Here is a 69,638-nt window from a genome sequence, read left to right as displayed (position 1 = left end):
CATCCAGGCCAGGACCCGGGTGCCACATCCAGGGCAGGACCCGGGTGCCACATCCAGGACAGGACCCGGGTGCCACATCCAGGGCAGGACTGGAGTGTCACATCCAGGGGGACTGGAGTGTCACATCCAGGGCAGGACCCGGGTGCCACATCCAGGACAGGACCCGGGTGCCACATCCAGGGCAGGACTGGAGTGTCACATCCAGGGCAGGACCCGGGTGTCACATCCAGGCAGGACTGGAGTGTCACATCCAGGGCAGGACTGGAGTGTCACATCCAGGCAGGACTGGGGCGTCACATCCAGGGCAGGACCCGGGTGTCACATCCAGGGCAGGACTGGAGTGTCACATCCAGGCCAGGACCCAGGTGTCACATCCAGGGCAGGACTGGAGTGTCACATCCAGGCCAGGACCCAGGTGTCACATCCAGGGCAGGACTGGAGTGTCACATCCAGGGCAGGACCCGGGTGCCACATCCAGGGGGACTCGAGTGTCACATCCATGTAGGACCCGGGTGCCAAATACAGGACACGACTGGAGTGTCACATCCAGGGCAGGACCCGGGTGCCACATCCAGGGGGACTCGAGTGTCACATCCATGTAGGACCCGGGTGCCAAATACAGGACACGACTGGAGTGTCACATCCAGGGCAGGACCGGGGTGTCACATCCAGGGGGACTGGAGTGTCACATCCATGCAGGACCCGGGTGCCACATCCAGGGCAGGACCCGGGTGTCACATCCAGCTGGAGCTGCTGGGACACCGGGCAGGACCAGTGTGACCCAGGTGTCACACCCAGCTGGGGCACAGCCAGCCAGGCTGGGGCACTGCAGGAGGCAGCAAGGCAAAGGCAGGGAAATGTCCCTCCACGCTCTGAGCCCTGTGCAGCTGGGGATTCATGCAGCAGAGAAAACATTGCTGGCATGATTTCAGATCCTGGAACCTCTGAGACAGATATTTTTATATATATTTATATATATGATGCTGTTCATGCGTGAGGCAAACTGACTCTGCTGCTGCATCAAAATTTTGCCCTGGAGAATATTTGAAAAAAAACCCAAACCCTCCCGAAATGAAACTCACTTCATTTGTTTTCCACTTCTGAAAATACAGGAGAAGAGTTTACAAATCCTTAACCATTTTGCTGCCCTTTAAGAATCAGAAGGAAGGAGCAGATCTGCAGTGAGGGTGTTCACTGTATTCCAAACGCAGAAAACATAAAAGCCAAGCAAAGCATTTGCTGGAGGAAATGTGTTTTTATACAAATGACGATGTCTATACACATTACAACCTCTATCCAAATTACAGTTTTAATTCAAATTACAAATATTTTGCTGCTGAATGAAGGGAGGGCAGGAAATGAGAGCAGCAGCCCAGGTGAAGGAGAAGATGCCAGTGCCCAGGGGTGGGATGGGGAAGGCAGGAGATGGAGCAGTGGGTCAGAGCCTGGGGGCTGCACGGCCTCGGGGGGCTCCAGGGTTAATTCTGGCAGCAGCTGAAGGTGTGAATGGCTCAGCCCTGCAGGAGGATTCTGGAGAGGCCAGGCCCACGAGGGCACCCCCGCTGCTGGGACCCTCCGAGCTGCTCTGCGGTCAGGCTCGGGGATGCGGGGGCTGCTGGAGTCACAGGCACGGCAAACAGCCCAGAAACCTTCAAATAAAGCTGTGAGGGGACAATGCAGCACACACAGCCACGGCCCAGAAACCCTCAAATAAAGCTGTGAGGGGACAATGCAGCACACACAGCCACGGCCCGGGCCACGCGGTGCCCTGGGGCAGCACGGTGACCAGTGCCACCGCTGCCACCGTGTCACCAGTGTGACCATGTCACTGTGTCACTGTGTCACCGTGCACCAGTGCCACCATGTCACCAGTGTCATCAGTGTCAACATGTCACCAGTGTCACTGTGTCACCGTTCACCAGTGCCACCGTGTCACCAGTGTCACTGTGTCATCAGTGTCACCATGTCACCAGTGTCACCACATCACCATGCCATCAGTGTCACCAGTGTCACCATGTCACTGTGTCACCGTTCACCAGTGTCACTGTGTCACCATGCCACCAGTGTCACCTGTGCCCCCTGTGTCACCATGTCACCAGTGCCACCAGTGTCACCTGTGCCCCCTGTGTCACCATGTCACCAGTGCCACCAGTGTCACCTGTGCCCCCTGTGTCCCCATGTCCCCCTGCCTTGCTCTGCTCCCTCTCTGTGCTGCATGTGGCAGCTGGCACAGCCTGTAAGGAGAGCAATGCCTCTGTCACCTCCCCCCTGCTCTGGCCAGGCACGGGGCTGCTCTGCAGCCTCTCCTCGGGCAGCTCCTCAGCCCAGGCCCTTACCAGGGTGTGACCCCTGTGGCTGTGACCCCTGTGTCTGTCATCCCCGTGGCTGTCACCCCTGTGGCTGTCACCCCCTGGCTGTCACCCCTGTGGCTGTGACCCCCGTAGCTGTCACCCCCTGGCTGTCACCCTCATAGCTGTCACCCCTGTAGCTGTCACCCCTGTAGCTGTCACCCCTGTGGCTGTCACCCCCTGGCTGTTACCCCTGTGGCTGTCATCCCCCTGGCTGTCACCCCCAGGAGCTGTCACCCCTGTGGCTGTCACCCCGGTGGCTGTCACCCCCTGGCTGTCACCCCCTGGCTGTCACCCCTGTGGCTGTCATCCCCCTGGCTGTCACCCCCAGGAGCTGTCACCCCTGTGGCTGTGGCTGTCACCCCGGTGGCTGTCACCCCCTGGCTGTCACCCCTAGGAGCTGTCACCCCCAGGAGCTGTCACCCCGGTGGCTGTCACCCCCTGGCTGTCACCCCCTGGGTGTCACTGGGGTTGGCCCTGGCAGGGAGGGCTGATCTGGGACCAGTCCTGCCCCGGGGCTGCCTGAAATGTGTCCCTGTGCTCTGTGCTGGGCCTTGGGGTGCCCCCAGGCCCTGAAAAAATTGAAAAAAAACCAACAAAAAAAATTTGAAAAACCTTAAAAAAAACCCAGAAAATTGGGGCATTTAGTGACTACCAGGAAATGGCCTGGGAGGAAATGAGGTGCAGTGCAAAGGACCAAAACATGCCAAAACTAACCTGACTGATGTTGCAAAAGCAGGGGGAAAAATTGAGGAGGAAGACAGAACTTTGAGGGGAAGATATGAGTGCCATGGCATGGGTACTTAAAAAAGAAAAAATCTTGGCCAAAGTGAAAGCCATGCAAAGGCCTGGCATGCCACGGAGGGGCATCTGTGGTGTGTGCTGAAGGAAACCCCTCCCCACATTCAGGGTGGGGGTTCTGGCCCCTCTTGGCTGCTGCTTGCTTTCCTTTTTGGGGCAGTGCTCCCATCAGCTCGTTAGCATCAGCTCTGCCACATCTTCTATGCAAATGCTGGATCCCTTTATGAGCTGCTCCTTGTTTGCAGTTTCAGGTGGGATAGTTATAAATACCCAGACCAAAAATAGGCCTCTTACAAAAGCTCTGGGCTCATTAGGAGATTCAAAGGTGAGTTGATTTCTCCTGTATTAACATATATTAACTTGTCTGGATTCCAGGGTCCCCAGGGAATAATCTTCTGGCTGGGCTTAGACTGGGGCTCACAAGTGATGCTGCTGGTGGAAAAAACCCAATTTTTTCTACGTTGTTAATATGGTAAGAAATTAGAGGGTAATTTGAGCATGCCATGGGTTTTTAGTTTTGTTTCCTGTGGCTCTGTGCCTTTTCCTGACTCTCCAAACCCCTCTGGTTTTGGGAGACGGGTGAGGTGAGGAGGGTCCTTTCTAAGTTGGATGTTTAAGCTAAATGGAAAAAAAAGTTCCAAGTGAGAATGGTCCTTGCAGTGCTCCAGGTGAAGCACTGACCCCAATGCACCTGATTTCATTTTAAATGATGAAGATGTGCTGAAATTCCTTTTCTGCTGCGTGCTTGGGGAGGAGCAGGGCTGCAGGAGAGCAGAGGGAAGGGCAGGATGAGCCCTTGGCTCTTGGCCTCACTTCTGGCCAGTCCAAATAATGTTTGGAGGAACAGCACTGGGATGGTTGGGATTTTACTGGCACAAGGCTGGAGCTGCCCACGGCAGCCTGGACCTGGCAGAGTGGGGAGAAGCAGAAAAAGTCGAAGCAGTGAAGAGTTAGCCTGGGTCTGTGCTCAGAGGTACAGGAGATGTGCCCTGGATCCCTGGCAGTGCCCAGGGCCAGGCTGGACACTGGGGCTGGAGCAGCTGGGACAAGGGAGGGTGTCCCTGCCATGGCTGGGGGCACTGGGTGGGATTTGGGGTCCCTCCAGCCCACAGCAGCGTGTGCAGGAGGGCAGCAGCACCTTGGACCCTGCTTTGTTCCTTACCTCTGCCCAGCCCTGCCCCAGGGAGCTCTCAGCCATCCCAGGGACAGCCAAGACTCATCAGGAGTGTCCTGGTGCTGCTGGGCTGAGCCAAGCGGGTGCCAGGCTCGGGCACACCCCGAGTGACACAGGAGCAGCAGCCTGGCCTGTGGGAGGCAGTGACAGGGCTGTCCTGGTGACACCCAGCACCCAGCTCCAGGAGCACAGATGGCTTTCGTGGTCCTGGCGTGGCAGTTCCCGTGTCTCTGACCAGGCCATGGCTGCAGTGGGTGTGTGCCCCTGCCCTCACAGCCAGCGGCTCCCAGCGGTGGGGCAGGCAGTGGGGCTGGGGCTCCCAGTGGTGGGGCAGGTGGTGGGGCTGGGGCTCCCAGTGGTGGGGCAGGCAGTGGGGCTGGGGCTCCCAGCGGTGGGGCAGGCAGTGGGGCTGGGGCAGGCAGTGGGGCTGGGGCTCCCAGCGGTGGGGCAGGCAGTGGGGCTGGGGCTCCCAGCGGTGGGACAGGCAGTGGGGCTGGGGCTCCCTGCAGTGGGACAGGCAGTGGGGCTGGGGCTCCCAGCGGTGGGGCAGACAGTGGGGCTCCCTCTCTCCCTGTGATTGCTGTCACCTGCTGGAACGGGAGGGGTGGCCATCCTGCCTGGCACCTGCCTGGCCATGGGGAGCAGCAGCACAGAAATGACAGGAGTGATGCATTAGTGAGAGGCACTCCTCAGAACTGCTGCTTCGGGAGGGGACAGCAGCCCCTGGGCTCAGGCAGGGCTGGGATGGAGCCAGGGGCGCTGGGCTCGCTGTGGGGAGGGCCCTGGGCACAGGGAGCCCTGGTGGCTCTCACTGCCCGGTCCCTTTGTCACCCACGGCACACTGAGCTCCGTGTGTGTCAATTCCTTGCCTGGGCTGTGCTCCCTCCTCTCTGGGATCCCCTGCCGGTTTTGCTGGCTGTGGCTGTGAGTTAAACCAGCGTGGTCGGCATCTGCAGGGACCTGCAGCCCTGGGACAGTCCTGCTGTCTGTCCCGCGCCTTGCCAGGGATTTCCGTGGCTGGAGACAGAGCAGAGGGGGGGCTGCCCTGCCAGGGACCCTCTGGAAGCCGATGCCTGGCAGTGAATAGCTCGGGGAAGGGAGGGGAGCTCCGGGGAGCCTGGCAGGCTGTGCAGCAGCCCTGGAGCCCGTTTCTGGTACCCCAGGAGCTGGCTGCAGCAGGGCTGGGCTGGGCTGGCAGCACTGATCAACGCTCTCCTCAGCGAGGGAACCCCTCCCAGGAGCTGCTCCTGCCCCCAGCCTGGGGAAGGAAAGGTGTGGTTCCTTCCCAGACACCCCTGAGCTCGCTCACTCTGCTGATCCTGATTGCAATCAGCCCTGGCCACGGCTCCAAAGGGAGGGCTCTGCGCTCCTGAGCAGCCCCAGACGGGAGCACACATCTTCTGCCAGCTGCCCAATGAATATTAATCTGCTCAGAATAAACTGGCTCATAAATAATTCCGGCTTCACAAAGCCAGGGAGTTTAAGATACTGCAAAGTTAAATGAACCATTAGTGATGTGTCTCTTAGAAGTTCCACCAGTGATTGGGTGTTGTTTCAGAGTTTTCCATCATGTCCTTTTATTCATTTATGAACATGTGACAAAGAGCCCTTAGCTTTTGTTCCTTATCTGTCTTTTCATTGTTTCTCTGGAGAGGTGAGAAGGATTTATTTGGATTACAGTGGTTGTGGCCCGTTTCTAAGAATGAAAAGGCTGCAATGCTACCGGGCAGTGAGGAGCACAAAGCAGGAGGCGGCAAAGCAGCTCCATAAAACGCGGGCTAAGGATGTCAGAGTTGAGATTTTTCAATCTGAAATTCCCTGCCCTAGCCAGGACAAGACCTGCAGCCATCCTCAGTTCCCCATATGGTAAAGCAAGGATGCCATTTGCTATTCTGTGTGAGAAATCCTTTCTTGATGAGAATTCCATTCTGCACAGAGAATGCCCTCTCTGCACGAGTGTGGGAGATCTCACTCAGGGGAGGAAGCTCTGTTGGCGTGATTTTGTTAATACCAAAAAATTGGCCAAGTTTAATCAAATTCAGCTTACATAAGTAAAAAATGAAGTAAAAGCTGGAGTGGTTTGTGTTAGAAGAGACCTTCAGGACCATCTCATCCACCCCTGCCATGCAGGGACTCCTCTCTCTGTCCCAGGCTGCTCCAAACCCCAATGTCCAGCCTGCCCTGGGCACTGCCAGCACTCCAGCGCTGCCCTGGGCAGCTGTGCCAGCCTGGACAGCCCTTTCCATGAGGAATCTTGCCCTGTTCTCACCGTGCTTCCATTGTTCTCTTATTCTGAAATGGAACACGTTGTTTAGGTGAGCGTCGGGTGGGCGAGATGAAGATTTGCCTTTGAAATCACAGAAATAGTCAAACCACATGAGCTTAATTATCAATCACTGAAACTGCAGAGAAAAATTTGTGGAACTGCCTCCTCCAAAATAAAAGGTCTAATAAACTGTGGAAAAAGCAATTTTAAGGGAAATGTTTATCGCAGTGAGATGATTTATTCCCTGGGAACCACTCTCAGCTTGACTCTTCCGAATCTCTCAGTACAAAACAATAAATTGCTACTTCAGGCCATGAAAAGTTTGGAAGTAGACAAAGTCACAGTGACAGTGGCCAACTTTCATCTGCCATTTGAAGCTAATTAAAAGCTGCCCTCTTTGTGGGTGTGGGCTGGAAAGCTGCTGGCATGTCTGGCCGTAGGAGCGCCTGCAGGACTGCTGGGACTCTCCCCTCTGCTCTGGGTTCTGTTGGCAGGTCCCACCCTGGCGTGGACAGAGGTTTTCCTGCAGGGAGGAGCTGTGCCAGCACGCTGTGCCTGCAGGAGTGCCCGAGCCTGGCTCTGCTGCTCTCACACCTGGAGCTGTGCAGGGTCACCCAGCCAGCCGAGACCCTGTCCTGGGGGAGCCGCTGCACCGTGGCCATCCCTCCATTCCCTCTGGGGATCCAGGGCAGACACGGGCTCTGGGCTCCCAGCCTGTGAGGGCTTCAGGGATGCAGTTATTTATAAAAATGTGCAAGCTGTACCGAGGGAGATAAGCCTTGCTTATGAATAACATTAGCCCAAAGTGCTCGGCGGGGCTCTCCTCCCTTCCCTGCACTGCTCTCTGCAGACTGCAGGGCCGATAAGGGCGGTCTGTGGGGCCAGGACAAGGGCTGCTGTGAGTCATTCCAGCATCCCAGCCTGCCTTTCCTTCTCCCACTCTGTGCTGCTGTGGCCCTGGCCTCTGCCATCGCTCTGGGTGAGGTGCCAGCTCTCGGTGCCGCATGCTGGGGGTGCCACGAGTCTGGGGGCAGTTGGGAGTGACCCTTGGGGAACCTGGGCAGGACAGCAGGGTCAGGGGCAGTCCCTCCTTCCAGAGGATTAGAACTTTATCCCCATCATTCCTCCCTGGCAGGGTGGGCAGCCCTGGCCCAGGGTGCCCAGAGCAGCTGGGGCTGCCCCTGGATCCCTGGCAGTGCCCAAGGCCAGGCTGGACACTGGGGCTGGAGCAGCCGGGACAGGGGAAGGTGTCCCTGCCATGGCAGGGGTGGCACTGGGACAGGGGAAGGTGTCCCTGCTGTGGCTGGGGTGGCACTGGGACAGGGGAAGGTGTCCCTGCCATGGCAGGGTGGCACTGGGACAGGGGAAGGTGTCCCTGCCATGGCAGGGGTGGCACTGGGACAGGGGAAGGTGTCCCTGCCATGGCAGGGGTGGCACTGGGACAGGGGAAGGTGTCCCTGCCATGGCTGGGGGGCACTGGGACAGGGGAAGGTGTCCCTGCCATGGCAGGGGTGGCACTGGGACAGGGGAAGGTGTCCCTGCCATGGCTGGGGGGCACTGGGTGGGATTTGGGGTCCCACCAACCCAACCCATTCCAAGACTGAGGTTGGATGGTGCTGGGCCTGGAGAAAGAGCAGGTGACAATTCCACAGACTCTGCCCAAGCCCAGCCCTGGAGCCCAGCCCTGGCGTCTGTCCCGGCCTGGGGTGTCTGTCCATCCTCCCTGCCAGCCGTGGGGACGTGGGGGAGCAGCGAGGATGGAGCTGCTCTGAGGAGGTGATTTTTCAGCTTTGTTCTCTTACAGAAATTAATTAGGCCATTATCAGGGCTCGGCAGCAGCAGGTTGCCATGTGGCTCTCGGGTGTGTGGGTGGAGTCCTGGAGGTTTTCTGAGTCTTTTAATTACCAGTCATGAGTGTAGCAGAGCCTGGAGGAGCTCCGTGCCCGCGGAGGGGAGCGTTAGCGCTGTCTGCATGGGGGGCTGTGCAATGTCTCAGTGCCTGCAGCCAAACCCGCTCCAAGCAGGCCTGGGGAGAAATAAACCCAGAAAGAACAATTCCAGGGCTTTGAATCATCATGGCAGAAGCAGTGGGGATATGTACATTCTGTTTTAATTTTAACAGTCCTATCAAATCTGCCTTCCACACCGGGGGTTCAGGGAGCCTTTAGCATTGCCAATATTTCCTCTCCACTAAAAGCAAACTTTTATGTGTTCCCTCCTGGAAAAAAACCCAAACCCTTCCTGTTTTCACTTGGCTCATCTGATTTCTTGTACAGATTTTAAAGGCTTATTGCTTAAAAACAGACACCCCTCAGCCACACACAAGGTGGGTGTCATTCCTCAACTGTCCCTGGCAAAGGAAAACCTTTTCATTCCTGTTTCCATGGGAGGATGCTGCACCCACCACCCAGAGCAGACCGGGAAACTCCTCAGCACTTGGGAGTGAGGTCTCAGACAGGGTGAGAAATGAAGGCTCTGGTCCATAACCTAAATTTATATATATATATATAAAATTTATTTATTAATATATATCTCTCTATGTAAAATATATACACATTTATAGATAATATATAACTATTTAATACATACATTTAAGTATATATTTCTAAATATATATAATTATATATTTCTTAATTTTAGATGTTATTTATTTATTCATATATATATTTATATGTATAACATATACACATTTATATATAATAGATAACTATTTAATACATACATTTAATACATACATTTATATATTTATATACTTGGTCATCTCTATATTGATATATTTCTATATAAAATAAGCCCCCCCAAACACAAGCAGACTTCATGGGTGGCTTCCTGGGGCACAGATCCATTGGATGGCCAAATACAGCATCCCCTGGACCTTGGGACACCCAATTTCCTTTTAAAAATCCCACATGTAAGGACTTGGGGCTCCTCTTTCCCTGCTAGCCTGACTGTCTGAGCAGTGAGGTGTTCCTGCTGCCCAGAGCCCCACGCTGCCCTTTCAGGCTGATCCTGCCCACAGCTGGCTGTGCCCAGCACAGGGAGGGAGAGGGGACGTGGGCACTGCCAGCCTGAGGGGCTCAGCCCCTTCCCAGGGGCTGCAAAAGGGGGGTAACAGGAGCCCCAGTGCACACAATGCATGGATTTGGGAGCTTGGACCTTTCCTTACTGGGGCAAAATTCCAGCACATAGTTCTGCCCTGAGTGGAGAAACAGCAAAGCATTGGGTGTCTGGGCTGTAGCTTTGAGCAACAACAACAACAACAACATTTCTGAGGGGTTGTGGATTCCCCTGGAACGTTCCAGAGCAGGCTGGACACTGGGGCTGGAGCCCCTGGGACAGGGAAGGTGTCCCTGCCATGGCAGGGGTGGCACTGATGGGATTTGGGGTCCTTTCCCAACCCAGACCAGGCTGGGGTTCCACGGCTGTCCCCTGTGTGCTCCCTGTGGGGCTGCTCTGGCAACTCTGGAATGCCACAAGGGCTGTTGAGCTGGAGAATTTGAGCAGCATTTGCTGCCCTGAAAACCCCACCTGGCCTTTTTGTTTCGTGGCAATCTCTAGATCATCCCTGTGCAATTGTGGAGAGATATTGCTGCATATAATTTTCATTCTGAGGACAGGCATTAGTTAACAAAAGAAATGAAAAAAGCCATCTAATAGCCTGTAATAACTCATCATGTCAAGCCCTAAATTGTGTTTCTGTGGCACTGAGATTGGCATTGAGATTACACAAAGGTTTTCCTCCACCAGAGGCTCTGGGAGACCTTGAATATTCCGTTTGTTGATGAAGACAAATCCTCGCCGTGCTCAGCTGGGGTAGGTTAATGTCTGAGCGCGTTTCCTCTGCAATATGATGATAAATTAAAGGGGCTGGTGCTGCCCACACGTGTGCAGCTGATCAGGGCCAGGTTCTGGGCCCACACAGACCCCATCCAGCTGGAAATGTGTTCTGTGTTCAAGGGCTGCTGCCCTCCCCTCTGCTGCTGCTCCTCTCTGAGTTCAGCTGCCCTTGGAGCTGCTCCAGAGCTTTGCCCAGGGGCTGGGCTCCATCCTTGGGTCCCTTCCAGCTCAGCTCTCCTGAGAGCCTGAGACTCACCTCTGCTGGGCACAGCTCAGCTGACATGGCAAATTCCTCTGGAGCTCCCTGCTTCTGTCCAGCCTGGGCTCCTCATGTAAGGAATGTTCATCTGTCAGATGCTTTAAAACATTTTTAACTGACTTTCCTCACTCTCTTTGTTACATTATTTTCCTTCCACCACCTCTTCTCACATGTTTTATCCATCAGTCTGCCTCTCCCCTGATTTATTTACCCTTCTTTGTTTCTGCCCCCTCTTGCTGACAGGACAGGACACAGGGGATTTGCTTTCAGTGAAAGAGGGTGGCACAAGATTGGATTTCAGGAGGAAATCTTGCCCTGGCAGGGTGGGCAGCCCTGGCAGTGCCCAGGGCCAGGCTGGACACTGGGGCTGGAGCAGCCTGGGGCAGGGGAAGGTGTCCCTGCCATGGCAGGGGTGGCACTGGGTGGGATTTGGGGTCCCAACCCGCCCAAACCATTCTGGAATCTTCCATCAGCCCCCTCTCTCTGCCTTTTCCTATCGTTGCTCTCTTTGCATCTCCTTTGACAGCCCTTTCCCAGCTCTCCTTCCTGGCTGGATGCACAGCTGGAGCAGCTGGCAGTGCCAGGGCAGAGGGAAGCCCTGGCAGTGAGGTTTCCTCCCCTGCCTGTTCTCCATCCCAGCAAAAAGCCAATTGCTGCTGCAGCCTGGGCTCCAGCTGTGCCCTGCACAGCTGGCAGTGCTGGGCAGGGCTTGGGCTCCGAGCTGAGCCGTGGTGGCAGCGGGGTGACATCCCTGCCACCCTCAGGGAAGGGTGGCCCTGGGGCTGCTCCTCTGCCCCGGCCAAGTGCTGGTCAGATGTTCATGGAAAAATTCCCCTAATGTCACCTCCTGCTAATGTAGTGCCATCAAAAGGAGGGAGAGAGGGAGGAGAAAGTGATTCAGAATGGGTTTGACTCAAGAGGATGCTGCTCCTGCCTCAAACACAGCTTGGCCATCTATGGAAGAATTATGATCTATTTCGTTTAATATTTCAGCCTTCTTCACTTCCAGCAAGTGCAGCAGTAATGAGTCACTGACCCTGGAAAAATATCACTGATTTGATTAATTAGCACTTAAAAAGGACTCCTCAGAAAGGCAACTTTCAAAGGTTGGCAATAATGCTGGTATTTTATTTGTCCTTTCATTAGCTGGAGCACTAAAAAATTCTGACAGGAGCTTTATGTGATTACTTTCCAGTTGGTTCAGTGCAACCCCTGAAATATTCCTACACAGAGATCAGAAGGAAAATTCAAAGGGAAAAAGGCTGAATTTCTCTTTAAACTCAACTTCTCAAAAGGAGGAGATGGCATTATTCAGGGTGGGGAATGAGCACTTTTCTGCTCTGCTGCCCCACCGGAGCTGCGGGTTTGGAGTTACGGACTGGTTTGGGTGGGAATGGACACTAAAGATCACCCAGTGCCACCCCTGCCATGGCAGGGACACCTTCCCCTGTCCCTGGGGCTGTTCCCAGTGCCATGAGGCTGTTCCCAGTGCCATGGGGCCATTCCCAGTGGCTGTAGGGCTGTTCCCAGTGGCTGTAGGGCTGTTCCCAGTGTCCCTGGGGCTGTTCCCAGTGCCATGAGGCTGTTCCCTGTGCCTGGCCAGTGAGGATGGCCCCAGAAGAGCTTTGGGATCTTCCCCCAGGGCAGAGCAGGGCTTTAGGGGCACAGTGTGACGGGAAGGGCTGCCTGGGCTGCGGCCCCTCTCTGACAGCCGGGAGAGAAACTGGGCCCAGTGTCCTCCCAGAACTGGGGGCTGGGGCTGGTGGGGGCTCCAGATGAACTCCTGGGTGGGACGAGAGCTGAGGGGCTGCAGGGGGCAGGGGTGGTGGCTGTGCTGGGGCTCTGGGCACCCCTGGGACTTGGCTCAGGTGAGAGCACCTGTGAGGGGAGGGTGAGGCAGGGAGGGCCAGCAGCAGGCCTGGGGAGGACTCTCAGGGCCAGTCCGAGCACTGGCACCAGCCAGCAATGACTCAAGAAGCCCACAGCCCTGGATTAACAGCAGCTCTGGATTTCAGAGCCATGGCTGCACCTGCTGAATTCTGATTTCCAGGCTGGGCTGCTGGGAGGGCAGGGGGGAGCAGCTCTGCCTCTGGTTCCGTGCAGGGCTGCCTGGGCTCTGCCTGGGCTCTGCAGCTTTTGGGGTTTCATCTGAACACGGGCTCCAGCTCTCATGGCTGATGTCACCTTATTGCCTGCTAATGAATTAATTGCAGTGGCTCCCTGGTGATTAGCCAGGCACTCCAGTGGCACTGCCAGCATGGGGCACAGGGGCTGGGGAGGCACACACGTCCTGCAGAGCCCCAGCCTGGCTGCTGTGTGGGCAGGAGCAGCCCTGGCATTTGCTGTGCTGAACTTTAGCCGAGCCCCCCGTGCCTCTGGGGCCTCCTTTGATCCGTGCTGTTTGTGTTTGATTGGATTAAAACCGCTTTAATAACTGCACACAGCCCTGCCTGGCTTAGGGAGAGAAATTAATGCTACAGGAAGGAAGTAATGAGGGAGATCCCACGGCTCGTGCCTCTGCTGCAGCCTCCTCACACAGCCACGGGCTGGGCAGGGGGCTGGGCAGGGGGCTGGGGACAAGGATGGAGGGACAGGACACAGGGAATGGCTCCCAGTGCCAGAGAGCAGGGCTGGATGGGATGTTGGGAACTGGGAATTGTTCCCTGGCAGGGTGGGCAGCCCTGGCACAGGGTGCCCAGAGCAGCTGGGGCTGCCTCTGGATCCCTGGCAGTGCCCAAGGCCAGGCTGGACACTGGGGCTGGAGCAGCTGGGACAGGGGAAGGTCTCCCTGCCATGGCAGGGTGGCACTGGGTGGGATTTGGGGTCCCTCCCACCCAAACCCTTCCATGGATTCTGTAAGTCTGGAGGATCAGAGTGAACTGTGTGAAGCTCAGGGCTGGTCTGGGATGCTCCATCTCAGATCCATCAGGATCAGCCCTGGGGGCTCAAGGAACTGCTGGGAAATCCCCATTCCATGGGAAGGGAAAAGTCCCCCATGTCCCCTGCGCTGGCCCAGCATGGCACATCTGCTGCTGCAGCAGGCAGTGGGAAGTTGTTTTTTAAAGCTTTTATTGGTATTCAACAAACAATAATAATGTAATCAGAGCCATCAAATCCTCAAGTACTGTCAAATTATTTCTGGGAGATGAAAGCATGAAATGTTCTGTGCTCCTGGCAGTTTGTGCTACAGAACCTGAGCAAAGTGGAGAGCTTGGGAATGCATTAATGGCACTGGTTTCAAGAGGAGCTGCCTGAAATGCCCCATTTCCCTGCCACAGGAGCACGGGGGTGCTCTCCTGTCCTTGGGTGTGTTGGGATTTCTCTGCTCTGTCTGACCAGCATTGCCAGCCCTGGCACAAAGCCCTGCAGGGCAGCAGCACCTCCTGGTCCCCTGGCCCTGCCTGGGGCAGGCTGAGCCTCACCACAGCTGGGCAGGTACGGGAACTGCCCCTCCTGGTGACACCTGAGAGACCTGAGTGCTGAAACTGCCCCTCCTGGTGACACCTGAGAGACCTGAGTGCTGAAACTGCCCCTCAGAGTGACACCTGAGAGACCTGGGCAGGTACAGGAACTGCCCCTCCTGGTGACACCTGAGAGACCTGAGTGCTGAAACTGCCCCTCCTGGTGACACCTGAGAGACCTGAGTGCTGAAACTGCCCCTCAGAGTGACACCTGAGAGACCTGAGTGCTGAAACTGCCCCTCCTGGTGACACCTGAGAGACCTGAGTGCTGAAACTGCCCCTCAGAGTGACACCTGAGAGACCTGAGTGCTGAAACTGCCCCTCCTGGTGACACCTGAGAGACCTGGGGGAAATTACAGGAACTGCCCCTCTTGGTGACACCTGAGAGACCTGAGTGCTGAAACTGCCCCTCAGAGTGACACCTGAGAGACCTGAGTGCTGAAACTGCCCCTCCTGGTGACACCTCAGGGATTTGGGCAGGTACAGGAACTGCCCCTCCTGGTGACACCTGAGAGACCTGGGCAGGTACAGGAACTGCCCCTCCTGGTGACACCTCAGGGATTTGGGGAACCAAACCCCTCTATGGTTAAATATTTGGGTATTTTTTACATGGAGTTTTCTCTGAAAAAACCCATGAAAAACCTTAAAGAAACCAAAGCCCAAAAGAGCCCACAAAGGCTGAGGTACCTCAGGGACCTTCCCCCCACTTTCTCGAGGGTCACAACAAGAGAGCCAGAAGTTCATTACCAAGGAGAATTCCCGTGGCAGATGGAATTGTCATCTGCCAGCAGGACCCTCTGGAATTGATTCCCTTTTCCCTTTAGGACTTCTCTTGTCAATTGAGCTTTGCCTGCATTGAAACACTTCTTTTTTCTTTCAATTTTCATCTGCTCAAAAATATCCTAAAAAGAAACTGAGTTGGTTTTTTTCCTCTCCAGTAGAATGGTACTAGCAGCAGTTGCTCAGGGTATTTTTAAATGAAACAGAGCAGAGGAATTTTCTAATAGGAAGGGAGGATTTCAGTCATTATTAGTCCTCCTTACAGCCCAAGCCCAGAGCAGGCAGATCCCCATCCCCAGCTGTTCCATTTGCAGGGGAAGGGATAAGTCAGTCAGCCAGGCGTGGGGCTGGATTGGGCTTTGGTTTTTTGTTGTAAAGCTTCTGTCTCAAATTTGCAGTGTTCAGGTCTAGAGAACCCAATGCTTGAGGTCAATCATGAGTCCTTGCTGAGCAGTGATTGTGACTCTTTCAGTGGCTTTAAGGGCATTTCCTCAAAAAAAAAAAAAAAAAAAAAAACAAAAAAAAAAACCACAAAAAAACCAACCAAAAACCAGTAATGTTTTCTGAAAAATCACAGAATCAGAGAATGGTTTGTGTTGGAATGGACCTTAAACATCATCACATTCCAGCCCCTGCCACGGAGCTTGGGCACTGCCAGGGATCCAGGGGCAGCCCCAGCTGCTCTGGGCACAGGTGCTGTCCCCGAGCTGTCCCTGTTCTGTCCCCGTGCTGTCCCCGAGCCGTCCCCGTGCCATCCCTGTGCTGTCCCCGTGCTGTCCCTGTGTCCCTGGGCTGTCCCCGTGCTGTCCCTGTTCTGTCCCCATGCTGTCCCCTGTTCTGTCCCCATGCTGTCCCCTGTTCTGTCCCCATGCTGTCCCCGTGCTGTCCCTGTGTCCCCGTGCTGTCCCTGTGTCCCCATGCTGTCCCCATGCTGTCCCCATGCTGTCCCCCAGCTGTCCCCCAGCTGTCCCCGTGCTGTCCCCGTGCTGTCCCTGTCCTGCAGCTCACCCTGGAGCTCCCCAGGAGCAGGCAAGCTCTGGATCCCAGCAGTCCAAGGCAGGTGCCAGCCCTGCTCCAGGGCCTGCCCAGCCTGGACTGCAGGAGAGGGGCTGGGCTGGGAGGGCTGACAGGAAAACGCTCCCTGCAGAGGTCACCGGGCAGGGAGGGACAGGGAGCTCCACCCTGGGATTCTCCTGTGGGAACAGAGCCCATCCCAGCTGAGGGGCTGTGCTGGGGAAATGCAGTGGGAAGGGCTCCAGATGGAGTCATTGCTTCTTGGGAGCTCGTTTGCATCCTGCCCCTGCCACTGGCACCCCTGGCTCCTGCAGGCAGTGCTCTGGGATCTGGGGCCCGTCTCCAGCCCGGAACCCGCAGTAATGGTGATGTTACTTAAGAGAAATAATCTGGGAAGGGAAATAATTAGGAAACAAAAGTGTATTAAAGTTACTGCAAAGAGGATAAAGCCCATAAAACTGTAATTGCTCGGCTGATAAAGTGAAGTTTAAAATTTGCAATCAGCTTTGACATAATTGCATTAATGCGGGGAGGTAAAACCACCTAATTAAGGAGCCAAAGCCATGTGTTTTACCTTGGGATAACGAATGAAAAGCAGGGGTGGGGACAATTTCCCCCTGTGAGACACCAGGGCCCAGAATCCTCCCCCTGCACTCATGGATTGAACTCCTGAGGCTGGGTCTGGGATCCTGGGGCAGCTCTGGAGAGCCCTGGAGGGGCTGGAGCATGGCCAGGGCAGGAATGGAGCTGGGAAGGGGCTGGAGAATCCCTGAGGAGCTGGGCAGGGGCTGGAGAATCCCTGAGGAGCTGGGCAGGGGCTGGAGAATCCCTGAGGAGCTGGGCAGGGGCTCAGGCTGGAGCAGAGGAGGCTCAGGGGGCCCTTGTGGCTCTGCACAGCTCCTGCCAGGAGGGGACAGCCGGGGGGTCGGGCTGTGCTCCAGGGAACAGGGACAGGAGCAGAGGGAACGGCCCCAGGCTGGGCCAGGGCAGCTCAGGGTGGGCACAGCAGGAATTTCCCCATGGAAAGGGGGCTCAGGCCCTGGCACTGCCCAGGGAGGGCTGCAGTGCCCGTCCCTGCAGGTGTCCCAGGAATTCCTGAGGTGGCACTCAGAGCTCTGGGCTGGTGATGGGGTAGGGACTCGTGACTTGGTGATCCTGGAGGGTTTTCCAGCCTCAGGGCTTCCAGATTTGTGATAACATGCCCATCCCTCGATGACCTGCAGTCCCTGTCCATGCTGGGAACAGCAGGATGTCTGGAGCTCCTCACACAAAAGTTCTGCTGAAGCTCATGAAAGAGTTAATTTCCAGACAAGTTATTTGGAGTGAACTCATTGATCTGGCTCCACTGAGAAGCTGCACCGCTCAGAATTTCTTCCTTAGCTCCCTGAGGTTCCTGGAATGCTTATGAGATGAGTGGTGGTGCAGAGGACCAGTTCTCCAGGCTGGCAGGGACGGCGGAGGAATGGAAATGAGGGAAGCACCCCCAGAAAGGGCCGGGGCTGAGGCAGCTGCAGAGCATCTCCTGCAGCCCTTGGTGCCACTCCTGTCCTGGAGGGCCAGAAGGTGTGAGTCTGAGAAGGCTCTGTCTCTGCAGTGTCTCCTTGGAGATCCCGAGTCCTCCAGCCAGCCTGCTGCCTCTGGGAAGGGAGGGAAGGAGGGGATCTGTCCCTTCTGCTGTGGTCAGCAGGGCCTGCCAGGAGAGGCTGCCATGGACAGGAGAGGTGCTGGCCCTGGGGCCCTTCTGGAGCAGCCCCAGGGCAGCAGATCCATGGAATGAGGGAGCCCCAGCCTGGGTTGGGTTGGGAGGGACCCCAAATCCCACCCAGTGCCACCCCTGCCGTGGCAGGGACACCTTCCCCTGTCCCAGGTGCTCCAGCCCCAGTGTCCAGCCTGGCCTTGGGCACTGCCAGGGATGCAGGGGCAGCCCCAGCTGCTCTGGGCACCCTGGGCCAGCAATGCCAGTGTTTGAGGGAGGGGAGGGCCCCCCTCCCTGGCATCTCCCCCTGGGGCATCACCTGGGGTATTTTGTGAATTTGGAATTCCATTGGGGCTGGGTTGAGCCATCCTCCCCCTTTTCCTGGATGCAGAGGGGAGCTGAGTTGCTGCATCTATGACTGCTCAGTCCCCAGTTGAGCATGGAAACTTTTTGGGAGGCTTTTAAGTGGATGCCTGGATCCAAGAGAGCTGTGTGTGCTCTCAGGAGAGCTCTGGCACAAAGGGGGGCAGAGGCAGATATCTTTATCCTGCTTTTCTTTCATCTTTCTGCTGCTGTGGAGTGGCACTGGGGCTGGCTCCCCAGAAGGGTTAAATCCCTGCACTGGAGGTGTATTCCACAGCTGGTACAAAGCAAACCCTCCCCGATTGACTGTGCTCTTTATTCTCCAATTCACAAAGAGAATGTTTCCAGCCTCTCCTCTCATGCACGCACAAAAGATGTCTATTTTTTTTTCTTTCCATTTCTTTTGGTTTGAATGTCTTCTGTTTCTTCTCCCAGCTACCCAAAGTGATCTTTCTGTGTGCAAACCCTGCCGAGCCTTACCCTGCACCTGGGCTGGGGTTACAGAAGAAAAGTGTCTTCAACTTCTGCATCCAACGGGATTAGAGGAAGCTGAGGATCTGAGGGAATGGATTCAGATGTTACCCAGAGCAGCTGGGGCTCCCCTGCACCCCTGGAGTGCCCATGGCCAGGCTGGACACTGGGGCTGGGAGCACCTGGGACAGGGGAAGGTGTCCCTGGTGGGATTTAGGGTCCCTCCACCCCAAACCAGTCTGGGATTCTGTATTTGCCTGTGCCCTCCTGCCCTGCTTTCAGCTGCCCAGGAACTGAAGGGCAGTGAGCCCTCGTTTGTTTTTCCTTCCTAAATTAGCAGAGTTTGGTATCAATAACTGACTTTGGATAAAACCAGCTTGTGAATATTGTATAAATACCAGAAAACAAATTGATTGAGGCCAGTCAAAAAGAAACTGATATTCTACAGTGGGAATTTTCCAGGAGGAATGCTGCTGTCTCCTTTTCCACCCAGTCTGCAGAGGTCACCTCCTGCCCGAGAGCTAGGAGAGCCTCCCGAGGAGACCAGGGCAATTCCCACCATCCCAGAGAGTGAGAAAGGGCTCCTGGGGAGGCTGAAGCCCTGCACCACACAGGTGTTCCTGCCGTGATTTTTATTGCACTGGAGCTACGCCTCATTTACCTCCTCTTTTTTTGATATCTCTTAATGGGGTTGTAACAAGGCTCATGGAAATCAATGGAATTCAGCAAAAATCACATCAAAGACCGGGGATTTCACGTGCCAGGAGCCGAAACAAGGGGTCATTTTCTGTCAATCTTTGGTTGGATGTGTTTGCCTGGGGCTCTGCTCAGTGCAGGCTGGACGTGTGCCCGGAGCAGTGGGAGCTGCTGCAGCACCCACCACAGACACCCTCAGCAGGAACGGAACCTCACTGGAGCCCGAAACCCCCAGGGAGCCCCAAAATCCCGTGGGAACCTGCTGTGGTTTGGGATATGGGGTTAATCCCCAACCCCAAAAGAGGGAATTTATGCCAGGCTCGAGGAGCCGCGCAGGAGGGCCGGAGCAGCCGCCGTGCTGCGATGGGAGCCGTGGGCACGGGCGGCTCCCGGCCCGGCTCGGCTGCCTGCCCCGCACGCCCCGCACAGCTGGGGCAGTGAGGCTGTCTCTGGTCCGTCCCGGCACCTCGCTCCTCAGCGCTGCTGGGAGCCAGGAGCGGGCACGGATGGCGATTAACCCGGGACAGCCCGTCAGGCCGGGCCGGGCCGGGAGCTGCCCGCGGTGATGCCCTCAGTGCCCCCGGCGCTGTGCCAGCGCTGCCCGGCAGGATCACAGCTCCTCACACGGGTGGGATGGGATGGGATGGGATGGGATGGGATGGCATGGGATGGGATGGGATGGGATGGGATGGGATGGGATGGGATGGGATGGGATGGGATGGGATGGGATGGGATGGGATGGGATGGGATGGGATGGGATCGGGGGGTGCCTCGGGGGCAATCGGGATGTGCTCACCCTTCCTCTGTCCCGCAGCATCGGCCCAGGAGATTCCCGGTCCCTGCTGCTGCCCCGGGACTCTGGGCGTGCAAAGAGGCAGGGAATTGTCCACTGGGAATGGGCAGGGATTCATTCCCTGGGAATGGGCAGGGATTTATTCCCTGGGAATGGGCAGGGATGCATTCCCTGGGATTGGGCAGGGATTTATTCCCTGGGATTGGGCAGGGATTTATTCCCTGGGAATGGGCAGGGATTCATTCCCTGGGAATGGGCAGGGATTTATTCCCTGGGAACGGGCAGGGATTTATTCCCTGGGAACGGGCAGGGATTTATTCCCTGGGAATGGGCAGGGATTTATCCCTGGGAATGGGCAGGGATTTATTCCCTGGGACTTGGCTGAGCGCGGGATTGTGCCAGGATTCCAGGGGGTTTTGGCACCTCCAGAGGCTCAAGCAGGTGCCGCAGGTGCAGCTGCATCCCCGGGATGCCTCAGAGTGTGCTGCGGGACCCGGGCGGTCTGTGGCCAGCACTCCAAATTAAAGGGATCCCCGGCGATGCTGCTGATCCACAGCGCCCCTTCCTTGAGTAGTTCGTGCATCAGCACCAGAGGGGTTGTTCATTACCCGATATCGTCTCACCAGACAACCTCGGCAGGAGGAAAAGTGGTGAAGAATGTCCCCAGGGAGAGAAATCCATAATGTGGATATTAACAAAAGGCATGTCTCTTTGGAGTGCTCAGACTCATTTTTCAGACTTAGAAATGAAGATGATGGGTCTACACCTTTTATTTCAGTGCTAAATCGGCTTTTTGGCTGCCTAAAGTGCTCTTTGCAGTATTCAAGGGCCAAGGAGTGCACCAGAGGTGACACTGATCAGCTGTCTCAGGTGCCTTTTCCCCCACTGCCTCCAAGCCCAGCTCCTGGAGCACCACTGCATTTCACAGGAAACAGCCCTTTTTCTGTTTGTTGTTTTTTTGCTGTTGATTTTGTCACTGTGTTTCCGTTCCTCTGCTCAGTCCCAATTACCAGGATGTGGTTTTGAGTTTTACAAACAGCCACACACTGAAACATTTAGCAGTGATCCTCTGTTCATCTGATTTCTGTCATTTTGTGCATTACTCCAATCTCCATCTCCCAGTGTCTCTCAGGGTAATTAGAAGCAATGCATTTCCCTGATCTCCTGTTTAGCCACAGATCATCATCATCTGATTCCAAGACTTCCAAGGTATTACCTTTATTAAGGTTATTTGCTGCCATGAGAATCAAACTCCTCTGCAACGATTTTAAACTGTGAAGCTGAAACATTTGTGTGTTGTGTGAATTCAGGCTTGGCCCATTTTGCCGTTATTCATTCCTTTAATTTTTTGCTGGAGCCGCTGGAAGCTGTGATGCCGTCAGCAGAGGCTTGCTCAGCTCCTTCATTTCACAGCAGGGAGGAGATGGCAGGAGAAACAAACCCACGGCTTGGGAGGGACAAACACAGAGGTTTGTAAGGGACAAACCCACGGGCTGTGAGGGACAAACCAGGGGCTGGAAGGGACAAACCCACAGTTTGTAAGGGACAAACCTACAGTTTGTAAGGGACAAGCCCACAGTTTGTAAGGGACAAGCCCACAGTTTGTAAGGGAACACTGCTGGCCCTGGGGGGCTCAGCCTGGAATCACCTGGGCTGGGCTGGACAGGACAAGGGAGCTGCCCTCGGGCAGCAGCAGCAGCAGCAGGTTTCTCTCTGCTTGTCTGCCAGGAAATTCATAGGATCCCAGACTGGTCTGGGCTGGAAGGGACATTAAAGTCCATGCAGGGATCCATTCCCACTCCTGCCATGGCAGGGACACCTTCCACTGTCCCAGACTGCTCCCAGCCCCAATGTCCAACCTGGCCTTGGGCACTGCCGGGGCTCCAAGGCAGCCACAGCTGCTCTGGGCACCCTGTTCCCCTGCCCCCACAGAAGAGTTTCCTCCAATATCCCACCTAACCCTGTCCTCTGGCACTTTCAATCCATGCTATTTTCCCTGCCGACGGAAGGGTCTCGGATGAGGGGCAGCCGTGGGATTCCTGGGATACCTGAACTCGCTGATGCCGCGGCACTCGCACGGCCTGGGGAAGGGGGAGATCGGGGGTCTCGGGGAGGTCTGGGGGCTGAGGCTTCTGGGGATGGCCAGGAGCTTGAGGGGCTCCGGGGGTCGGAGTTGTTGGGGGGTCTGGGGGGTTTTAGTGCTGAGGGGGGCTCCGGGAACCTGGGGGTGTCGGGGGTGCCGGCGCAGCCCAGCCCAGCCTCCTCTGCCATCCCCCGCGGGCAGGGGCTGCCTCCGCACCTGCGGCCGCCGCGGATCACCCGAGAATCCCCCTGGCTCCTGCATCGAACGCGGCAGAGCCGCGCTCCCAGCGGGGGCTGCGCCGGGGCGGCGCCCCCTCCGTCCGTCCGTCCGTCCGTCCGTCCGTCCGTCCGTCCCGCGTCCCTCCCCCTCCCCGGGGCGGCCCCGCCGCGCCCCCGCCCCGCTCGCCCGGCGCCGGGCGGAGCCTGCCCGCGCTGCCGCGGGCTCGGAGTTGCGCCGGGCGGCGGAGGCGAGCGGAGCGCGGCGCTCCCGGCCCCGGGGCCGGCCCGGGCCATGCAGGATGCTCCCGGCCGCCGCCCCGCGCCCTCCGCCGCTGCTGTGGCCGCCGCCCGCCGAGCCCCCCGCTCCGCCCTGGGCCTGGGTGCTGCCCGCGGCCGCGGGGCTGCTCCGGGTGGGCGCTGCCGCCGCCGGGGCTCCCCCTCCGCCGCCGCCGCCGCCGCTGCTGCTGCCGCCCCCCGCGCTGGTGCGGCCCGGGCCGGGCTGGCGCGGCCCCGCCGAGCCCCCGCTGCTGCCGCTGCTGCCCGCGGCCGCCGAGCCGCTCCTGCACGGCCAGGTAAGGGCGGAGCCGCCGTGCGGGGACACAACTTTCCCGGAGCCGCTGCCCAGCGCCGGCCCCGGCACCGAGACCCCCGCCCGCGGAGTGTGGGGAGGCGGCGGGGGCTGCCCGGGCTCTGCATCCTCCTTTTCTGAGCTCTTCATCCTCCGCTTCCCAAGCTCCGTATCCTTTGCTTCCCAGGCTCTGCATCCCTCTTTTCCCGGGGCTCTACACCACCCCCCCCCCGGGTTCTGCATTCCCCCTTCCTGGGTTTTTCATCCCCCTCCCTCGGGGCGCTGCATCCCCTCCTTCCCGAGCTCTGCATTCCCATTTCCCCGGGTTCCAAATCTCCCCCTTCCCGATGCTCTGCATTCCCCCTTCCCCAGCTCTGCACTCCCTTCCCTGGGTTCTACATCTCCCCTTCTTCCCGAGCTCTGCATTCCCCTTTCCTGGGTTCTGCTCCCCCTTTCCCCAGCTCTGCATTCCCCTTCCCTGGGTTCTGCACCCCCTTTCCCCAGCTCTGCACCCAGTTCCCTGGCTTCTGCTCCTCCTTTCCCCAGCTCTGCATTCTTCTTTCCTGGGTTCTGCTCCCCCTTTCCCCAGCTCTGCACCCCCTTCCCGACGCTCCGCGCCCCGCGGGCTCGGTGGCGGCCGCGCGTGTGTCGGATCGCGGCACTTCCAGCGGCTCTGGAAGCGTGCGGCGGGGATTTCTCCGGGAGGAGAGGGGCTGCCAGGGGGGCTGCAGGTCCCTCCGGCGGGGCTGAGCTCTCGCCGGCTGCAGGCTGCGCTCTCCGCAGATGCGGCCGGAACGGGAGCGATGTTCCCGGGGCGCTCCGGCAGCCGGGGCAGCATCGCCGCCGAGCGTTCTGTGAATATTTATAAAGACGAAAGTTTTGAGCCGTGTCACTGGAACCGGCGCGTCGCGCCAGTGCTTTCCCTGATGAATATTTCAATTATTAATTGCTGCCGCGAGGCTGCTCGCAGTAGCGGAGCCCTCAGCCGGGTGTTCGCTCCTCTCAGCGGAGGGGTCAGAGCCGTGAGAGCAGTTTTGCCTCGGCTTTATGTTTTTTGGTGGACAGAAGTAAAAATAAACGCGAGCCGCGAGCGCTGTGGCGTCCGCTCGATTCCGTGTGATGATTTCCAGCCTTTTCGAGCTCGAGCGTCTCTTGTGGTTCGGGAGAAAACAGTCGGTGCTGCTCTAATGAAACGGGAACATCAATTATTCCCCAGCGGGAGACCGCTCGACGAACCTGCAGAGGTGGTTTTGCTGTGGGAACCCATTTGCCAGGCGAATTTAAGTTGAGGAAAAATACATTTCTGCGTTTCCTTTGGCTCTCCCGACCCATTTTCAGGCTCTTGCTGGCATTTTGGCTCTCCCGACGCATTTTCAGGCTCTTGTACGGTTCCGTGCGAGCAGAGGAGCCCAGGCTGCCGGTGTGCCCTGCTCCGGGCTGCGCTTTGGGCTTCCCGAACCGCTCCGTGCTCCCACCCTGCCGTGCCCAGCGCGACACAAACCCTGGGCGGGCTGAAGGGACATTCCTGACATTTCCCGTGCTCATCTGTCGCGTAATTAGGAAATCATGGAAAGCATCGGTTACTCAGGGTAAAATCCTTTTGTTAACTCCTCCTCTTGTGTTTGTTTGGATTTTTTGTCCCCTCCGAAGTGGATATTTGGAGCTCATTCGCCGGTCGTAGGATTCTCCCCTTCTTCCAGCGTGGAATTCGTTCCGGTGCTCCCGCCCGTGTACACCGCCGCGGTGCCGCCGCACGCCGGCAAGGGCTGGATTGAGAAAAGGCTGCCCAGCTGCAAAGTAAGTGCGAGCCTGGCCTGCCGAGGGCTTTTTAGGGCTTTCTTTTTTGGAGTCCATCAAATACTTGAGCTGAAGAGTGCTGTGGGTTGAGGGGTGTGAGAGGTCGGTGTTTGTCAGGAGAACCCTGAGGAGGAGCAATGTTAGCTTGCTGGAAGGGCCAGGTGATGGAGCAGCAGTTGCAGCTTCGCCGTTCCCAAGTTTTAATAGGACTAAAATGTCGCTAATATTTATTCATTTGAGTAGAATGTCCTCATTTTCCCATGAGATGTTATTATGGGGGTTTTCCCTTTCTCCCTGGTTTTCCCGCTGTTTGTCCCAAAGGGGTGCCACAGTCCAGTGCTGGCAGAGCGGTGTCACCGTGGGCACTGCCACATCCCTGGTGCCAGGGTGGCCCCATCCCACCTCTGGTGCCCACATCTGCCCCTCTGTCAGCTGAGTGCTGAAAACCAGTTTTGTGCTCTGTTCCTCAGCTGGTTTTGTGCCCTGTCCCCGCTGTCCCTCAGCTGGTTTTGTGCCCTGTCCCCACTGTCCCTCAGCTGGTTTTATGCCCTGTCCCCGCTGTCCCTCAGCTGGTTTTGTGCCCTGTCCCCACTGTCCCTCAGCTGGTTTTATGCCCTGTCCCTCAGCTGGTTTTGTGCCCTGTCCCCGCTGTCCCTCAGCTGGTTTTGTGCCCTGTCCCTCAGCTGGTTTTGTGCCCTGTTCCCCTGTCCCTCAGCTGGTTTTGTGCCCTGTCCCCGCTGTCCCTCAGCTGGTTTTGTGCCCTGTCCCTCATCTGGTTTTGTGCCCTGTCCCCACTGTCCCTCAGCTGGTTTTGTGCCCTCTCCCCCCGTTCCTCAGCTGGTTTTGTGCCCTGTCCCTCAGCTGGTTTTGTGCCCTGTCCCCGGTGTCCCTCAGCTGGTTTTGTGCCCTTCCCCCCCGTCCCTCACCCCCGTGTCCCCAGGCTGGGGAGGTGGCTGCAGTCCCTGGTGCTGATGGGGTCACTCGGGGTGGCCATGTCAGGGCAGGAGTGGCTGTGTCAGGACAATGCTGCCTCCAGGGATCCTTGTCTCCCGTGCTGCTGCAGCAGCTGATCTGTCATGTCAAAGCCAGTTAATTTTTCAGTGGTCACTTCACTTCAGCCTCAGCACTGAGGGACCCTGGCTTGGGCAGTTTGTCCCCAGCTGAGGCTCTGCCTGTTGAAATACCGAGTTAAAGACGCTTTGTTCTCACTTGTATTTCTGAGTTTGGGATCTCAAAGTGTTTTTCTTTCTTTCTGTTGGACAGATCTACTTGAACAATGCCTTTGCCCTGGATTCAGCCTGGATCCAGCCTGAGGAGTCCAGGCTGTTCCAGGGGGCTGAGAAGCCTCTGCTGCTGAGCAATCAAGTGGCCATGGCTGTAGCCAGGCCAGCTGCTGCCTCCAGGCCACTGCCCACGCTCGTCTTGGCCCCTCAGCTGATCCCAGGTCAGGAAATGAGTACATCAATAATTAAGTATTGCCTGTTTCTCGGTGGTTTTCCCTTAATGCATCCTCTAGAGAGGCACAGCTGTTCTCTAAAGCAGAGATTTGTTTCCACTCAGCTGCAAACCATTGCTTGAGCAGAGCCTTGATGGCCAAGTGCAGCTCACCCTCTGAATGACTGAGAGGAAGAAAGGGCCCTGTGTAATTACAGCAGATTGTGCCAGGCTGTTCTGGAGCTGCTTGGTGGCCTCTGCCAGGAAGGGACCAACCACTCCCCACCTACTGAGTTTATTTTTCAAACAGAAATCGCTGACAGCCTCAGTGATTCTGTGGTTCTGTGGCACAGTTCCGTGTAGGATTCTGCTGGCTGCTCATTTGCAGAGTTTGGTGGGGTCTGTGCAGACAGTCAGCAGGAGAGGAGCAGTGGATCCATCATCTCATTAAGGCTCAGTCATTTGTGAAATCAATTCCATTAATCTGCATAACTGAACAAAAGAACTAAAAGTTATAAATATTAACTGTGTAAATATTCTGTGGTGCTTTAGGTAACTGAGATTTACATCTGGTAAAGAGCATTTATCCTTGGACAAGAGCAGACCATGCGTTCCAGCAGGGCTGCATCTCTGTTTTGTGGCTGCAGGAGTAAATTAAAATAGCAGTTCTATCCAGAAGGCTGAGGAGAAAAGTGCCACTGGTGATTCAGCCCCTAAATACACTCCTAAACTGGGAATTTACTGGCTTGCTGCCAGTTGTTCCTGCCTTCCTCAGAGCAAAGGTGCTGTCCCTGGGGCTAAGAGCAGAGCTCCCCTTTCCGCAGGCTCTCCCCAAAAGCAGTTTGTATTTCAGAGCTGTGCAGCACCCAGGACATGGGGTTTGCCATCAGTGCTGAGGTTCAGAGTGTGCTGGAGGAGATCCTGGCTCCTGGGCTCGTTACCAGCCTCGTTAATTAGCAGGGGGTGCCCTGGCACATGTTGGCCCCTTCACCTGGGTCGGTATTTTGGTGTTTGAGCAGAGCTGTGGCTCAGCCTCCTCTCCTCTGCCAGCACTGCCCAGGGCTCAGCTGGAGGGGTCAGTGCTGTGGGGAAAGCCTGGTGTGAATTCATTTCTGTTTATTAGAGCATTTATTGGTATTTATTACATGCAGAAGCAGCTGCATGCCCAGGCTGCCTGGGGAATCACAGGATGGGAGTGCTGCTGAGGGAGAGGGTCTGGGCAGGGGAGCCACAGCCCCTCCTGTTCCTGCACCCTTTAAAGACTTCAATATTTTAAAGTATTTCAGTATTTTAAACGTGCACAAGTGTATTTTATCACATGCAGAATGGCAGATATAAGGCAAGACATTCCTGGGAGCAGCTCAGGGGCGGTGCCAGGCATAACAGGGACACTGCCAGCCTGGTGCCACCTCTGTGGGCTGCAGGGAGCCCCAGGAGGGGAAGGATTTCCTCCCCCTGGGCAGTGCATGTGCCCATGGCTGTCTGCTCAGGAGCCCTGCAGCTGACCCTGCTCCTCCTGCAGCAGCTGGCTCAGTGCTGGCTGCCAGCTGAGCTCCCTCGGGGTGGCAGAAGGGCAGGGAGGAGCTCAATTCCCCCAAGCATCTCTGTAAATAATGGAATCACAGAATCCTTGAACAGCTTGGGTTGGAAGGCCCTCAAAGCCCACCCAGTGCCACCCCTGCCATGGCAGGGACACCTTCCCCTGTCCCAGCTGCTCCAGCCCCAGTGTCCAGCCTGGCCCTGGGCACTGCCAGGGATCCAGGGGCAGCCCCAGCTGCTCTGGGCACCCTGTGCGAGGGTCAGTCAGGAATTCCTTCCCATCCTTGTTGAGCTGTTGGTGCCAGTCCATCCTGTCCCAGGCTGTGTGGGGCTCCAGAGCCCGTGAGGGACCTGTGGCCATTCCTGCAGAGTGGCCCCATCCCTGTCCTGCAGGCAGAGCCAGGAGCTGCTTCCCCAGGTGCTCTGGCAGCACTGGAAGAGTTTCCTGTGCAGTATCTGCCCTTAATGTGAGCAGTAATGAAGATCCTGGGAGCAGGTTCTCAGTTAAGTGGGATGAGGGCAGTTAATCAGGTTTCTGTGCAGCATTCATTCCGGAGCCGCTGTGGCTGCAGCTCTGCCTTCCCCAGCAATCAGCAATGATATAATTGTTTTCTCAATGGAGCTGCAGCCTTCCTCAGCTCCAGGAGTGAGCACGGAGCCTGGCAAGGCTAATGTGCATAATTTAACAGCTGCAGCCCCAGCCACTCCAAGGTGCTATTTCTGTGAGGAGCAGCAGTTGCCGTTCTCTCCCGTGAGTTATGTGCTCTGTGCTGTTGCTGAGGAGCAGGCTGGCCTTTGCCCCCGCCAATGACGCCTGGCTCAGCGCTGCTCTGGGCAGCAAGGCAGCATTTCATGTGGCTGCAGAGGCACACTGCTGCTTCTGGGAGGGAAGGATTCATGCTTGTGTCCCCTGCGCTGTGTGGGTGAGCACAGGGCTGGCCAGTGCCCTGTGCCACCTGTGCCAGCTGGGTGTCCTGCACATCCCTGTGAGCTCAGTGCCTGCTGGATGGGGTGAGGGGGGCTGGCAGGACCCCGTGGTGGGGTTCCAGCGCTCCAAGGTGGAAGCTGGAGCCCTGTGGCACAGGACATTCCCCGGGGTCACTGGGACGTGTGCTGGGGCAGTTTGGCACTCCTGGTGTCAGGACCATGCCCCCGGTGCTCCCTGCCCGAGGGGGTGCTCTTATGCCTGTATCTGGGAAGGTTTTCATGGAATTGTGGAAAGGTTGGGGCTGGAATGGACCTTGAAGCTCATCTGGTTCCACGTGTCTCCTGCGTGGAGATGAGAACGCTGGGTGGGGCATCCCAAGGAAATTCCATTTTGATCCTTCTCATTCACGTCTTTCCTTTCTCCTGATGGCAGTACCCTTTACAGAAGCCAGACAGTGTCAGCACTGATGTGCAGATACACATCCAAACACAGGCCCAGCTTGCTGGGTAATTCCATTTACAGATTCTGAATGAAATAGGGCTGCTCTCTGTTGAATTTGGGTTCTGTTTTCTCATGAAGTACACCACCCAGAACCTCTGACCTCCTGTATCTCCTAAGCACAGCTCTGTGCTTGCAGCACATCTCCATGTACAAGCACTCAGGTTTTAGTTTCCCAAATTGGATTATCTTGTATTTAAGTGCCTGTGCTGGGGCTCCCTGTTTGGGGACAGAGAATAGCACGGCAGGACCCCATTCTTGTCCCTGAAAAGCCATCAAACCTCTCTTTGTTTGTGGAGCATTCAAGCACTGCCAGCCAAGTGCTTTATTAGGTCTGGGAATGCTTGGCTTTAAGCACAGCTTTCACAAAGTTTTTGTTTTGCTCATTAAATTTATGGGTTTTTGGTGCTTTTCCCTTTATCTCCCCAAATCCAGAGAAACTTGGAGTGAAGTTTGTTTTCCCACCTAAATGACATAAAAAACCCCACGAGCAATGTGTTTGTGGGCAAGGCTGCTGTTCTGACCTTTCCATAACATCATCCCTCCTGACCCTGGGAGCTCTGTGTGAATAAATCCAGCTCTGGGTGCCTGCAGGGCAGGGGTGTCTGAGAGCAGGCAGGGATTTCTATTTACCAGCAGGGAAGTGAGCAGGGCTGGCACTCACTGGGCTTACAGTGGCAGTGCCAGCTGCTGATTTCCCCCTGGAACGCAGGGATATCAGGAAAGCAGGGACATCCCTGTGTTTGTTTGTTTCTCTTTGCAGGGCTATTGGTGTGTTTGTTTGTGTTTGCAGGGCTATTGCTGTGTCTGTTCCCTTTTTAGGAATATCCCTGTGTCTGTTCCCTTGGCACTGGGATATCCCTGTGTCTGTTCCCTTGGCACTGGGATATCCCTGTGTCTGTTCCCTTTTTAGGAATAACCCTGTGTCTGTTCCCTCTGCACTGGGATATCCCTGTGTCTGTTCCCTTTGCAAGGATATCAGGCTGTTCAGAGTTTCTTAGGAACTCTAAACACAGGCACAGGGTCAGGTTGAGAAGGAGACTTTTGTTCCACCTAGATGAAAGTTTTGCACAAATCTGAATTTATCCACTGAAGTGTCCACGTCCCTCCTGTCTCACTCACATTTTCACATCACCCTGCTGCTGCAGAATCCTTCCACCTCACACGTGTCCCTGCGCCTGCCTGGGCCCTTTTCGGGTCTCAGGTGTCTGTGGGGAGGTGCCCCCCACTCAGGCCTGAGGCAGGTTCAGCTCAGGCTCTGGAAGCCCAGGTCAGTGCCAGGAGGAGGTGCCAGGACGTTGCCCAGCAGGCTGTAAAGCACAGAAGTTTCAGCACACTGAGCAGCACCTGTTTGACACAACTGGAACTTCTGTCTGCTCTCAGAGGGGGCTTGAGGGTGACAGTGGCACCATCGGGCTCCATATGCAGCTGAGGTCAAAGGAAGGGACAGCGAATTCTGCCTGAAGTCCTGGAGCTTAAAATGCAGAGAATCAGACTTAAAAATACAGAAAATTCTGCTCAAATACATCAGCTGGGCTGTGAGGGGCTGGGCTGCATGCAGGCACAGCACTGGGGGCTCCTTTTACAGCAGGGCTGGTGCTGAGGGTGCTTTTGGGAACAGGAACTCTTCATGTGCCCAGGGAGGGTCGAGTGCCCATCCCTGGAGGTGGCACTCAGAGCTCTGGGCTGGGGCACAGCTGGGGCTCTGATCCTGGAGGGCTTTTCCAGCACCAGTGACTCTGAGATTCAGAGAAGTTGGCGCCTCACTGCCAGGATGTACCATGACCTGGCAAAACCAGACCTGGGGAAAACACCATTATTGGAAAAAATCCTGCATGTTCCCCTCACTGAAATATCAGTGATGGTGTTTGACTCCTGTTGTGACTTTTGAAATTCCCCCTGTGAGTGCGGGGTGATTAATGGTAACTCTGAAACCCTTTCAGGGCCTTTTTGAAAAGAACTCACAGCAAGGTCTGGTTTGTTTGTGAGGAGAATTTCTCAGGTGGGTGCCCCCAGCCCTGGGGGAGTCCTGGCCCAGCTGGCAGTGCCTTGGGCAGGCCTGGGCTGTGTTTGGGTGGCTGGACTGGGGGATGCTGCTGAGCCCTGCCTGTGCTCTCCCCAGCACTGAGCCCCCAGGGATGGCCCTTCCTCCCTGGAGTTACTCACCAGGAGAGAGGGAGAGAGAGCTTCATCAAAGGAGGGGAAACCACCCAAACTTCTCTTTCAGCTGCGCAATGAAACTTTGATGAGGGCATTGATGCAAGTTTAATGAGGCAGCCCAGCTCAGCGCAGGCTGTGCCTGCCCAGCTCACATCACTCTCCTGTTCTCCTGCCCTCTTTGGGGAAATCACATCCTCCTCTCCAGAAGAAAAGAATCAAATGAGAAGTAAACAACCTTCCTGCTCGTGTGCCCTGCAGGAAGGCACAGCAAAGTCGTGTTTGCAGACAGCATTAGCTTTCACAGGAGCTGCAGGAGATGGTTTGTGGGTTTCTCCCAGCAGCAGACAGCTGGAATTGGGAATGAGCACAGGCTCTTGCAGGGCAGGTGTTTGACCCCACTGAAGGACTGTTCCACTTCCCAGGTGAATGAACAATGAGCTTCTATTTAACACTTGCATTGGTTGGACACTGATGTTGGTTTGCTTTTTTTGTTTTTTAATTTCTGCCAGTTGGTCTGGCAGAAAAATCTGTTTTCATTTATCCATTGCTAAATGATCAAAACTTAAATATTTGTGGGCTTTGTTTGGCCTGTGTGCCTGTTACTTGGTGCATCTGCAGGTGTTCCTTGGCATGGAGGAATAATGACTGTGGAAATTATGGACTTTTTTTGGTGACACTGCAAACACTATACTTCCATTTTGCTAATGCAGGCCTTATTTTGTTGGGAAGTAATTGTTTGTAAAGGGCTGGGACAAAGCTGGGAGAGCTGGGGGTGCTCACCTGCAGAGGAGCAGCTCTAGGGAGAGCTCAGAGCCAGGGCCTGAAGGGGCTCCAGGAGAGCTGCAGAGGGACTGGGGACAGGGATGGAGGGACAGCACACAGGGAATGGCTCCCAGTGCCAGAGGGCAGGGATGGGTGGGAGATTGGGGATATTGGGAATTGTTCCCTGGCAGGGTCTGGCCCTGGCACAGGGTGCCCAGAGCAGCTGGGGCTGCCCCTGCATCCCTGGCAGTGCCCAAGGCCAGGCTGGACACTGGGGCTGGAGCACCTGGGACAGGGGAAGGTGTCCCTGCCATGGCAGGGGGGCACTGGGTGGGATTTGGGGTCCCTGCCATGGCAGGGTGGCACTAGGACAGGGGAAGGTGTCCCTGCCATGGCAGGGGTGGCACTGGGTGGGATTTGGGGTCCCTCCCAACCCAACCCATTCCCTGATGCTGTGATCTCACCCCAGGTCCCTGCTGGGATTCTCCTGCTGCATCCCTCACCCCACAGCCTCCCATTCCCTGTTCTCCTGGGATGCACATGGGAAGGGACCCTCAGGGTGAGGGCAGGCCTGCTGTGGGATCTGCTGGGAGTTTCTGGAGTCTCAGCTGTGTCCCAGTGCCTGCAGGGTTTGCACCTGGGCTGAGCTTTGCTGGATGCCACAAGAAGCTGATGATTGCTTAATTTTTGAATCCTGAGCTGTGGTGGAGGGAGGAACAGCTGCTGTTTGTCAGATTTCCTCTGCTCCTCAAGAGTTTTACACTCCTGTTCTTGTTTATTTAACATAATTAGCTAAGATTGAGCTCTGAAGGTCTTCCTTGCCACTGTCAGGCTGGGGAGTGAATGGTGCTGGGGCTAAAGGGTGTGTGAGCTTTGATTTGGGACATTCCTGGGTTCCATTGGCAGGCGCTGCCCAGGGAGGGGGGGAGTGCCCATCCCTGGAGGTGTCAGGGAATTCCTGGAGGTGGCACTCAGAGCTCTGGGCTGGGGACAAGGTGGGGATGGGGCACAGCTGGGATTCCCTGGGCTGGGAGGGGTTTTCCAGCCTCAGGGGTTCCATGAAGTGTCCTGCAGAGTTTTTGGGATGAAGGAGACGAGATGTAGAGCTTGTCAAACTCAGGGATTTGTGTGCAGGACACAGCAGAGCAGCCAGGCAGGCCAGGGAGCAGTGGGTGCCTAATATAGCAAGGAATAAATTCCGATTTGGCATCAGACAGTTACGCTTTGGAAAGTTGAGAATGATTGTGTTCCCTGTGTTCAAATATTTGACTTTTTTATTAAGTTTTTTCATTTAAATGTAATAACTCTGCACAGTTTGTGTGTGAGTCACTGCTGCCTTGTCCCTGTGGGTTATGTGCTCACATCTGTGGGGTTCATGGCAGAAAATGCTCCAGCCACCAGCTGGGCTTTGGAATCACCATTAGCAAAGGGGCTCGGGGTCCCTCAGAAATGTCTCAGGCACAGCACAGCCGGGCTCGGGGCACCTCTGGGATCACGCAGCCCAACCCTGCCCAGGCAGGGACACCTGCAGCAGGGCCACAGGAACGTGTCCAGCAGGGTTTGCAATGGCTCTGCAGAGGGAGACCCCAGCCCCTCCCTGGGCGGCTGCTCCAGGGCTCTGCCCCTCCAGGGAAAGAAGTTCTTCCCCACGTTGGGGTGGAACTTGCTGTGGTTCAGCTCCTGGCCAGTGCTCCTTGTCCTGGCACCGGCCTCTGACAGCCCCTGGGGAGATTTGTAGGGCTTGGTGGGGTCCCCTCTCAGCCTTCCCTTCTCCAGCCTGACCAGGCCCAGCTCCCACAGTCTCTCCTCATCTCAGAGATGCTCCAGTCCCAAAATGACCTCTGTGGCCTCCGCCGGACCCTCTCCAGCAGCTCCTTGACTTTCTTCCTTTGTCACTGCTCCAGGGAACAGGGACAGGAGCAGAGGGAACGGCCCCAGGCTGGGCCAGGGCAGCTCAGGGTGGGCACAGCAGGAATTTCCCCATGGAAAGGGGGCTCAGGCCCTGGCACTGCCCAGGGAGGGTTGCAGTGCCTGTCCCTGCAGGCGTCCCCTGGAGGTGGCACTCAGAGCTCTGGGCTGGGGACAAGGTGGGGGCTGGTCAGGATTTAGACTTGATGGCCCTGCAGGTCATTTCCACTGTAAATGATTCTGTGGTTCCTGAGCTCTGGAGGCCAGAGCTGAACACAACAAACAGATTTATTCCAGTCCCACCTGCTCAGCCCCCGGTGTCTCCCTGAGGGGGCACACAGGGCCAGGCGGGGCGTGCTCCATCTCGTCCATGCAGCGTCCAAATCCAGAGTGCAGAGCACAGCAGCGTCCCCAGCCCCGCTGCTCTCCCCTCAGCTCCCCCTCACAGCTCTCTCTCTCCGCAGGTGGGTGCCAGAGCAGCCTTAAAGCCGTGGCTGGCGCGCAGAGCCTGGCGCTGGTGGCCCTGGAGCCCGAGGCCCCGCAGGCCGCGCCGGGCCCGGGCCTGCAGCCCTGCCAGCTGCTGGCCCTGTCCCCCATCAAAGTGCCGCTCCTGGCCTCGCCCTTCCCAGGTAAGGTCCCCGTGGGCCGGGGCGGTGTGGGCAGCGCGGGGGGCGTGCGGGTGGGGGTGAGTGCTGGGCACGGGTGGCACTGCCAGGGTAAAAATTGGGGATTCTGGAGCCCTTTGGAGCGTGCTCGGGGCTGGGTGTCAGGAGTGGGCTCAGGGCTCCGGGATGTTTGTCATGGATGTGTCCCTGGGACATTTAGGGACAGCTGGGCCGGTTCCTCTCTCACCTGAGGGGGTTCTGTGGGCAAACCTCTGAGCCCCCAGCCCACCCTCAGGTTCTGGTGGTGTGAACACAGCTGAACTGGAACGTTCACCTTCTCAGCTGGAACGTTCACGTCCTCAGCTGGAACATTCATGTTCTCACCTGAAACAGGCCCTCACGAGTTGTCTGCACACTGTGGGACAGCACTGGGTGAAGTCCCCAGCAGATTGTCTGGGTGTTTTTAGTGACAAACGTGCTGGGAGAGCTCAGCCTGGGTCCCTTCCCAGAGCTGAGGTATGGCTGGTGCCTGCAGAAATGGCTCTGTTCTGGGTGCTGAGTGGAACCTTTCTTGGCTCTGTTCTGGGTGCTGAGTGGAACCTTTCTTGGCTCTGTTCTGGGTGCTGAGTGGAACCTTTCTTGGCTCTGTTCTGGGTGCTGAGTGGAACCTTTCTTGGCTCTTTTCTGGGTGCTGAGTGGAACCTTTCTTGGCTCTTTTCTGGGTGCTGGGTGGAACCTTCCTGAAGGTGGCCGCTGAGGGGGCATCCCTGCCTGGCTGGGCAGGCCTGGTGGTCGGGAGCCTTTAGGACAATGTTTGGAACTGCATCTGGGGTACCTGGGGCTATTTTTAGAACAGTTATCTGCCAATTAAGTGAAAAATGTAAATGAGGGTGCATCTTCCATCTTTTTGGTAATTGAGGTGCAGCGCAGCAAGGCACAGGGAGTGAATTCTGCAGAAGGTGCAACTCTGGTTTGGTGTTGGTGGAGAGCTTTATTGAGGGATGGATCCCAGGGATTCCCTCCCTGCCAGGGCTGTGGGACCAGGGCTGGGAGCAGCAAACGGGCCCAGAGGAGGGGACGTGCAGGAAAAGGGGGCTCAGGAGGCCCTTGTGGCTCTGCACAGCTCCTGGCAGAAGGGGACAGCCGGGGGGTCGGGCTGTGCTCCAGGGAACAGGGACAGGAGCAGAGGGAACGGCCCCAGGCTGGGCCAGGGCAGCTCAGGGTGGGCACAGCAGGAATTTCCCCATGGAAAGGGGGCTCAGGCCCTGGCACTGCCCAGGGAGGGCTGCAGTGCCCGTCCCTGCAGGTGTCCCCTGGAGGTGGCACTCAGGGCTGGCACAGGGTGGGGATGGGCACAGGCTGCATTTGTCCTGATCCACGTGGCACCTAAAAAGTGACCCTGGGGTTAGTGACCTGTGACCCTGGGGTTAGTGACCTGTGACCCTGGGGTTAGTGACCTGTGACCCTGGGGCTAATGACCTGTGACCCTGGGGTTAGTGACCTGTGACCCTGGGGTTAATGACTTTCCCATATTGCCCTTGTCTAAAGCTTATGAAAGGCCACGGGCATGCAGTAGCAATGAACTTAAAACCCCCAAAATGACATTATTTCCAACTTCAATCTCCATGTTTATTGGTGCCTGGAAGGCTGAACATTGTGTGTGTGGTTAGCCCAGTTAATTGATTATCCCCTGTTAATTCATTCTATTGGAGAGCAGTGTCCTGTTCCTGCCTTGTGTGGTCCTGTGTCTGCAATCACAGGGATTTCCTCAATTTGATCAATAGTCTTAGGAGTGAATATTTATTTTTTAGACCTTTGATTGTGGTTAGTTTTGCAGCCTTGCAGCTAATTCCTGGCAGCTTAATTAATAGCTTTGGGAATTAATAGCATGGTGTTAGCACAAGGTGGGAGGTTTAGGAAGGGCACAGGGCAGATGGGGATCTAGGCTCTGCTGCTTTTCCATCCTCACAGAGGAAATTCCTTGGAATTCCCTCAAAACAAATCGCCAGGAATTTGGGGGAACTGCGAGTGTGCACAATGCAGTGTGGTCATTTTTAAAAATTCACTTTCAATACAATTTATTTTACATTTTGGGAATGAAAATCATAAGCAAAGCTATGAAAGAGCAGAGGATATTTGGGGAATTTAAAGGCATATGCAGCCTTTTCCTGCAGGAGGCTGTGAAGGATCCCAGCTGGATCCCTGGGAATGGGGCTGAGCACACAGGGCTGGGAGGTGCTGGCTGCTGCAGGTTGCTGTGCCTTGGCTCTGCAGCCAGTGGTGCTCTTGGGGATTGTTTTGTCACTGTGCTGAGCCTAGAAAAACTTGTAATGATGAAATAAACGTGTGGGAGAGAAGCAGCATAAAAGTCCTGGGTTTAATAGCAACATAAAATGCTGTTTTATATGGAATAAAATATTGAAGCTTGAGGAACCTGTCCATAGAGTGATCTGTGGCTGGAGAGGCTCCAGCTCAGGCTCTGTGCAGTGAGAGGGGCCTTGGCCCCCCATTGCTGTGCTCTCTGCTCCCACACCAGCGAGGTGAACAGAGAGGGTTCCAGCAATGCAATTGCAGCCCCATTTTGGGTTAGTATTGCTTTTATTTCCTTTCTTCATTTTGCATCTACTGGTGGTGCTGCTCGTGCATCTCCCAGGCAAATGTTCCCTTAAATATTTCATGGCAGCCTGGCTGTGAGTGTGGATTTTGTGCCAGGTTTAACATAAAGACTAAACAGGAGCTTGTGGAGATGCAGCTCCTCACTGTGCTGCATCTTCCTGGGCCCTGCTGGGGGAGGAAACTGCATTTCCCAGCACTGCCACACAGGGCTCTGAAATCTGGCTCAAAGAAACCCTAAATGCATTAAATTTGCAAGCACCAGCACTTACCTGCAGTAATTAAGGAATGGGGTGTCTGGTAATCTCTAATACCCCTCTGCAGCTCCTGCATAAAGAAGTGGGTGTTTATTTTCCTCACACGCGGGTTTTTAATGGCAGCAGTGAAGAAGGTACGAGATGAGTCTGTGCTTACGGACTCTGTAAATTAGCAGTGAGCACAAATATTAAAAAAGGCACCATCTGCCATGGAATCCATTTGCCACCTGTTCCCTGGCTCTCAGCATTATTTAAGGGTTTAAATGTGGCGGTTTAGGCTGCCACGGAGCAGCTGGGAAGTGACTGAGCCTTTTCCTCTCAGCACCTTAATGCCGTGTGCCAAGGGCAGCTCTTGGTGCCAGCTCTGTGCCCGAGCTCTGTCCGTGTCTGTCAGTCCCTCCTCAGCAGGGCTGCTGACTGAGCCAGGCTCGGAGCACACTCAGAGCTGGCTGATGGGCTGGGGAGGGACCTGCTGCTCCTCCCAGCAGAGGCACGGACTGTCCCAGCGTGGCCACAGGGCCTGGCAGGGATTAGGGGCTGGGAAAGGCAGTGGGGTTAGTCCCACCGAGCCCTTGAGCTCAGCCTAAGGTCCCCAGGGCATCACAGGAGCCCAGGATGGGCTGGTTTGGAGGGACCTCAGAGCCCACCCAGTGCCACCCCTGCCATGGCAGGGACACCTTCCCCTGTCCCAGGTGCTCCCAGCCCGTGTCCAACCTGGCCCTGATGGTCCAGCATTTCCCCTGATGTTTCCTGGCCAACCTCTTCCCTGGCAGCTCCTTACTGGGAGGGCTGGGCTGAGCCCTGTGTCCAACCTCTGTGCACACTCCTTCCTTCCTTTCTTCCTTGTGTTAATGAGACGATTAACAGCTGCAATCCAGTGAGTCAAAGCCTGGGAAGCCCCTGCAGCTCTGGCCAGGGGTGGCTCCTGCTGGCTCTGCAGCTGGGTCTCTGCTGGGCTCACCCTCACCCTTTGGGATCCTCTCTGTGGGAATTCTCCTGATGCACTTCTCACTTCACCTTAGCCCAGCCTCCCCTGCAGAGGAATTCCACGGCATCAGGTGAGCACCAATGAACGATTTTGGGAGAACAGCCAAAGTTCCAGGCAGGAATGTGGTGCTCCCCTCCTGGGGAAGCCTCCCCTGGCCTTGCTGGGTGTGCCCCGTGCCTGGCACTGGCACAGGCTGCCTGGGAGTGCTGGGTGGCTCAAAGGAGCCGGCTGTAAATGCTGTGCCCAGCTCTAATGCTGGCTAACGAAGCAAGCAAATGAATGTTTATAGTTATTAAAGTGATAACTTCCTGCCTGGCCTAACGCTCAGCACAAAATCACGTTTTGCTTCCCTGTCTGTGTTGGCACACCAGAGGGAAGGTGAGCTGGTACAGGGGCTCAGATAATGCCCAGAGCCCACTGAAATGGTACCAGTTCCCTCCTCCCTGCACAGTGAGTCCCTGCTGGGAGCTGGAGCTGCCCACCCAGGACCTGTGATAATGGGGGGATGGCTCTCAGTGTGAAAATTCAGCTTGTTTGGGTTACCAAGGCAAAGTGCAGGAGGAGGCTGGGCAGGGTGAGGTCAGGCACAGCTCTGTGGTATTGCACATTTTTGCACCATCCCAAGCCAGTCATGGGGAGTTTCTTGGTGCAAGTCCATGGTGGGCCTGACTGGGTTTGTGGATCACAGTGCACTTGGTACCAACAGGGATTCCCAAGGCTTTGGGATGTCTGGGGAGCAGGGGCAGGACCTGAGGGTCAGGCACACCTCAGTCCTGCTTAGGCCAGGCTCATGGTTAAGCAACTGCTCCCATGGTGTGCTTCAGGAGAGGCTCTCAGTGCCTGGGATGTGATAGCAAGGTATTGACAAAAGGAAAAATATCAATACTGCAGTGGCAGTTACAAAAGACAAACAACCCAAATCCTCTCAGTCGTGCCCAGCTCTTGGTAAATGTCATGGAAGTCAGAGTTAATTTACTGTGTCTGTAACTGCTTGTTAAAGCACTGAGCTGGGTTTTGCTGAGGGAAGTGCAGTGCTGGGCAGTGCTTCAGTCAGGTTTCACTCCCAGGAGCAGCAGTTGCTCTGCTCAGAGCCCTGCCAGGTGGGCTTTCCCCAGCCAGGTGAGGCAGGGGCTGGCAGCACTCTGGGGCTCGGGGGTCCCAGTGACACAGGAGTTTGTCCTTTTCCCTGGGTCCCTCTCAGGAGCCTGGGCTCTTTTTCTTTCTGTTACAGGCTCAAATTAACTGAGATTTGTGTAGCTTAAAAAGCCCTCACTAAACCGGGTATATTTCTTGTAAATGGAACAGAAGTCTTAGAAGGAAAACCCAAACTGAGTGAAAGAAAGGAACAAGCCTTGGAAGGATAATGGGATCGTTCCACGAGGAGCCCTTGCTTGTCCCTGTCCGGAAGAAGATGAATGGATGAGAATTCCTGTGAGAATCCCGTGAGTTTTAAATCAGAGCTGAGGGAACACCTTGTTGTAGTGGCTGCTGCTGTGTCCTGAAATTTATTTATGCAATTACAGCATTAGGAGCTCTGCAGGTGTGGCCAAGGCTCGGTGGAATGGTGCAGGGATGCAAAAGAGTTCCCAGGGGCTGTTCAGGCCCAGCTTTTGTGCTGCTTGGGGGTGCCCAGCAGGAATGCTGGGGGACTTGGAGAGGGGAACAAGGCAGCAAATCCTGCTGAGGCCCTTGTAAAAGATGGCAGTGGTGTTGCTTCGTGGGCTTTTGTCTTGCTTATTAGTGAGGAAAAAAGGCATTTTTTAGACATTATTTTTTATGTGTTCAACTTTATTATTCAGCTATTTGGGGGCTGGTTTTGGTGCTGTAAAACGAAGTCACGGAGTGGATTTCAACCAATATATTCCCAATGCTTGGCCTGAACCAGGGCTGGATGTGGGGTAAACTCAGTGCAAAACTAAACCTGATGGAGGAGGAAATTCCACAAGCCCAGTGGATTAATCTCCACTTTTAGGATTTGCATCTGCAGGGTGCAATTCTCAGCGTGGTGTGTTGGGCAAGGGGATAATCTCAGCATTCCCTGGAACAGGAGGGGACCCTGGAATTCTCCAGACATTCTGTCCAGTGGGACTGAGAGCTGAGCAAACCCTGTGCCACAAACCATCCTGTGAATCATTCAAATTGCTGCTGCACTTCATCTTGGAAACTAAAATTAATATAGAAATCCCTGACTGGGAGCTTATTATGAGGGAATAGAAATTCCAGGGCACCATGGCATGAGATGGGGGGTCTGTGAGGCTGAGAGCTCAGGGTTTGTATTCTTATTCTTATTCTTATTCTTATTCTTATTCTTATTCTTATTCTTATTCTTATTCCTCCTCCAATCAAACAGCCATTCCTGTTCAGCCCCCTGGATGGTGGGAACCAAATGCACAGGGATTTTCCTGGTGTTTGTTCCCAGCTTTGCTTTGGAGCTCTGGATGTTTCCTGGGTGGCTCCCCTGTTCCTCAGTCAGGCCCCACTAAAGTGCAAAGAAATGAAATGAGGTAAAATGAATCTTCCTTCTTGGCCAGAATATAAATAAGGGAACTTAATTACATTTCCCAATTTTAAGTGTGCCACAGGAGCTTCCCCAGGGTACTAAATGGAGTTTCGTGGATTTTATTGCACTTGCAGCTCTGTTGGCACATGCAGGACGTGGGGATGGTGGAAGGGGAAAAGGAGAAGGATTTGCGGATAGTGGGAGGGTCCCTGCCCTTGGCAGGGGTGGCATGGGATGGGCTTTAATGTCCTTCCAGCACAAACCAGGCTGGCATTCTGTCATCCTCAGAAAATCCCTCCTGCCAGCCCCTGCTCCATACTGAGTTCCCTCTGTGGTGTCAAGAACCTGGGACCTTAAACCTGACTCAGAAACCACCAAAAAAATGGAGCACAAGGGTCACATTCCTGGTTTCTGCCTGGCTGGGTTCAAAATTCCAAATCTAATTTCTGACTCAAAGCCTCCCAGAAATGAGTGCTTGAAGATTTCACTCCAAAACACAAAGGACTGGTTCATGCAGAAATAATTACTGTGCTATGACAGGAGCAAGGGGAGGTTCTGGGGGTCTGATGCTGCATAATTCAGTGTGTTCTCTCACAATTACATCCTGTCCAGAGAGGAGAAGGAAATTTGCTGCTGGAGTTCATCTGAGGCTGGAAAAGAATCATGAAAGTCTGGGAAATGGGACTGGGCAGAGCAATGAGAAGGGCTGTGGGAGATGAAGGCTTTGGGGTGATCATCACCATCACCACCCTCATCACCCCCCTCCCCCCTTTTCTCCTGCTGTGGGCAGAGGCTCCCTCGGCTGCAGGGTGGTCCCACCTCCCCTCTCTGGGCTTGGAGAAGCTCTGTCACAGCCCAGGAGACCCCCAGTCCCTCCAGCCACACTCAGCACAAATCCCTGCTGTGCCTTTGGGCACCTCCAGCCTTATTTTCCAATTTTCTGATTTCTGATTCACTGATGGCTCCATGAATAATTCAGGAGGAGTCTTTGATCCGGGCTGGCTGCCACCTGCCCTGCCGGGAGGGCAGGGAGGTCACCCGGGTCAGGAGCTGCTGCGCTCAGAAACTGCCCAAAAATCCAATCAAGCTTTTTTCCCCAGTTTGGAGGCTCCATCAAGCTGTGTAATGCAGCAGGAGCCAGCGGGCCTGGGCAGATCTCAGATCTCAAGAGCAGTTTTACACTCTTGAGCTCCAGAAGCCTTTGGACAGCACTGCCAGGGATTCCCAGGTGGGATTTTGGGGTATCTGTGCAGGGACAGGAGCTGGACTGGATGATCCTTGGGTCCCAGCTCAGGATATTGCGTGATCCCACAGGATTTAAAACAAAGCCCAGGAGAAAATCAGAGTTCTGAGGCTGCAGGATAAACAATCCTGGGTTTTTTCCCCCAGTGACCAGCAGAGCTTGGCTTGGCTTCACCTCGTGCTCATGGGGGTGGCCAGTCCAGGGGATGGTGGAATTCCATGGGCTCTGCAAGCCCCACAGCCAGGGCAGCCTGGGGCACTCTCCTGCCTGGAGGGAGGGAGGGAGGCTCTCCCTGCCTGTGCACAATCCCAGATCCAGCTCCTGGCTGCCCCTGCCTGGCAGGAGCACTCTTTGCAGAGGGAGGGGCTGGAGAAGAGCAGCTCTGGGTTCTGGCCTCTGGATTCCCTCAGGCTTTGGGTTCTGGCCTCTGGATTCCCTCAGGCTTTGGGTTCTGGCCTCTGGATTCCCTCAGGCTTTGGGTTCTGGCCTCTGGATTCCCTCAGGCTTTGGGTTCTGGTCTCTGGATTCCCTCAGGCTTTGGGTTCTGGCCTCTGGATTCCCTCAGGGTTTGCTGTCCAGAGGAGCAGCTCCTGGGGCTGCTGGGCTTTGGGAGGTGCAGAGGCTTGGGAAGGACAGAGCTCACTGACCTGTGGCTTAGGGGAGCCACTGCCATGGTGAATGTCTCCTCTGCAGGGTTCCCAGGGAATTAATTAATTGTTTAATCAATGATTGCCTGGTGGTGATCTCGTCCCGTGTGTGGAGATGACCCAGGGAGGGAGGCAGGGACTGTGGTTTGACCCCTGGTGCCAGCCTGCAGACCCAGGGATGTCCAGGCTCTCCCCACTCCCGGTGGCACCTCGGGGACCTGAGGGGCTCTGTCCTGCCGAGGAGGATTCTCCCTGCTGGAGACTTTCCACCATTTTCCCTCTTCCTTTCTTTCTTTTCTCTCCAGCTCAGTTCAGAGGGGAAGGTTTCAGTGGTTTTTGTTTCAGTACTGGTTCACAGTGTGTAAAATGTCACTGTCACTGTCACTTGGGAATGGGGTCTCTCAAGGGGAGAGAAGAGATTTGTCTCATTTTTGGGCACAGTTCTGCCAAGATGTCTTTTTAATGAGTAAAGCCAGCTCGATGCCTCAATCTCAGTGCAGAATTTTGAAATTCAGGGGGATGCTCGCTAGAGAGGCGTTGATGCAAGAGGAGCAGCAGATGTGAGACAGATAAATGGTGATAACTGGTTTGTCCTGGGAAGTGATGGATCCCTTTGCAGGAGTGCCATTCCCACCTTGCCAGAGCAGCTCCGTAACTCAGAGCACCTTGTCATAATTCCACATAAAGCCAGAAGTGTCCCTAAAGGAATGGTTTGTGCTTCTCAGTATAAATTCTGGTGCCTTGTGCTCTTCAGTCCCTCTTGGCACAAAGCAAGCTCAAGGAGAAGCCGTCCCTGGGGCTCTGCTTTCCCTGGGCACCCAGAGCAGGAAGGTCTCACACTTCAGCTCCATATCAGGGTAGTTAGAAATAAGTGAGAAAAGGTGAGTTTCATCCTGGGATCACAGCACATCCTGAGCTGGAGGAGACCCAGAAGGGCCCAGCCCAGCTCCTGGCCTGGCACAGGCAGCCAGCAGTGCCCCATGCCTGAGAGCCTTGCCCAAACACTCCCTGACTGTTCCTCTTCCAGAATAGGAGTAGGCAGAGGAAGCCTCCAGCAGGAGCTGTATTTGCAGCCTGAAGCTGAGGATCTGCGCCCAGCAGGGTCTGGAGCAGGGCTCAGCTCAGCAGTCACCCAGGGACAAGAGCTGAGCCTGTGAGGATTTGCATCATTTGCTTTTCTAAGCAAGGCTTGAATGGGGTTTAATAATCCTGCTCTTTTTGTTATTAAATGTGTCGGGTTCAATTCCGTCATGGTGAGTCCTGCTCTTACAGCTCCTGTGATGAGAAATCTCATTAAAAGTTGGGAAATGCTTTCTCTTAGCTTCTGCTGCTCACAGACTTCTTGTTTCAGTTTGAAATTCTTTTTTTCCAGTTAAAGCCAATGTTGGGATTTGGCACAAAGTGGGGAATTCCTGCCTGGGATCAAAGGGCAGCACCAGAGGAGGTCAGGGCTGGGCAAGGGCTTTGTTGGGATGGGCACAGGGGCATGAACAGCCATTCCCCCCAAAACAGAAGACAGGGGGATGATAGGCCCAGTCTGAAATGATTCCTGTAAGGAATTTTTAAACTGGGACTCCCCAGCCAGGTGTCTCAAGTGCTGCAGCAGGGCTTTGAAGGGGGAGCAGAGCTGTGGCTTCCTGGGATTATCCCTGGCAGGGAGGAGCAGGACCCTTCACAGGGCTTTGGGGGATATTTCATGCCCCTGAACCCAGCAGGTTTGGGCTGTGGGCTCTGCTGGTGCTGTTGCTCTCATGGAATCATGGAATAATTTGTTTTTGAGGGGCTCTTCAAAGGTCATCCTGTTCCACCCCCTGCAACATCCCCCTCTCTCAGGGAGGAGTGTTTCTGTGGCTGATTTTTACAGGAGGTATTTCAAACACCAATAGGACAGGACAGGACTGTAAGAAATGGCTGAATGTGACACTCCAGCCTTTGGGGGGGTGGGGGGGGGTGGTGATTTGTTTTGATTTCACTTTGCTTTTGAAGGCTCTGTGCCTTCCCTCATTTCACTGCTCATTTGGTAGAAATTGCAAAAAACCAGGTTGTTAAAGGAGGAGAAATTGGAGAGGGAAATGTTCCCCAGCACAGCTCACTGCAGAAAGTGCTCATTGCCACTTAGGCCTGACTCTGCAGATTTTCAGGAATTCTTGCTGACTTTCTTCCCTTCCCGCTCCAATAAGCAATTTACTCCAGCATTCACCAGTTCCTGAAGTGGTTATGGCAATGCATATTGAAATGAAAGCTCCAAATGACCCTGCAGAAACAAAAGTGCAGCTCCTGCTCTGCTGGGGGGGGGGGCTGGGGGCCAGCAGCGGTTGGGATCTGCTGGAGATCCAGTCATGGAATGGGTTGGGATGGCCTTAAATCCCACCCCTGCCATGGCAGGGACACCTCCCACTGTCCCAGGCTGCTCCAGCCCTGCCCAGCCTGGCCCTGGGCACTGCCAGGGTGGGAAGTGTCCCCCGGAGCAGACCAGTGATGTCTCTCCGTATTTGTGTTCAGCTGCACACTGATTTATCTGGGCATAAATCTCTCTCCAGCTGTACTTCTGTGCCTCATGCTTTTATTTTTCATTTCACCAAAGACAGAAGACCCTTCACTAATTTTCTGACCTCCTTCCAGGGCAATTTATTCATCTGATGGAATCCAGTGGGGTGACTTGGCTTCTACACCATCAATTTTAAATTTAAAAAACCCAGAGCATTTCTGTGCCAAAATCCTGCTTCTCCCAGTCCCTGTGATGGCCTCGAGTCCCCTGTGCCAGTGGCAGGCTGTGCCATCCCTGCTCTGCCTTGCCAGGGACGAGCATCCCTGCTGCTGCCACCCCTCACCTTCCAGCTCCTTGTCATTCTCCCGTGCTCCACCCCAGCTCAGGAGGGGATTCTTTTTGTCACTTTCCAGAGCAGCAGAAAAGGAGCTCTTCAGCAGAAATTTCTGTATCCTTTTTTCAATTTGAAAATGGGAAAACCCAAACAAACACAAAGCACAGGAGAGCTGGATGAAGGAGAGCAAAGCAGTTGGGTCATTCTGCCCAAGCCAGCGATGCTGATTTCGGGGTTGGTTCTTATTGGGTAGGAGAGCAGAAAGGTCTGATTTGTAAAATTCTCCTCCTTTTTCCTCCTGCTGATGGAAGTGTCCCCTGGGCTGTATGGGGACTCCTCAGGCCAGGTTGGACACTGGGAGGTGTCCCTGGGTGGCACTGGGTGGGGTTCAGGGTCCCTCCAGCCCAGGCAGCCTGGCACTCTGGGGTTCTGTGGTGTAAGTGCTGTGTGTGCCTGGTGTGTCCCTCCCTCCCAGCCCAGCCCTGGGTGCCCCTCGCTGCTGGCTTTGCTGTTCCTGTTCCCAGCTGGCACTGAGGGGTCAGAGCTGTGCCCATCCATGCCCAGTGCCCCTGTCCCAGCACAATGGGCAGCAGGGGTGGCCGTTCCCAGCCCCATTTGGGTGTGTTTGGGCTCCCAAAGCGCTGCTGGGGGCTCTCTCCATCACTCAGGGAGCACCAGCTGAGCTCCAGCTCACCCTGGGGCTGAGCCTGGGGTGGCAGTGGGGCAGGGCAGCTGTGCTGAGCCCTGCAGCAGCTGTGCCAGCTGTGCCAGCTGTGCTGGGATGTTCTCCCCAGCAGCCCTGTGCCTGTGCAGGCAGCCAAGGGCTGCTGCTGCTCAGAAAGCACCACACGTTCCCAGGTCTGAGGCACAGGGAAGGGCGTAATCACATTCACAAAGTGCTGAATGTTTTAATGAACGTGTCTGGGCCTTACAAAGGAACAGAGGAAGGAAGGAAAATTTCTCCGAGGTGGCTCCTGGGCAGCCTCGTGTTTTCCCAACAGGAGCTGCCTTGAGGAGGAGTGTGGTGTGTCCTTGAGGGGAAGGGGGAGCAGAGCTGAGGGGCTGCATGGAGCTGAAGAATGCTGTCTGCTTGGGAAAAAGTAGATTTTTTTTAAAATTACTGCTCAGTTCTTCCTTTTTTTTCAAGGAAAAAGTATTCTCTTGTGCTTTGCAGATAGGCAGGACTGCCCCAAATTACCTCATCAGGATGGACTGTGCTTCTAAATGAAGCAAGTCCCTGGGCCCTGATCTCCAGAACCTTCTGGGGTCAGGAGGTGACAGCAGCACTAATAAAAATGACTGGGTGCATTTCTGGGCCTGCCTGTCAGACACAGAGGCTGCAATTGCTGATTTCACTGCTCCTGACTGCCTGGTCATGTCCCAGGATGTCCCAAACCCCTCCTCCCTGTGCCTGGGGACAGGGGTTACACCAGGGTGAGCTGGGGACTCCTCTCAAGGGGCAGGCCAGGCACAGCAGGGCAGTTCAGATCAGAAATTAAGGGAGGTTTTTCATGGAAGGGTTGTAAAGGACTGGAACAGGGAGGGTGGAATCTCCATCTCTGAAGGGATTTCAGAGTGGATGTGGCACTTGGGCACATGGTTTAATGGTGACCATGGTGGTGATGCTGGCTGGACTTGATGGTCTTGAAGGTCCTTTGCAGCTGTAGTGACTGTGGGATTTCCTGACCCCAGCTGGTGCTGCTGTCCCCCACCTTGGGGGTGGCGTTTCCTCCCAGGTCCCAGTAGTGCCAGAATTGGATGAGATATGGATTTATCCTCATTCCCCTCTCTGCATCCCGCTCTCCTCTGCTCTCCTGTGCCTGGAACACCCCTCACCACACCAGGCTGGGTTCCTCTGTGGGGCTGCCTCACCTCGGGCAAGGGGCTCTGTGCTGATGTCTCACCCTCATCACACAGTGCTCAAGGTTCTTCTCCTCTCTGACAGCACTCTGAGCTCTGCCCTGCTTCCTCCTCTCAGCTCAAGCCCAGCTCCCGTGGGGGCCCTGGAGAGGCAGCAGGAGTGAGTTCAGTGGGAAATGCTGGCACTGCTGGTTGTGAGGAGCTGTGCTTTCCCTGCAGCACCAGGCAGGGCATGCTGGCTCCTGGAGCTGCTGCCTGGAGCTCCCCACACGGAGCTGGCAATTACAGGCACTCCTCACATCCCACGGGCTGGGGCAGTGCCCAGCACTGAACCTCAGCCTCCTTAGTGCCTGCAGCTCAGTGCCAGCATGGCCAGGGAGGGGCTGGGGAACGGGGCAGGCACCTCTCCCTGCCCACTTGTCCCTCTCACCTCCTCCTGTCCCTCTCACCTCATCCCTCTCACCTCCTCCTGTCCCTGCCCACTTGTCCCTCTCACCTCCTCCTGTCCCTGCCCACCTTGTCCCTCTCACCTCCTCCTGTCCCTGCCCACCTTGTCCCTCTCACCTCCTCCTGTCCCTGCCCACCTTGTCCCTCTCACCTCCTCCTGTCCCTCTCACCTTGTCCCTCTCACCTCCTCCTGTCCCTCTCACCTTGTCCCTCTCACCTCCTCCTGTCCCTGCCCACTTGTCCCTCTCACCTCCTCCTGTCCCTCTCACCTTGTCCCTCTCACCTCCTCCTGTCCCTTCTCACCTTGTCCCTCTCACCTCCTCCTGTCCCTACTCACCTCATCCCTCTCACCTCCTCCTGTCCCTGCCCACTTGTCCCTGTCACCTCCTTCCCCTGTGCCTTGGGTGGCTGTGTGTGGAAGATGCTGGGAAGGGGCTGAAAGGATCCCAGGAATGGGCAGATGTTCTCCAGAGGCAGTGATGGCTCATCAGCCTGCCTGGCTCTGCAAGCACCCAGAACTTCACAGGGAACAACACTTTCCTCCTCCCTCCCCCTCCTCAGGATTGTTTTAGAGTAAAATTGGCCTGAATTTAATCATAAAGCGCCGGAGTGTGGGTTCACACTCAGGTGTAATTCCAGCCCAGGTTATGTTCAGTTCAGAGCAGAGGCTGATATTGCATCGTGACATTCAACTCCATCCAGGCTGTGTTTGTATTCCAAAGCCATCCATTGCAAAGACTGCTCTTCATAAGCACAAAGAGCTCCAAAGCATAAATATTTATTCCTTAAAGGTTAAGATTGCCTTAAATCATTCCAGCTTATTTGGTGAGCAGCAGTTATAATTAAAATAAGCAGTTGAGCTCCATCTGCATGTATGAAATGCATATATATGTGTATATAGATATATATTTATATATACTTGACTCTGGTGCGGATGGAAGCCGTGGGATAATTGCTTCCATCACATCAGAAGATGCACTGATATTGTTCCTGGATTGGGTAATAAATCAACATAAAGAAGCAGCTGAAATTATATAATGGCACGTCACGTTTGAGAGGCGGCAGAAGCCGAGGTGGGGAAGGAGCAGAGCTCGTCTCCAACGCGGGCTGCAATTGCAGGGATAATTATGCAAGTTATGGAAATCATTCCAGTTTTGGCTGGAGAGAACTCATAGAACCCAAGGATGGGGCTTGGAGCAGCCTGGGACAGGGGAAGGTGTCCCTGCCATGGCAGGGGTGGCACTGGGTGGGCATTGGGGCTCCTTCCAGCCCACACCAGGGTGCGATTCCATGTTCTGAGTTGGAGTATTGGGCTGTGGCACCTGGAATTGTGGGGACACAGATCCATGAGAGCATTCAGAGTGTGTCAGTGGGCTTTTGTAACAGACTGAAGGTTTCAGAAGTGATCCATCCTATTCCAGAAAGTGCAGAAGTTGGGATGGGAGCTGTCTGATAACCCTGCAGGAAATCCTGCAGCTTGGGCTGCGCTGGGAGTTGTGATATCCCTGTGTGCCTGAAAGCAGGGATGGGATGTGCAGCCATGAATGTACAGCAAATGGCATTGGCACTGGTGGCTGGGAAACAGGACATGGGCACTGCTGCTGGGCTGCCTGGCTTTACCCTGCCAGGAGATGGGCTTGGGTGGCTCTTGTGTGGCTCAGCTCCTGAAAACTTCCCAGTTCACTGGGAATGAATGCTCCAGGTTGGACCTCAGATGTGGCAGCAGGCAGGAGTTATTCTGCAGGACTGAGCAGCAGCCCTGGGTTCCTGGTTCCTCATGAATAATGCACATGAGCAAATCAGAGAGTTTCTGCTTTGGGCCTTGTCCCAGCAGACTGTGAAACCCTGGATAAAGCTGCACTTTTAAAGTATTGGCAGAATAATTTCCCGTGGATAGAGTGGGACACCAAGAAGTTGTGATGAGTAACAGTGGAAACCAGAGGAGTGTTATTTAAAATGAGAACACTGATCTTGCTTTGACCTGCTGGGAGGGCATTGACCTATCCTGGCAAATTCTTACTTTGAGGGCCACATTTTCATTAATTTTAAATTTCCGGTGCTGTTCATTGGCTGAAGATCCGTGGGCATCGTGGCCAGGGATCGAGCTGAACGCAAACCTTGTTTTAACCCTGCAGTGGGGGCAGGAGATGCGCTCAGCAGATGAATTCCCTGAATCACTGAGGTTGGAAGAGCTCCCTGAGATCCCCCGGTGCAGCTGCCAGTGCAGCACCGTGCTCAGCGCTGCCATGGCCTCGAGTGCCAAGGGCTGGGCACAAAAGCTGAGGGTTTTAAAGGGAATTGTTGTTTACAGGGCAAATTCCACTCTGCCCTTGTGGTCTGCTCACAGGTTCTGCCTCCAGGCTGGACACTGCCGTGGGGCCCCTGGTGCCAGCACAGGTCACCCGTGTCACCGCCGTGGCCGCGCCCGCCGTCACCCTCATGGCCACCAACCTGCTGGAGCAGGCACGAGCAGGTGGGTGCTGTCCCCGTGGCTGTCCCCACGGCTGGAAGGGCATGGATCCGTGCTCTGTGTCCCTGCAGCCAGGCTGAGCCCTGCTGGGGTTGTGCTGGGCCGCTGCTTCCCCTGCCTGACCTGGGGCCACTCAGCCGAGGAGGGGCTGCCACTCACCTTGGTGGCACCACGGGGCCCTGAGGGCACCTTCCCAGGGCTGTTCTGGGGAGAAAAGATGTTTATCAGGAGTTTCCAGGGACCAGTTCAGACATAACCCACCTGACCCTCCACCCCAGGGGTTAACCTTTCCTACCCAGGGAAGCTGTGGCTGCTGTGATTCTGTGATTTCCAGGGCAGTGGCAAAGAGCAGCTCGTGGGCAGGGTGGCTGTGTGCCTGGAAACCCAGCCATGGAATGAATTTGTCCCTGAATTCCACACCAACAGAATATGTCTGGGTTCTCATTTGTCCTTGAATCCCACACCAACAGAATTTGTCTGGGTTCTCATTTGTCCTTGAACTCCACACCAACGCAGAATTTGTCTGTGTTCTTCTCCTGCTCCCACTCCTGAACAATGACAGGGAAGGTGGGCACTGTTTGTTGCAGGAAGGAGAAAAGCTCAGCTCAAGGCGATTTGTTCTGAGCGGGGAAAGGAGCACTTGGAGGGCACAGCAGGAGTGCTCAGAGCAGCAAAGAAAGAGTTAAAGGGAAAGCATTGTGGGCAGGCAGGAGCTGTGTCCCTGGATTGGGGCAGGACCTGGCTGGTGGGACCAGAGCTGGGATCCCACACTTGGGTTGAGTGAGAGCCAGCAGAGGAGGAGCTGGGGATCAGTCAGGGGAGGTTTTGGGCACATCTCCAACACCAGAGCCATGAGGTTGTGGGGACAGACAGAGCTGGCCTGTGGAGATTCTGGGGGAGGATAAACCCCAGTGTGGGATGTGTGTAGTTAATAAATCCAGTTCTCGGGAGCACTTAAGAGTCAAAATGTTAAACTTTTTTAAGATTAATGGAAGTTTGCCCTCTTACAAAACAAATTTTGACTGTGCCTTGTCCACAGCTCCTCATGGCATTGAATCCATCTTCCCTCTTCCCCTCCCTCTCTAATTCTGTATTTAAGGAGATGTTTGTGATCACACCCAACATCCTCTGTGCTATACCCAAGGCAGTTTTGCTGCTTCACCTTTGCTTGCCATGCTGTGAATTATTCATGTCCCTGTGCTGCCTGGAGCCTGGGAGAAGCCTCTTTCATCAGGAGCCTTTATCTGCACCCCCCTCATCCTCCAGCAGCGAGCAGAACTCACCAGTGCTGGCTGTGCTGCTGACTTTGGGGTGAAAAAGGAGTTGGAAATGTCTCATGCTGGCTTCACTGTCAGGCTGCAGCTCAGTTTGAGCACTTAGGATGAGGGGAGAGGGTAATTAATGAGCAAAGAGTGAAGGTGTGCCCAGTGAACACCCGGTGCTGGTGGGCACAGGAGGGGAGGTCTCCAGCAATGGGGGAGGCACTGGTGGGGTTCCCTTGGGAAGCAGGGGGCCCTGGGGCTCCTCCCTGGCACAGCCAGCCCCACTCCAGGGGGATCCCTGAGCCTGGGGAGGGAGGAACAACCTTGGAATATTTTCCTCTTTCCTCGTACTGCAGGCAAACACTCAGCGTTCAACTGCAGGTGTAAAACCGAATGGCTTCTGCTGTGCACAGGCCTTCGGGGCTTCCCTTTGTTGGTTTATTTTATTGGTTGTTTGCTTTTTCTTTTTTCATTTTTTTCCCCCATCTTCTTTTCTACGTGCTGGCTGCCCAGAGTGCTGTGGCAGCATGTTCCACATGGGAATGCCCGAGGAGCTGCCTGCTGCAGAGCTCACCGTGGCTGCAGCTCCCAGGGGTGTCCCTGGGGCCTTGGCTGGGCTGGGAGGGAGCTTTCCAGGAGGGAAAGGACAGGCAGATGTCCCAGGAGGGAGCAGAGGCTGCCTGGGTGCAGCAGCAGTGTCCCCTCAGGAGCAGAGGGGCTCTGTGCCCACAGCAGCACCTCCCTGCTCTGAGCCTCATCCTCGCTGATCAGTCACCAAGACAACTGCTCTGGGTTGGACTTGCCTTTGCACAAGCCAGAGCTGCCAGAGCTCTGTGCTTTGGGCTCTGCTCCTGGTTCAGTTTCCATCTGCAGTTGACATCTGTGTATTCCTCCCTATGAGGGTGGGCAGGCCCTGGCACAGGGTGCCCAGAGCAGCTGGGGCTGCCCCTGGATCCCTGGCAGTGCCCAAGGCCAGGCTGGACATTGGGGCTGGAGCAGCTGGGACAGGGGAAGGTGTCCCTGCCATGGGGTGGGCTGGGCTTTAGTGTCCCTTCCAGCCCAAACCATCCCATGATTTGTATCAGAGCTTCCAAGGCAGGGAATGTTTCCTGTCTCTCGAGCTACACACCTGTGGGATGAAATTCACCCTGCATTCCACAGGGATGAAATGTATGGCTGCTTCTCAAGTCAATGGCGAGTGGGAAAGTACCAGTGTCACCCCTGGCCACTGCCTGTGCCCTCTCAGTGCTCCTGGGGCGCTGCTGCTCCCCTGGCAGTGGCCCTGTGCCACCCTCTGTGCCAGGCCTTGCTCGGGGCTGCCCTTCCCCTCCCAGCAGCCAGGCAGGAGGAGGCACTGGCACCGGGTGTCACCTCCTGTGTCCAGAGCACCAGAGTGCCTGGGAAGGCTTTGATTCCCAATTACCAGATATCCAGGGAGGGAAGATGAATTCCAAGCCCCTTTTGATGTGTATCAGCAGCTGCCTGCTCCTGGCTCCTTTAATGTGGAAATTATTGGCTCTGGTTTGTAAATCTTCTTTTTTGCTCCCATAAAGGCACCTTCTGAGCAAAATGCCATGGTTTTAATGTTGTATTATTCTGAGATATTCCAAGGGAAGCAGACTCAAATGGGGGCCTGTTCTGTACCCAGAGGAATTTTGAAATAATTGGAATAGCATTTTGAGGGGAATGCCCCACGGAACCCAGAGTGGTTTGGGCTGGAATCCCATCCCCATCCCCATCCCATCCCCATCCCCATCCCATCCATCCCCAGCCATGGCAGGGACACCTTTGCTGCTCCAAGCGCCATGGTCCAGCCTGGCCTGGGCCACTTCAGGGATCCAGGGGCCGCCAGGGACACATGGGAGGGGCTGGGGACACTCCCAGGACTGGGGCTGTACAGAGGGGTCACACGCACCTTGTCCCCCCTGCTGCAGGCAGGATGGGCCAGCCCACCTTGGCTCAGACCCCACATGTGTGTTTGAAGAGGACAAGCAGACAAAAACCCCAAATTAAGACAATCCCATATTTCTTACTGTTTCCCCGTGCACCCTCCTTTGTTGGGATGTAGGGTCTGTCCCAGCCCTGCTTTCCCTTTGTCCCCTGAGGCCCCTCTGCCACCACACACGTCCTGTTGGCAGTTCAGGGTTTGGGATTCAGGATGGAGAGAGCCCTCTGTAAAGGGGAAGAAATGTTATTTAATGTTATTCCCTGCTTCCAGTGGAAACCCATGCAGCACTCCCTGGGGGTTCCCACAGAGGGCACCAACCCCTGCAGGGCAATGGGGTGCCCAGGGGGAGAGAGGATCAGGGCATGATTCACTTGGTAAACCCCTCTGAGCTCCTGCAGGCCAGCCATGACCCAGCCCTGCCCAGCTGGGTGGGGCTGTGTCCCTGAGGAGGATGTCCCTGAGGATGTCCCCTGGGGGCTCAGGACAGCAGCCAGGGCAGTGCAGAGCTCGGGGGAGGTGTCCCACTGAAATGGGGTGTCTGCAGAGGGGCTGCACCCTGGGCACAGGGGCTGTGAGTCAAGGGGGAGGAGTGGCAGGGGACACTCAGAGCCACAGGCAGCAGCAGTCTGGGGTTTGTTCAGCAGTTTTGGCCGGGGGTAAGTTTGTTCATTCCACGTTAAAAGAGCTCCTCTCCCTCACAGAGCGTGGCAAGGACCCGAGCAGAGCCGCCTGCCCCCCGACGCTGATCCTGCACACGGAGAGGAAGAGTGTCCCCACGGGCAGTGACAGTGACAAGGTGTGTCCTCTTCCAGAGCCCCTGGGACCCTGAGCTGCACAAATCCGGGCTGGGTTGGGCTGGCTGGGGCTGTGCTGGACACTTGGGATCCTTCCCTGCTGTGGGATTTAAAGAGCCGTGGATTTAATTTACCTTAGAGCTGTGCAGGAGCTCTGGCACTGTCAGGGCATCGGGGGACACTCAGGGCTGGCTTGGTCCCCATGGGATCCTAGAGCATTTTGGGCTGGAAGGGACCCCAAATCCCACCCAGTGCCACCCCTGCCATGGCAGGGACACCTTCCCCTGTCCCAGCTGCTCCAGCCTGGCCTTGGGCACTGCCAGGGATCCAGGGGCAGCCCCAGCTGCTCTGGGCACCCTGTGCCAGGGCTGCCCACCCTGCCAGGGAACAATTCCCAATTCCCAACATCCCATCCAGCCCTGCCCTCTGGCAGTGGGAGCCATTCCCTGGCTCCTGTCCCTCCATCCTTGTCCCCAGTCCCTCTGCAGCTCTCCTGTGGCTCCTTCAGTCCCTGCCAGGGGCTCTGAGCTCTGCCTGGAGCTGCTCCTCTCCAGGTGAGCCCCCCAGGTGTCCCAGCCTGGCTCCAGAGGGGCTCCAGCCCTTGGATCATTTGGTGCCTCCTCCAGACTCTCTCCAGCAGCTGCAGACTGTTTTTGCTGTGTGCTGGGGACAGAGGAGCAGCTGGGGGACAGTCCTGCAATGTCCCTGAGCAGTCCCAGAGGAGCTGCTGGAAGGAGCAGGGCTGGCACAGCCCCCCCTGGCCCCGGGGAGCCCCCCTTGCTCCTGGGCTGGTTCCTGGCCTGGGGGGTGCCACCCTCGGGGTTGTCCCTGTGCCATGGGAGCTGTTGGGATGGACAGAACTGCTTGGCTGCTTTTCCATGTGTGCTGCTCTCAGTGGGGAGGCGGTTTTGTAATCCCCATTTATCTGGGCTGCTCATAAAGCTGTCCATAAAGCCTGTCCATAAACCCTCTCCTGCAATTCTGGCCACAGGGTGACCCCCTGCAGGCCGAGGGGGGATTTGTACCCCAGGAGCAGCTCTGTGCACCTGCTCTGTTTGCTGACCCATCCCTCTGTGTCCCCAGGATCACTCCTTCAAGCTCCTGAGCGAGGCTGACAGCGCTTCCAGCGGGAACAAGCCCGTGGCATCGGCCCCAGTGCCAGGATCACCGTGGTGAGGAGCTGCCAGGGCCCTTCCCCAGGAGCCTTCCTGGGCTGGCACAGGGGGACAGCGCTGCCAGGGCTTCAGCAGCATGGCTGGGAGCTCCTGGCAGAGCTTTTCCATCCCCCGTGGCCTGAGGAGGGTGTGGGAGGGAGCAGGAGCCAAACCCTGGCTCTGCAGGGCAGCTCTGCCCCGTGTGCCCCAGCTGGGCTGGCACTGGGCTGGCCAGAGGGGAAAAGCAGCACTTGTAAGAAGTGCTGCTGCTTTCTAGGGCCAGCTCCTGCCTGTCCCAGCTCCTTGGTGGCAGTGGGTGACCCTGCCTGCCGTGCATGGTGCAGGGTCTGTCTGTCTGTCTGTCTGACACAGGCTGTGCCTCGTGGTCCTCATGCCCCAAGCACTGACAGCAGGAGCTGGGTCAGGCTCTTGTGGCATTTTTAAATAGACAAACCTCTCTGCACTTTGTGGCCTGAATGGTTGATAGGAAGATTTTTATCTCCCTTATCCCTGGAATAATTAGTTTATATCTGGTTTTGTTCATTTAGTTTATACCTGGGGGCTGACACCCATGGGGCTTTCTCCCAGCCCCATGCAGCCTGGCCGTGGGCACATCCAGGGATCCATCTGACCCTGCCAGCCCAGCCTGGCTCTCTACCTGAATTCCTGCATCCCCCCTTCTTTCTGCAAGAGCTGGGGTGTTTCTGGAGCCTGCTTTGGGCTGTTCTGCCCATCCCCGTGGTGCTCTCCAGGAGGGGCTCAGGGTTTCTGGGACAACAGAGCTTCCCTGCAGTGTCCCCAGAGTGTCCCCTGGTGTCCCAGGGGTCTGCTTGGGGTGTGCCCGAGGTGTCCCCGGGGTGTCCCCAGGGTGTCCCTAGGGCGTGCCTGGGGTGTGCCTGGGTTGTCCCGGGGGTCTGCCCGGGGTGTCCCCAGAGTGTCCCCAGGGTGTCCCTAGGGTGTGCCTGGGGTGTGCCTGGGTTGTCCCGGGGGTCTGCCCGGGGTGTCCCCAGAGTGTCCCCAGGTGTCCCTGGTGTCCCAGGGCTGCAGTGCCCCCGCTGTGGGCACGTTCCTGGTCTCTGGCCAGGCTCTGAGGCTGGTGTGTCTCTTGGAGCAGGTGTGTGGTCTGGACTGGAGATGACCGGGTGTTCTTCTTCAACCCCAGCATGCAGCTGTCGGTGTGGGAGCGGCCGCTGGACCTGCGGCACCGCGGGGACATCAAGCGGCTGCTCGAGGACCCCCCGCACAAGCGCAAGCTGGAGGCTGCAGCAAGTAACCAACCTGGCCTTGTTCCCCCCTCCCTGAGCCCCAGGAGCCCCTGGAGCCTGGGCTGGGGGTGCTGGGGGAGGTGGGAGAGCCTGAGTTAAAGAGGGCAGCCTGGGGACGTTCCCGATGGAGGGAAACCGATGTTCGTCACAAATTCCTTGTTTTCCCTGCGAGGCTGGGCTGGGGACTGGGCTCCTCCCTGCTGCAGAGAAGAAGCAGGAGGCCTCGTGCAGGAGATGGATCTCTGCTGGCTGCACAGTGCTTCACTGCCCCAGTTCAGGGTGTGCATTAGCACCACTCCCTGCTCCCAAAGGCTGAGGATCACCCAGCCCAGCGGTGCAGCAGGAAATCCCAGCAGGGAGGTGTGGGGGAAAGGCTCCCTGCTCCTGGGAGCTGCTGTGTCCCTGGGGTGTCAGTGCTCCTGAGGCTCCACACTGCCTGGGCTGGAGGGGTGTCCCTTGCTGGGACATCAGCCATGGCAGTCCTTGCAACTGCTCCTGCCCTTGGCTGGCTGCTCGTGGTTCTTGGATATTCTGGGTTTGGTGGTGAAAGGACAGTCACATCCTCCAGCTGCTGCTTGTTCCTTGGTGGGGAGGGGGAAAAAAGCAGGACTTCTGTGGTTGTTTCCAAGTGCTGTGTTTTGTAACTGAGTCAGGGTGGTGGCACTGCCAGGCTGCTGCAGGACCTGCCCTGTCCCCCTGGGCAGCAGGGATGGGCACTGCCTTTGGTCCAGGGGGACAGCTGCCAGTGAACCCCTGCAAACCCCAATGAACCACTGCAAACCCCTAATTAACCACTGCAAACCCCAAATAACTGCTATAAACCCCAATGAACCCCTGCAAACCCCAAATAACCACTGCAAAGCCCAATGAACCTCTGCAAACCCCAAATAACTGCTATAAACCCAAATAACTGCTATAAACCCCAAAAACCCACTGCAAACCCCAAATAACTGCTATAAACCCCAAAGAACCCCTGCATACCCCAATGAACCTCTGCAAGCCCCACAGAACCAGCAGCCCCGTGCCTGCAGGGAGATAGCAGTGAGCCATTTTCAGCTTCTCTGTCAGCAGAAAAACAGCTCCAAAGGAGGGTTCTGTCTGTGTCCTCCAGTTGACACAGCCTGTAATTCCATTTTTCCTCTCTGAATTTCCACAGCAGGTGCTTGTGTGTACATTTCTGTATAATTTTTGTGTACGGCTTGAAGAGCTTTAGCTGGGGATGAAATTCCTCCAAAGCCTATCTGCTGAAATTCATTCTCTGGGAGAAAAACAGAGCTTTTAATTGCAGGATCTGCTGCAAGCTCAGTGAATTCCTGCCAAGGGATGGCCAGAGACAAAGCTGAGGGTCATTGTTCATGGTCTCTATCATTGTTCCTGCTCTGTAATTAATTAACAGAAGAGCCTTAACTCAGGGCTGAGAGGTGCCACTTCAAAAATCTATTTTTTGCTGTGCTCCATCCTTTCCATTTATTATCTCTACCACAAAGATTTGATTCACGCTCCTGGTTTTTTATGGCCATGACTTCCATTGTTGTTAAACATCTTAATCCTCCCTGCTATAATTGGGCCCTGTGCTTACTCAGGGTTGGAGCAGTTCATAATTAGTATAGATTAGCTCTGAGGTGAGGGGGACTATTTGTTACCTCTTCTCTTAGCTTGTAATCTCCAGTAAATAAATAACACAAACGAGCTGAGTGTTCCCAACAATGCTTCCCACATTTATTTAGCTGAGTGGCTGCGGCTGAGATTTAATTAGAATTTTCAAATCAAACATCTTAAAAAAAAAAAAAAAGATGTCAAGCAAAGTTATCCACAGGATGCTCGGGGTTGTCTCTGCTGAAGGATCAAGTGCTTTTTAAATTTGGGCATAAATGAGAAATTGCTCATTTCTCAATTACTGCTCCACTCCAAGTGTTTGTTCCAGGGGGTTGATGTGGCTCCTCCCTGATGGGGTCCCATCAGGCCATCCCGTGGGCTGGGGAGGAGGAGCAGCTCCTCCAGGGCCCAGAGCAGTTGATCTGCCGTGCTCTCTTCCCCAGCTGCTCACAGTCTGCCTGGCTGCCTGGGCTGAGGAGGATTTTCCAGCTAAGGAACAGAAAATGGACATTATGGAGTCACCAAATCACGGAATGGTTGGGTTGGGAAGGACCCCAAATCCCAGCCAGTGCCACCCCTGCCATGGCAGGGACACCTTCCCCTGTCCCAGGTGCTCCAGCCCAGTGTCCAGCCTGGCCTGGACACAGTTGGTAGAACTCCTCCTGAAGCCAGTGCTGCTGTCACTGACTGAATTCCACCAGGTGTCTGGGGCCCTTTGGCACTCAGACAAGAGGCTGAAGCCCATCCCTGCATCCAGCACAGGAATATGTGCCAGCCCACGTGCTGGGGACCCTCCAGTGCAGCCACTGCAGGGATCTGACTTCTGGCACTGCCCTTTGGGGTTCTGGTGAGAGCTGCAGCTGGTGGAGGGGAACAGAAAAGGTTTCAGAATTCAGATTTGTTTCCCTTGTCTGTGACTGCAAATCCAAGCTCTGAGTCCCTCAAGGACCCGTGACCAGGGGGTTACCTGGCCTTGGAGCTGCTCTGCAGCCTCAGGAGTCTGGGGGTTGTTGGATCTCCCCAGTCCTGCCAGGTGCTGCTGGAATTCCTGGGAAAGCAGCCTGAGAGTGGCTGAACCCAGCAGGAGAAATGGGACAGAATTACCTCCAGGGGATCCTTCAGGCTTCAGCACAGAAATGACTTTGCAGGAATGTCTTCAGGGAAGGGAGGAGGGAGGATCAGGTGAAACAATAATAAGATTTAAAGCAATCATGTCATGAATGGAAAATGAAGAATTTTGCTGACTGGAAACGGTCACTTTATTGCTGTGGTTTCCATTTGGATGAAGGCAATTCGGAGGATTTTATAAAATACTTGTTATTTCTAACACCCTCTGTGGGGGGTGAAAGCCAGGAAATACTGAGCAGCAGAGACAGGGAAGAGAAGTTAATCTGAGGAATTTGTATCTCCATTTATCTTGTTCAAATCTGATAATGACTTATTTCCTTTCAGCAGACAAGTGTGTTAGCTCTTGTCCAGGGGATGAAAATGATGATCTGAGCATCAAAACCAAGAGAAATAAGTGAGTTCTAAAGTTCCCTTGTCTCTGTCTAACGGTGGGAAGGCTGGTACAAAGAAGGGCAAGGTAAAGCAGTTTTGGTTCAGTGTGGGTGAATGATTGGAGCATTCTCCAGGTGTCCAGTCCTCACCAGGGCCAGGATTCTCTGCAGCCTCTGTTTCCCCTCCCACTCTCCTGAAGGCACAACTGAAAATGCAGCTCTGGGCTGTGCAGACTGCCCAGCTCCCTGCCAGGTGTCCTTCTGAGGGTAGGGCCCAGCCTTTGTGCTGGGGAGGCCTTGAGGGGGCTGAGCCAGAGCAGGGGCTGGGCAGAGTCCCAGAATAAAGCAGGGATTTATCCAAAGGATCCTCCATGCACCCACCTGGGGCAGCACCAGAGCCCAGCCAGGGCTGCACCCAAGATGACCCAAAATGGCCCCAAAATGCCCGGCCGGGCACGGGGTCTCTCCCTGGGATCAGCTCTGCTCCATTTGCACCTTGCAGTTCATTGTCCCATCCCAGCTTCAGCCCCTGCAGTCCCACCCTGCTTGTTTTTCTCTCTCCAGCCCACGGGGTTTGTGCTCCTGGCCTGAGATTTGGCTCATTTGTCCTTGGTGCCCAGCTGGAGCAGGAATTGTTTTGTCTCCCTGCTCTGTGCACAGAGCTCAGCATCCCCTGATGTGAGCCCAGCCCCACACACTAAGGCAGCCCAGAATGTGAAACACAGAAAAGCCAAACCTGAGGCATCAGTGGATTATTACAGCTGTGCTGAACTGGATCCTTTATTGTGATTTTTGGCATGAAAAAAAGCCCCCTTTATGGTCACCCCTCCTTGGCAGGGCTGTATGAAGCTGTCGCTTTGCTGCACCTTGAGTTGGGTGTCAGATCCCTCCAGTGGCCTGAGTGACCCTCCTGCCTCAGCAGGAGCTGCTGCAGCCCCTTCTAGCCCCTTCCAGCCCCTTCCAACTCCCTCCAGCCCCTTCCAGCCCCCTTCAGCCCCTTCCAACTCCTTCCAGCCCCTTCTAGCCCCTTCCAGCCCCTTCCAACTCCCTCCAGCCCCTTCCAGCCCCCTTCAGCCCCTTCCAACTCCTTCCAGCCCCTTCCAACTCCTTCCAGCCCCTTCCAGCCCCTTCCAACTCCCTCCAGCCCCCTCCAGCCCAGGTTTGGTGCCCAGCTGTGAGTGTGGGAGGCTCTGGGATGTCCCAGGGAGGATTCAAGGATCCAGAGGATGCAGTCCCTGTGCAGGGGAGCGTGGCTGAGCCCTGTCTGTGTTCCCTGTCCAGAACAGAGGAGTGCCAGGCTGCGGGCCCGGCCGGCGCTGAGGAGGAGCAGGCAGGGGAGGAAGGCTCGGCCCCGCGGGTCTCACCGCCCCTGGAGGAGAGGATCACCCACTTCAGGGACATGCTGCTGGAGAGGGGGGTAAGGAGCAGCCCTTGCTGGGACACAGCACAGCCCTGGAGCCACAGCAGGAACCACGCTGGGGGCTGGTGCCACTGTCGGTGTCCCCACTGCCACCCCTGGGAGCTGCGACCCTTTCCAGACAAACCCCGGGGACACCCCAGGGATGTCCAGAGGCAGCAGCTCTCCCACAGGCCAGGGCCTCAGAGGGACGTGGGGCTGTGGGCACTGAGCTGTCCTGCTCAGCTCTGGGCTGTCCATCACCACAAACCCCAGCGACTCCAGCGCTGGGCAGCCAATCTCACTGACTGCCCGTCCTGAATCGTGGGATCATGAGTGCTTTGGGGTGGAAAGGACCCCAAACCCCACCCAGTGCCCCCCTGCCATGGCAGGGACACCTTCCCCTGTCCCAGTGCCACCCTGCCATGGCAGGGACACCTTCCCCTGTCCCAGCTGCTCCAGCCCCAGTGTCCAGCCTGGCCTTGGGCACTGCCAGGGATCCAGGGGCAGCCCCAGCTGCTCTGGGCACCCTGTGCCAGGGCTGCCCACCCTGCCAGGGAACAATTCCTGCCCAAAATCCCATCTAACCCCACCCTCTAGTAGCATAAAGCCATTCATGCCTGTCCAGATCCTTGGGGAAGGATGTTCTGGAGATGGTTCCAGCTGTGCTGAGCTGCAGGAACAGGGGATGCTCTGGGTTTGGGTTCAGGGGGGACAGGGAGGTGTAGAGTGAGCAGTGGCTGCAGGTCCTCTGCCTCCCCCACGCTGCCACGTGCATCCCATAAAGGGAATGTCACTCCTGTAGGAAATACAGCCCAAGGTGGCTCTTGTCAGGCACTAAAGCCTATAAAATTTATCCCAGCAATCAGCAGGCTTTAAAGGGGGATAATTAGAGCTTCAGCAGCTCAGCAATGAATTATCCCCACGCCAGAGCTGCTTTATTAATACAGCTTGTTATTTATGCTGCAGAAATGCAGAGGGGCCATGAAGGAGCCCTGGGTGAGGACTTTGCTGTCAGGTTGGAACTTGAGGGGCAATAAGCCAGTATTTGGAAGGATTAGGGGTGTTCTAGAACAGGATTCTCAGGTGTTTCTATATAAGATCTGCTCCTAAAATAAAGAAATTGGAGAAATTCACAGTTTGGGTTCGCTGATGTTTAAAAATGCGGAGAGAAGAGCTTATTTTGCTTTTACTCTGAACATTTTTCCAACTGTCCAGCTCAGCAGCAGCTGCTTGGTGTGGCTGAAGCACAGAGAGACCATTAATGCCATTTAATTCTGATTATTCAATGACCATCCCCTGCCCTTTCCTCCTCAAGGAGTTGCTGGATGGAATCACAAAGAGCTCGAAGCAGATGGAGTTTGCCAGTGGAGTTCTGCAGCTTCCTACAGAAATTATGTCAAGAGAAGAATATTTATTGTAGCATTTTAAAAATAGAGGGGGTTTGGGGGAGCTCCAAGACACAGGCACTCTTTATTCTGAAGTCTGGAGTGAGGTTTCCTCTGTGAAAATGTAATCTGGATATTCTTCTGGAAGTTTCAAAGTTTCCACAAAATTTAAGAGGAAGAGGAAAATTTAAGGTTCCTCCTGGCTCCCTCTCCCACCCAGCATCAAAATATCCACGTTCTAAGCCAGCATTTCCAGGAAAGTCCTCTTCCTCCTGGGCTGCTCTCAAGGCTTCTGAAAGGATTCCAGGGGGTGTTTTTTCTCTAGGTTCTCCCTTCTTAGTCCTGGGGAGAGAGGGGGATTTGTGTGTGAAGTGTACCTGGAATGAAATCAGAATTTCCAGGTTATTTTAGGTGATGTTTGCCAAATGTGCAGTGTAATAATTGCTAAGCACAAAATCATTAGCTGGAATGATTATGTGATGAACTAGTGTGAGCTTAATTAGCCTTAGCTCAGAGGGGGATTTGTGCAGGGACAAAGCTGATGTCCAGGAGAGTGTGAAAGACACCAGGAAAAGAGGATTCCTGGTGCTGGAAACCCCAGAGCTCAGGACAGGGGGGCACAGGGCCTCAGACCCCAAAGGCAGCCTGGGCTCTGGGCACCCCAAAGGTCTCAGACCCTAAAGGCAGCCTGAGCTTTGGATTTTCCAATGGCCTCAGATCCCCAAGGCAGCCTGAGCTTTGGATTCTCCACTCTCAAGCCACTCTGAGAGGAAAACGAGTCCACTTAAAGCCACTTTGCTTCATCAGAGCTTTGCTGTTAATTGCTGTTTAATTACACTTCACATTCTTTTTTTTTTTTTTAAGTGAATTCATTCTTTTGTAATTAGTTGGAGTGATTAGAATATTTTTTTTCCTTCACATTTTTCTGTTGCCAGTGAATTATCAGGGATGTTGCAGAAGCTTCTGAGCTGGTGGGAATTGTCCCTGCGCAGGCAGGGGATGGGTCTGGGTGCTCTGTGATTCCATGGCTCCACGGGGCTGGAAGCAGCCCTGCAGATGGCACATCCCCATCCCAGTGCCTGTGGTGCTCTGAGGGTGCTCACTGCCAGCTCTCCCTGTGTGCCTCTCTGGGTCCCAGCTCCAGCTCTGGACCTGGAATTGTCCCTTTGGGGGGCATTGGTGCCTCTGCTGCCCCAGCAGCAGCACAAAATGGCATTTCCTGCCTGCTGCAGGCGTCTCCAGCACGGCTGGGCAGGGAGCAGCTCCAGAGCTCGCTGGGCAGCCAATCCATCCTGGCCCTGAGGGGCCACCAGAGCTCTGCCAGAGATTGAAATCCACCTTCAGCCACGCCAGGAATCCTGCCCAGGGCTCTCCAGCTGGGCACAGTCACCCTTGCCCACCCTGATGAAATCCTGCTGTGTGTGCCCAGGTGTCGGCGTTCTCCACGTGGGAGAAGGAGCTGCACAAGATCGTGTTTGACCCACGCTACCTCCTGCTGAACCCCGAGGAGAGGAGGCAGGTGAGTGCCCTGTGCCCAGCCTGCCTCAGCCAGCACCCCCAGGCTGACCAGGCTCCTGCAGCAGGTACCCTGGGAGGGCAAAAGAATTCCATCAAATCAGAATTTCCCTGGGGACACTCACAGCTTTGGCTCTGCCCCTCAGGGGATGCTCACCAGGCACAGGGTGGGGTTTGGGGTCTGGGAGCTGGACTCTGTGGGGTTTGGGGTCTGGGAGCTGGACTCTGTGGGGTTTGGGGGGTCTGGGAACTGGACTCTGTGGGGTTTGGGGTCTGGGAGCTGGACTCTGTGGGTTTTGGGGGGTCTGGGAGCTGGACTCTGTGGGCTTTGGGGTCTGGAAGCTGGACTCTGTGGGGTTTGGGGTCTGGGAGCTGGACTCTGTGGGCTTTGGGAGGTCTGGGAGCTGGACTGCATGGGGTTTTGGGGAGGTCTGGGAGCTGGACTCCATGGGGTTTTGGGGGGTCTGGGAGCTGGATTCTGTGACCCCTGTGAGTCCCTTCCCACTCAGGATATTCTGTGGTTCCCAGGGCTCTCTCCTTGATCAAGCAGGTGCTCCAAGGTTTGATCACAGGGATGCTTGGGGTGCAGGAACAGCTCCTGAGCCTGGGAAACCTGGGCATGGGGACCTGGCTGTAGGAGGGAAATGGCCCTAAAGGAGCAGTTCTGGCCCAGGTTATTGGGATAGTGCAGAGACACTGCTGGATTTCATTGTTTAGGACCTTTCCCAGGAGTCTGGCTGGGTTGGGTGCTGACCCCACTGGACCGAGCACTGGGGCCTGGCTGGGGACTCTCTGCAAGGGTTGGGTTTTTCTGGGGAGCTCCAGAGGGATGAGGATTTTGCTGCCTTGGTAATTTGGGCATTAATTATCACTAAGGGTTCCAAAGTCTGCAGATGAGTCCACAGAATTCAGGAGAGATGCAGGGATTTGCAGAGAAGGTGAATGTGCTGTTCTGTGGTTATTTCTCTTCCTTAAAAGTCTTTTGTCATCCTGCAGAAGGAATAATTTTTAATATTGAATCGTCCATTTTTTAAATAAACAGGATGAAAAATGAACTTATTCCATATTGTCCTGTGGTTCTCCAGAGAGCTTCCTGTAGGTATTTACCACAGGACTGGGCACATACATCTTCATTTGCTCCCTTTCCAATATCTCCTTTCCTAAGGAAAAAAACTGAAACAAAATAACAAGGAAATACAGGAATGAAAATGTATGAGGAGCTGCCAGGATGGAAAGTGCTGCTAAAGAGCCTGAGCAGGGAGTTTGGGATTTATGTCTGGGAATGGGCAAGGACAACACCTGGCCATGCTGAGTCAATCAAGAGACATTCCCTGGAACCACAGAGTCATTTGATCAGCCGTGGCAGGGGTGGCACTGGCTGGGCTGTGAGTCCTTCCTGCCCAAACCAGTCTGGGGCTCTGGGACCAGTATCAGCACTGCTACCCTGTAATCAAATACCCAATTGCAGCCAGGCCAGGGGGCCAGTCCTTGGGGGTGGTTGGGATCAAAACTCCTGAACACGTGGGGAGGCAGATGGGGACTGCAGGCCCTGGGCTTGCCAAAAGCCCCAAGGCTTTGTCCATAACTCCTTGTCCTGGCTCCCTTCCCTGGCCAGATTTTCGAGCAGTTTGTCAAGACCCGGGTCAGGGAGGAGTACAAAGAGAAGAAGAGCAAGCTGCTGTTGGCCAAGGAAGAATTCAAGAAGCTTCTGGAAGAATCCAAGTTATCCCCAAGGTGGGTGTTGCCTTAGGAAGGGTTGGGAAGCTCGGCTTTGTCATTTAGGCTGAGCTTTTCAGCCCAGAATTCTTCTGGCAAGAGGAAGATGCCTGTTCCAATGCTGGGGTGGCATCTCTTCCCTGATATTTTCCGGTATTTTGTTGTATTCCTGGGAGAGGAAATATTCCATCTGTGTCTCCCACTCTCCCTCTCTCTGTCCCTTCCCCTCTCCCTCAGAATGTGCAACACTTTGCACAGCACATTTATTTTACATTCCTGTATATGCAGTGATTATAGAGCACACATTACTTATGGAAAATCAGTAGCACAGTGTTCAGTCTCATCCATATTACACATGCAGGTGTAATTACTCAGAAATTGCATTTAGGCTTGGGCTTTGGTGGAAGAGAAATATAATTTCTCAAAGTTCCTGTTAATGCCACGCCATTAAATTCATGGAATGTGTCCCTGCCCATGGCAGGGGGTTGGAACAAGATCATCTGTGAGATTCCTCCCAATCCAAACCCTTCTGTGACTCCACAATTCTGTGATTAAATTAAAATACAGCGTGCAAGGCACAATTTATGTTTTACTTTGTTTTTCTACCGATGGATCCAGACTCACACAGTGGCAGTGGCAGTGCTTAGGGCAGTGCTTTCTCATTTGTAAATTACATGAAAATAAAGGGGTTTATATTATAAATATTGTTAAATTGCTGGAACAAAGAAAGGACTGTTTTCTCTGATAAAACATGCAGATAATTATTCAGCACGACCTGCGTGGGCACACAGATCCAAACAGCACGCGGGGCTGGAATAATTGTAATTACAGGAAACATTTTACAACAAAATTAGGGATATTCTGGGCTGATGTCCCACCCAAGCTCTGCTTCTAGCACTTATATTCCCAGTGCCCAGGGAAAAAGCTGTGCTGGCCCAGAGGCCAGGAGCATTTCACCCCTGAAGGGTTTTGGGAGCTGACTGTGACAACAAAGCACTGAGGAAGCTCCTTTCCCTGCCTTGATTTAGGCACACAATGAGAGGAATAAATCCCAAATATTTCCAATAAAAAGCAAAGAGTCACCTTGGGGAAAGGAGCTGGGCATGCAGCCTGAAAGGCAATGAAGGTAGGAAACCCTGCTAGGAGAGAGCTTGCCTTGGAAATACAGAAGATGCAGGAGCTGCAATAAAACCCCCTTGTCACTGCTCTGTGAGCGTGGCTTTAAGGGCTCAGCAGCCTCAGGCAGCCACCAGCCCTTCTGGGTGGTGCTGTCCTCACTGGGGTCACCCTTGTGACCGTGCTCACAGGGGTCTCAGGGGGAGGGAAGAGAAGAGAAAGCTGACTCTGTGTTCAGAAAGCTTGGTTTGTTATTGTATGATGTATATTATATTAAAAACTCTACTAAAAGAATAGAAGAAGCATTTCATCAGAAGGCTGGCTGAGAATAGAAAAGGAATGATAACAAAGGCTCAGACTGCCCGAGACAGTCTGGATAGCCGGACTGGGATTGGCCATTAATGAGAAACAACCACATGGGACCAATCCCAGCTCCACCTGCTGCATCCCACAGCAGCAGACAAGCATTGTTTGCACTTTGTTCCTGAGGCCTCTCAGCTTCTCAGGAGGAAAAGTCCTAAGGAAAGGGTTTTCATAAACCCTGTCAGTGACACTTCTGAAATCCCATTTAATCCCTGCTGCTGCCCCAGTGCCCGGAGCCCTCGTGCGGGCTCGCCTTCCTCCATGCCAGGAGGAAGAGGAGGATCCTCCAGGCCGTTCCTGTGCCACACTCCCGGGCCCTGGTGCCTGGAGGGGCGCAGGGCAGGAGCTGGGGGTGGCAGGCACAGCCCCAGCTGCCCAGGTCCCCTTTCCCACAGGACAACCTTCAAGGAGTTCGCCGAGAAGCACGGCCGCGACCAGCGCTTCCGCCTCGTGCAGAAGAAGAAGGACCAGGAGCATTTCTTCAACCAGTTCATCCTCATCCTCAAAAAGAGGGACAAAGAAAACAGGATAAGGCTGCGCAAAATGAGATAAGGGCGAGTGAAGCTGGCAATAAGGACACGTGGCCGGGCTGCGGGAGGGGTTCCGAGGAGGGGGAAACGCTCGGGGTCCCGCAGCAGCAGCAGGACTGGGAGGCGCCGGGGCCGCTGCACTGGGAAGGGTTCTGCAGGAATGGGAAGGATGTTCTGTTCTCAAAGAATTAATGTTTCATATTGAAGCTCTCTTTTGTACAACATCCAGAGTTTGATGCATTTCTAATTGCCATGATATGTCGATCCCTTAATTGTTTTAATTATGCAAATTACTTGTAATATACACAAGTTATGACTCCGATGCAGATTTATAATTAAGCAGAAGCAGATGCCATCCAGAGCAATCTCAAGGCATTTCCATCATTTAGGGGAATTATCTCAAGCAATCTTTTGGCACCTCTGCATTTCCACCAAGCGTGTGGGGTCTGGTGGTCTGCAGGACCCGCTCCCGCTGCTCATCCGTCTGTCCAGTCCTCTGAGTAGTAGTAATCAGCTATTCATTGTAAATCTTGGTGAAGAGTGTGGAAATCCTGGCACATGTTCCATAGGAGAACTCTCCGGCCCAGACCCTGCCGTGGGCAGGGCTCCCCTCAGCCTTCCAACCCCAGTTCTGTGGTGAAGCCATCCCAGTTGGATTTGGGTTCTGTTCCTGTGTGTGAAGAGTCTGCATGAGATTTTTCTCATCATATTTGTATAAATAAATATTTAACTTTTGTAATTAAGAAGCATTTCAAGCCTGTTTTCAGGGGGATTTCAGGGGCAAAGAAGAGTTTTGAAGTTTGGGGTTTTTTTTTTGCCAGAACTCAAGTGGAAAATGCTGTCAGGGATGGGGTGGGGGTTGTTGGGGTGTCTGTGCAGGGCCAGGGGTTGGACTGGATCCTTGTGGGTCCCTTCCAGCTCAGGACACTCTGGGATTCCAGGAAATAATGGGGAAAATGACACAGGGCTGTGATTTTAACTGGAGAGATGGAAAATCAGAGGGGGCTCCTGGCAATCAAGATCTGTGTGCAAATTCCAGTGAGATCCATTGGAAATCTGAGGATATTGGGAACAAAAGAGTCACAGGTAGGATGGGGCTGGAGAAACATCAGGAGAGCTCTGCCTTTGTGCTGCTCCAAAGATGCTCTGATTGGGATTTTTTTCCTCAGGAGACTTAAATTTAAAGTTATTGCTCCTTAAATCCATAGACTTCTGTTTGCTTGGAGTGAGGGAGGTACTTTCTCTAACTCCCAGTAATTTTCATTTGGGTGTGTGCTGGATATTTTTATAATCAAGGCGATAAAGGAACTTTCTGCTGCCTTGTTAAAATGAGCTTGGAACACTTCAGAGTGCCAGCGGGCAGGGTTGGTGGGACACTGGGAAGGGATTCCTGGCTGTGGGGTGGGCAGGGACCGGGGAAAGTGCTGCCCCAGGCAGTTCAGGAGCTCTCCTTGCCCCCCAGCCTCCAGCTGCTCCGTGGATCACATCCCTGAGGAATCCCCTGGGTGTGCTCCTGCTCAGGTGAGTGCCCAGGGGCTTCTGGATGGCTGCATTTGGTTCAGTTTTCAGGGTGGAAAAACCTGTCAAGGAGCGGAATGGATTTAATGGTTTTTAATGATTTTTAGTGGTTTTTAATGTTTTTTAGTGGTTTTAAATGATTTTCAGTTCAGCCGAGAGCACTGGGAGACCTGGCTGGAAGCTGCCCAGACAGCCAGGCCAGGCCAGGCCAAGGAGAGCAGCTGCATCTGGAGCTGGCTGGATCAGGGGGGAGGAGAGGGAACCCAGGGTGA

At 55.1% G+C, this 69,638-nt stretch overlaps 1 protein-coding gene across 1 annotated transcript; it reads left to right on the top strand.

Annotated features, from left to right (window-relative positions):
• Positions 1–22,559: 22,559 nt before the first annotated feature.
• TCERG1L (transcription elongation regulator 1 like) lies at positions 22,560–67,870 on the top strand (the record flags this gene model as incomplete). The annotated part of the gene is made up of 13 exons (XM_084210143.1): positions 22,560–22,832; positions 24,479–24,625; positions 25,889–26,069; positions 34,319–34,483; positions 50,184–50,309; positions 54,218–54,312; positions 55,394–55,482; positions 56,579–56,733; positions 59,778–59,847; positions 61,106–61,241; positions 64,038–64,127; positions 65,739–65,857; positions 67,714–67,870. The coding sequence occupies 13 exons, from the start codon at positions 22,560–22,562 to the stop codon at positions 67,868–67,870; spliced, it is 1,803 nt and encodes a 600-aa protein (XP_084066269.1).
• Between the last annotated feature and the right edge of the window lie 1,768 nt (positions 67,871–69,638).

The sequence above is a fragment of the Fringilla coelebs genome (genome assembly GCF_963513975.1).
Source record: "Fringilla coelebs genome assembly, chromosome: 8".
Classification (NCBI taxonomy): domain Eukaryota; kingdom Metazoa; phylum Chordata; class Aves; order Passeriformes; family Fringillidae; genus Fringilla; species Fringilla coelebs.
Note: the sequence above shows the minus strand (reverse complement) of the source record. Positions and strands in the feature narration are given on the sequence as shown.